We start from the raw sequence: 60,948 nt of genomic DNA on the forward strand, positions 1-60,948 counted from the left end.
GTATTTGATGAGATGTATGAAATGTGTATATAGACTCTAATATTGTATTTGATGAGATGTATGAAATGTGTATATAGACTCTCCTACTGTATTTGATGAGATGTATGAAATGTGTATATAGACTCTAATACTGTATTTGATGAGATGTATGAAATGTGTATATAGACTCTAATACTGTATTTGATGAGATGTATGAAATGTGTATATAGACTCTCCTACTGTATTTGATGAGATGTATGAAATGTGTTTAAAGACTCTACTACTGTATTTGATGAGATGTGTGAAATGTGTATATAGACTCTACTACTGTATTTGATGAGATGTATGAAATGTGTATATAGACTCTCCTACTGTATTTGATGAGATGTATGAAATGTGTTTATAGACTCTACTACTGTATTTGATGAGATGTGTGAAATGTGTATATAGACTCTACTACTGTATTTGATGAGATGTATGAAATGTGTTTATAGACTCTACTACTTTATTTGATGAGATGTGTGAAAGGTGTATATAGACTCTACTACTGTATTTGATGAGATGTGTGAAATGTGTGTATAGACTCTACTACTGTATTTGATGAGATGTATGAAATGTGTATATAGGCTCTACTACTGTATTTGATGAGATGTATGAAATGTGTATATAGGCTCTACTACTGTATTTGATGAGTGGACTCTCATTATATTTCTACAGCTTTTTCCCTCCAGACAGAATCACCCAGGTCCATCATTATTCTACTGTCTGTACCTGACCTACATTCCCACCAACTGGCACACAGACTTGAGAATTCATCTGAATAAAATAGCTCCATGACATAGTCACTGACTGACTGAGCGGGAGATAGAGTGGGTGACTGACAGACATAAACGGCACCTCAGTGACACGAAGAAAGCTGCTCAGAGTGTTTGTATGCAGCCTAACAGGCCCAGCCCAGTTAGAGTTGGGAGGACCAACATTTATGTTCCTCTTAATTGCCGATGAGAAGAAGAACATGCTTGGGGGAAGAAGCAGGATCAACAGACAGCACTGAGGGCAGATTCAGGCAGACCCGTGTGAAGTAGTGGACCACTAACATTGAAATGCTGTGTCTGTGCAGAGCCAGAAAGGAAGGTTTGTTTAATCCCTAAACCCTCCTCCCTCTGCCAAACCCGTAATCCCACTAATCTCCACCACATTGCCCAAGAACACACAGAGACTCAAAAAATCCCCATACAGCTAGTCATCCAATCCCTGCCTCCCTCAATCCCAGCAGAGTGCAACCACTCGCTTGGTCAGTATTGCATCCCTGGCAGCTAAACACAAACACACAGAGAATTTGCAGTGTTGGTGGTGTAACTGCACAGTTTGTTGTATTGGTGGTGGACGGTGGTGGTGGGGCCAAATAAGGGAAATGTTACCCTGCTCGACCACTTCCGCTCCTGGCCCCTTGCGTGCGAGGCAGGGTGTGCTCATTGATGCCAACTATTGAATTGTAGACACAGAGGGGCTTCTCGCTCGCCGGGTGGCTCTGCTCTGGCTGCCGGAGAGAGAGATGTGGTGACCCAGAATAACTTCATCTAACCACTACTAGGAGAGTATGGTGGAATAATCAGGGCTATTTCGCTCTCTCGCTTTTTTCTAGTCAGACACACTTTGCAACAGAGTGAACGTTGAGCGATCAGCACGGAAATTCTCTCTGAGCCTCTTAACTACTCTGTTGGCCAAACAGCTAGCACTACCATAACAAACAAAAGTATATGAGCATAAACAGGCCTGGTGTGAAATAATCCCAGGAAAACAGACTTTGAGGGAGAGGGGAGAGAGAGCCTGTGAACCTGAATCTGTCTCTCGATTAATTGACATTCAAATTGCTTATTGACTTTCCAGATTCTCTCTCTCCGACTAGAGGCAACAGCGCTCATTGGATAGAGACAACAGCACATTTGTGTTTGGGCTAAATAAGTTCCCATGATGCTCTCTGGCACAGTGCGGTGCAGTGCAGCGAGGTTGATTCCCCACCACTAGCTCCCTGACATTTCCATGAGCCATGCACTTGAAATGTTGCACAGTAATTGATGTTGAGCCTAACATGTGTTCAGACTCCACTACAAATTAGAAGGGAAAAGGTTATCATAATATTTAGCTAGCCCAATTTGTAGAACTTGAACTGTTCCCTGTGGGGACATCCAGAGGAAAAATACATGTTTTAAAGTTTAACTTTTGACTAAGGGGATAGCAATATTGCTGAAATATTAAAGAGATTCGAGCACTCCAACAATCATTTGGAGGCCTGACTGTGGGGATGGAAGGCTTGAGCACTCCAACACCAACACCGAAGGGCTTCTCAGAGGGAGTGAAGCATAGTGCAAAGTTCAGCCTAAAAAAAATAGTTTTTGTGGATTGTGTGCTGCCCCTCCCTTACCCAACCCCATTTAACAAACCTCCAACTAATGGAATTAGGTATTCCATCTGTGTATTTTATTACATTTGAATCATAATTATTCTACCAACTAATTGTACTTTAAAAATGTTAGTCTTTATTGGATTAAAAATTATTTGACACTTTTTTTCAGAGCTAGGGCATAATTTACACAAGCACTGAGTGAGAAGTTGTATTCAGGTCCATTGGTGGAGTCATTTAATCTAGGTGATACTGTTGAATAATTGGAATGAACGGAATGTTTATTTGATGTAATATATTTTGATTGAGAACACCACTGGTGGAGTGTGTGATTTGTAAAGTTATTCATTCAATTTGTCTGCGTGTCATGCTCTTTAGATGAGCTATTCCTGGTTTCAGTTGGAACCCGATGTTTTTATACTTTAGATGAGCTATTCCTGGTTTCAGTTGGAACCCGATGTTTTTATACTTTAGATGAGCTATTCCTGGTTTCAGTTGGAACCCGATGTTTTTATACTTTAGATGTGATCTGTCTTTTATTCGTTCCACTTGTCCTCGTGCACGACCTAGCAACCTCTAGCGCTATATAGCCTATTTATTGGACAAGTAAGTTTCATTTGTGAAACTAATATTAAAATATATTTCCTCTTGCAGACAAAAAGGGGAATAGTCCATGCACGAATGGGTGTTGTCATATTGTGATCAAATTCAAACAGACTAAAATGTGCAAAATCATTTTTGTCTTCCCAATATATTGGGAATAAGTGTATTATTTATGAAGACCCTATCAAAATCAGCATGTGCAGGAAATTAAGTTATATAAGGATGAGGTCTCATAATTACCAAAGAGAGTGCAAGTTGTAGACAGAATTACAAACGAAAAGAAATAATATGAAAATACTTTCATTTTGCGGAAATAAATGTAGGCCTATTTTTTCTGTTGGATTTTTAAAGAGGGGTGTAATTTAAAACTCAGTGTTATGTGTAGGCAATGTGTGTGTTGAAGGCCTGTTTATAAGTTATGCTTGAAAAGTTGTCTCCTGCTGTCGTCGCTCACTGACCGATGCGACCACGGTTGTTTGTAAAGAATGTGTTTGGAGTTGCAGAGTGACGGATGGCAGAGTACAACTGCAGGTGTACATTCTTCAGACAGCGAACTGGCATCCACTCAGCACCACGCTATTTCCGCGCGCTAATGGAGTCGTCTCTGTTCACATGGGCTCAGTGAGCCTCCGCCGCTATAGTACGGCGCTCATGGGCAACCAACACTGATCTATAAATGTACTTGTGATGTTGTGTCAAATAAACACCAACTGACGCATTAATGGTCACCAAGCATTGAATATTCAAAGTTGAGAAACTCTTTTCAAATGATCCTTTGGGGGCAACCTGGAAAGGAAAACAGTCCTGACATAAAATCAATATCAGAGGAGGAATACAAGCCACCACTAAACGGTGCAGGAAGAGAAAGACCACATACTAGTGTAGTGTAGCCTACATGAAGAAGTCTCGTTTGGTATAGGCTATGGTCTCAAAATTGACATACCCTCCTCAATTTGCAAAGGGACTTTTTTGGTTCTTGTTGTCTAACAGAAGTACTACATCATTTAGCTTTTTTCTTTTCCTTTTGGTGGAATTATTATTTGTGCCAACAATTGGAAAATTATGAATAAACGAGTTAGGCTACTAATGCCACAATCCCATTCAGCATGTTATCTGGAAACAGAACATACGGTTTATCATCGGTAGAACTTGTGATTTCTCATTAGCATATACACTAGTCTACATATCTTCTACGGCAAAACCCGCTATTAAATAGCCTACACGTTGTCGACAGCTCTCTTCCGTTGTTAATAAAACGCTACAGAAGTAGAATATGCAGATTAATTCATGAAATGATGTGAATGTGATTTATTTAGGCCCATTTATTTTGCGGACATGGGGGGCCACTGCCGATGAGGGCTATTCGAGGTGAGATTTGCATTCACCAGTAGGGCCTAAACATTGGTTCCATCCTTTGTATCGTGTTTCATACATTTTCCTGTTTGAATTGATTATCATTATTGAGATATCTGTTTGGTTCTCTTTGATTGATCGTGCACGCTGTTTCGGAAGGCTAGACACAATATTTGAATTCTCGTTTATTTGTGGAATATCTCCCGCAAAATAAATATCATTATCATGTTATAATGTTTCATGTGTTTTTTATGCATTAGTAAATCTTCTTTGAAAATAATGGTATGAAGATTATGATAGTCTATTAAAATAACAATAATGATCTTATAATAACAGCAACAAAAATAACATTGTTAATAATAATGTAGGCCTAATAATAATTAATTATAAATTATAATCAATAATACAATCAGTTAAATGTCTAAGTAATAATAACAATATGCTAATGGTAATACAATATTTAATAAAAACAATAATAATTACAATTGTGCTAAGTTAGTTTCTTATTTCAAGCATCTGAATATTGGTAATGACCGGTGTCTCGAATTTCGTCCCTTAATTAATCAAATCCTCGGGAGACTAAACTGTCATTTTCGTTGCATTATTGTTATACCCGAAGAATCGTGTAGGCACACCCAAATTAGAGTATAGCCTATAACCAGCCATAACAAGTGAATATCCTGCCTTTCCAAAAATGTATTGCTGACTCTTATCGAATATGGCTACAGTTTACAATTTGTGATATGTTTGTAATAATGTTTGCAATAAGTCAACAATACTAATTATGAATTATTTCAAAAGCAATCCTTATAGAGGAGATGGCTTCTCTGCTGCATTTTTCTGTTTCAATATGCCACATACCGGCAGGTAATCTTGATTTGACCAAGCTTTCAAAGAAGGCAAAGTGTACAACCTCGTCCACTATTTTGACAATCATGCCGAGAAGTGCACACAGCATTCCTTTATGTTCAACAGAAACTATGAGATAAATCCAAAAATATTTGCGCTGGTTCTAATCCACTCAATAAAATATTTTTAAGAAATGAACTTGGTAATTTTAGTTTATGGTAGTTTTAGCAGGGTAGTATTTATGGAAGGATGCACTTTAAACGTGTTATTATTCCTTAATAGTTCAATGTTCGATGGAAACATACGTCTTAGTGTTTGCAAATAATTTTACTTGATGCAATCACTTCTTCTTATTTGTTTGGGTTTCCTATAATAGTCACAAGGCTGGTAATTCATAATATTCATATTTTTGTCTTTTATGGAATGCATGTTTTCATTTACCGTCTTTCTTAATTTTGTATGTTTTTCTTGTGGCCCTTGGTGCCCAACTAAACACAGAAGTAAGTATTCGTGGACCCTGATCCATTGACTAACGGAAAACATTTTGTTTTGAGCGCCATCTCATGGTAGAATAGTAATTGTTGTACATTCAACAGTGCGTGTAACTTTCCAATGTGCCAGTATAAACCAGCATAAGTTATGTGCCTTCATATCTCCAAAGTATGAAAACGGATAACTTATCTCTTAAATAATAATAAATAAATGTATATCTCTGGAAATTGATTACGAATTAGTCCCCAGAATGAATTACCCAACCTACTGTACCTAGGCCTTCATACCAATAATAAACCATCCGTTTCAACCAGCTCTCAATCATATAAATGTAATCTCAACATGAATCTCCAAGTGAATGATAGTGTCTCTCTCTCATCAGTGGCATTCAGCCAATGTGCATATGGGTTTGTCTCACCTCTGGCTTGACTTTCTTCTCCCAGTACGGGGAATGGCTCTTTTCCCCTCATCTTTCTCCCTGATTCTCCATGCTCATTCTTCATGCAGTCCCCCTAAACTATGGATGAAGATGCAGCATGAGTATGGGTGCCATGTTTAAAATAACTTGCAATTTGTAAACATATGTTCTCAATAACTCCTGTTGACAGTGTACTCAAATGTAGGTCCAAATATAAGGCATGAGGCATTGGGGTGTATGTGTAAAAGCAAACTCACAAATCATGTAATAAATCCATGGTATTAAAGACTTACATATCAGCTTTGAAATATATTTATTTAAATGTGTAGCCAGAGAAAATAATGTATTCCCTGTAGGCAAAAATGCATTAAAGGCTGGTTGCAATCGCGCAAAGAGCACAAACATACTGTACAGTAGCCACATACGCAACATTCAGCATCACATCATGAACACATTTCAACACTATAGACTAGAAAAGCAGCTAGCTCATGATGAGAACAAATGCTTACAGGTATTCTACATTCACTGTTTCTCTGTATCCAGGCCTCAGGATTTTGCCTCCACACTCTTGAAGCCGACAGCATCCGCTCTCTATCTCCCTCTCTGTCTTTGTCTTTCCACCATTTCTGGCTAACACTGGTTTTCTGTGAATTCTTATCATGTCATCATATAAAGGTACATTCAAGAGTGAGATAAAACTTGAGTAATAATAGTATCAGTTCTCACTCTTAATACCGCTAAGGTTAGTCCTGAGCTGTCTCGTTGGGTCGCACCCAATCACAGTGAAACACATCTCATTTTGGTTTTGACTAAATCGTTTAGCTGTCTTTTTGGGGGGGATTATTTGCTGCTGTTGACTTAACATACAGTACACCTGGATGACCCTTCACACCCACAGTTTTACAGTATAAGAAGTTAGATTGTCTTTTATGAGGCAGGGAGGCAGTACACCTGGATGACCCTTCACACCCACAGTTTTACAGTATAAGAAGTTAGATTGTCTTTTATGAGGCAGGGAGGCAATACACCTGATTGACTCATATACAGACAATTAGAAATGTGATTATTTGTTAGTTAGGCAGTTAGTTTAAAGGCAGAGTTTGGATATCGAGCCCCTAGCTGCTGGCTGGGAATGGAGGGCTCAGTCAGTCAGTCAGTTAGTTGTGCTGTGGTGTGTTGTGTTGTGGAGGGAGTGAGACGGCTCTTAAGGGGGCAGAGGCAGCAGTGTTCAGTACTACAGCACGTTGACTCTTAAGGGGACAGTGCATTTACAGTATTCACATCACGCTGACTCTGTCGCTGAGGGCCGCCATGGAGTCCACCTCCTCTGACTCGTGGTCAGGCTCCACCCCTTCGCTAACGTCGGCGTGTGGGTTGACGAGGTGGGCGGGGTACGTCAGGCCGTGCTGCTCAGCGTGGCGTTCCCAGCGGGTGTCATCGCTCTCATGCGTGACGTAGCGCTCGTGCATCTTCCATTCTAGGCCACGTAGGTCCAGCCACATTTGGTAGTCCTGAGAAGGGCATCATTAGCAGGGACACAGTAGTTAGCATTAGCCTAAGGTTTCAATTGTATTCTTTTGATTGTGTAAAAAAAAAAATGTGTAGGATTTTTTGCAGCTGTTGGATGACAAACTCATGTCTCTCATCTCTCTTGCTGTAGGGCTTACCTGTATCCAGGAGTGTCTGAGAGACTTAGTGTAGCCAAGGGGGTCTGACAGACTTAGTGTAGCCAGGGGGGTCTGACAGACTTACCGTAGCCAAGGGGATCTGACAGACTTAGTGTAGCCAGGGGGGGGTCTGACAGACTTACCGTAGCCAAGGTGGTCTGACAGACTTACCGTAGCCAAGGGGGTCTGACAGACTTAGTGTAGCCAGGGGGGTCTGACAGACTTAGTGTAGCCAGGGGGGTCTGACAGACTTAGTGTAGCCAGGGGGGTCTGACAGACTTACCGTAGCCAGGGGGGTCTGACAGACTTAGTGTAGCCAGGGGGATCTGACAGACTTACCGTAGCCAGGGGGGTCTGACAGACTTAGTGTAGCCAGGGGGGTCTGACAGACTTAAGTGTAGCCAGGGGGATCTGACAGACTTAGTGTAGCCAGGGGGGTCTGACAGACTTAGTGTAGCCAGGGGGATCTGACAGACTTAAGTGTAGCCAGGGGGATCTGACAGACTTAGTGTAGCCAGGGGGGTCTGACAGACTTAGTGTAGCCAGGGGGGTCTGACAGACTTAGTGTAGCCAGGGGGATCTGACAGACTTAGTGTAGCCAGGGGGGTCTGACAGACTTAAGTGTAGCCAGGGGGATCTGACAGACTTAGTGTAGCCAGGGGGGTCTGACAGACTTAAGTGTAGCCAGGGGGGTCTGACAGACTTAGTGTAGCCAAGGGGGTCTGACAGACTTAGTGTAGCCAGGGGGGTCTGACAGACTTACCGTAGCCAAGGGGGTCTGACAGACTTACCGTAGCCAAGGGGGTCTGACAGACTTAGTGTAGCCAGGGGGGTCTGACAGACTTAGTGTAGCCAGGGGGGTCTGACAGACTTAGTGTAGCCAGGGGGGTCTGACAGACTTAGTGTAGCCAGGGGGATCTGACAGACTTACCGTAGCCAGGGGTCTGACAGACTTAGTGTAGCCAGGGGGGTCTGACAGACTTAAGTGTAGCCAGGGGGGTCTGACAGACTTAGTGTAGCCAGGGGGGTCTGACAGACTTAGTGTAGCCATGGGGGGTCTGACAGACTTAGTGTAGCCATGGGGGTCTGACAGACTTAGTGTAGCCAGGGGGATCTGACAGACTTAAGTGTAGCCAGGGGATCTGACAGACTTAGTGTAGCCAGGGGGGTCTGACAGACTTAGTGTAGCCAGGGGGGTCTGACAGACTTAGTGTAGCCAGGGGATCTGACAGACTTAGTGTAGCCAGGGGTCTGACAGACTTAAGTGTAGCCAGGGGGATCTGACAGACTTAGTGTAGCCAGGGGGTCTGACAGACTTAAGTGTAGCCAGGGGTCTGACAGACTTAGTGTAGCCAAGGGGTCTGACAGACTTAGTGTAGCCAGGGGGTCTGACAGACTTAGACAAGGGGGTCTGACAGACTTACCGTAGCCAAGGGGGTCTGACAGACTTAGTGTAGCCAGGGGGTCTGACAGACTTAGTGTAGCCAGGGGGTCTGACAGACTTAGTGTAGCCAGGGGTCTGACAGACTTAGTGTAGCCAGGGGATCTGACAGACTTACCGTAGCCAGGGGTCTGACAGACTTAGTGTAGCCAGGGGGTCTGACAGACTTAGTGTAGCCAGGGGGTCTGACAGACTTAGTGTAGCCAGGGGGTCTGACAGACTTAGTGTAGCCAGGGGGTCTGACAGACTTAGTGTAGCCAGGGGATCTGACAGACTTAGTGTAGCCAGGGGGTCTGACAGACTTAAGTGTAGCCAGGGGATCTGACAGACTTAGTGTAGCCAGGGGGTCTGACAGACTTAAGTGTAGCCAGGGGGGTCTGACAGACTTAGTGTAGCCAAGGGGTCTGACAGACTTAGTGTAGCCAGGGGTCTGACAGACTTACCGTAGCCAAGGGGTCTGACAGACTTACCGTAGCCAGGGGGTCTGACAGACTTAGTGTAGCCAGGGGGTCTGACAGACTTAGTGTAGCCAGGGGGTCTGACAGACTTAGTGTAGCCAGGGGGGTCTGACAGACTTAGTGTAGCCAGGGGGATCTGACAGACTTACCGTAGCCAGGGGGGTCTGACAGACTTAGTGTAGCCAGGGGGGTCTGACAGACTTAAGTGTAGCCAGGGGGGTCTGACAGACTTAGTGTAGCCAGGGGGGTCTGACAGACTTAGTGTAGCCATGGGGGGTCTGACAGACTTAGTGTAGCCATGGGGGGTCTGACAGACTTAGTGTAGCCAGGGGGGTCTGACAGACTTAGTGTAGCCATGGGGGGTCTGACAGACTTAGTGTAGCCATGGGGGGTCTGACAGACTTAGTGTAGACAGGGGGGTCTGACAGACTTAGTGTAGCCATGGGGGGTCTGACAGACTTAGTGTAGCCAGGGGGGTCTGACAGACTTAGTGTAGCCATGGGGGGTCTGACAGACTTACTGTGGCCGGCCTCCCGAGTGGCGCAGTGGTCTAAGGCACTGCAACGCAGTGCTAGCTGTGCCACTAGATATTCTGGGTTTGAGTCCAGGCTCTGTCACAGCCGGCCACGACTGGGAGACGCATAGGGCGGCGCACAATTGGCCCAGTGTTGTCCGGATTAGGGGAGGGTTTGGCAGGCAGGGATGTCCTTGTTCCATCGTACACTAGCGACTCCTGTGGCGGGCCGGGCGCTGTGCACACTGACACGATCGCCAGGAGCACGTGTTTCCTCCGACACATTGGTGCGGCTGGCTTCTGGGTTAAGTGGGCATTGCGTCAAGAAGCAGTGCGGCTTATTGCAGCGAGGAGACAAGACTGTAACTACCAATTGGATACCATGAAATTGGGAAGAAAACGGGGTTAAAAAATAAAAATGAAAAAATTATATAAAATACTTACTGTAGCCATGGATGGCTGACAGACTTATCCAAATACAATAAGTCTTCTTACTCCTTTGTGATATGTACAGTACCATTTTATTTATTTGATCTGTTACATTGTCTGTTAAATCTCTAATTTAAAGGAGTTTCCCCCCCCCACGTTGTAGACACACTGTACTAGTATAGGCCCAGTGCACTACTTTTGTGATTTTTTGTATTACTGTTTACCATCATTTCTAATTTGAGTCTGATGACTATTTGAACAAAATAGTTGACCTGATAATACTTGTGGAATATAAAAATACTTGCTTGATATACAATACCAGTCAAAAGTTTGGACACACCTACTTATTCAAGGGTTTTTCTTTATTTTTACTATGTTCTACATTGTAGAATAATAGTGAAGAGATCAAAAGTATGAAACAACCCATACGGAATCATGTAGTAACCAAAATAGTGTTTAACAAATGAAAACAAGCCTCTCGGGTGGCGCAGCGGTTAAGGGTGCTGTACTGCAGCGCCAGCTGTGCCATCAGAGACTCTGGGTTCGCGCCCAGGCTCTGTCGTAACCGGCCGCAACCGGGAGGTCTGTGGGGCGATGCACAATTGGCCTAGCGTCGTCCGGGCTAGGGAGGGCTTGGCCGGTAGGCTGGCTTCCGGGTTGGATGCGCGCGCTGTGTTAAGAAGCAGTGCCTTCGGGAGATGTAGCGATGAGACAAGATAGTAGTTACTAAAAACAACTGGATACCATGAAATTGGGGAGAAAAAGGGGTAAAATTCAAACAAAAAAAAACGAAAACATATTTAATATTTGAGATTCTACGAAGTAGCCACCCTTTGCCTTGATGACACCTTTGCACACTCTTGGCATTCTCTCAACCAGCTTCATGAGGTAGTCACCTGGAATGCATTTCAATTAACGGGTGTGCCTTGTTAACTTGTGGAATTTCTTTCCTTCTTAATGCCTTTGAGCCAATCAGTTGTGTTGTGAGAAGGTAGGGTAGGTATTCAGATAGCCCTATTTGGTAAAAGACCAAGTCCATATTATGGCAAGAACAGCTCAAATAAGCAAAGAGAAACGACAGTCCATCATTACTTTAAGACATGAAAGTCAGTCAATGAGGAAAATTGAGGAGGAAAGTTTCTTTCCAGTGCAGTCGCAAAAACCATCAAGCGCTATGATGAAACTAGCTCTCACGAGGACCGCCACAGGAAAGGAAGACCCAGAGTTACCTCTGCTGCAGAGGATAAGTTCAATAGAGTTACCAGCCTCAGATTGCAACCCAAATAAACGCTTCACAGAGTTCAAGTATCAGACACATCTCAGCATCAACTGTTCAGAGGAGTCTGCATGAATCAAGCCTTCGTGGTCGAATTTCTGCAAAGAAACCACTACTAAAGGACACCAATAAGAAGGAGAGACTTGCTTGGGCCAAGAAACATGAGCAATGGACATTAGCCCGGTGGAAATCTGACCTTTGGTCTGATGAGTCCAAATTTGAGATTTTTGGTTCCAACCGCCATGTCTTTGTGAGACAGCTGATCTCCGCATGTGTGGTTTCACCGTGAAGCATGGAGGAGGAGGTGTGATGGTTTGGGGGTGCTTTGCTGGTGACACTGTCAGTGATTTATTTAGAATTCAAGGCACACTTAACCAGCATGGCTACCACAACATTCTGGCTGTGTAAGGGCTATTTGACCAAGAAGGAGAGTGATGGAGTGTTGCATCAGATGACCTGGCCTCCACAATCACCCAGACTCAACCCAATTGAGATGGTTTAGGATGAGTTGAACCACAGACTGACGGAAAAGCAGCCAACAAGTTATCAGCAAATGTGGGAACTTCTTCAAGACTGTTGGAAAAGCATTCCAGGTGATGCTGGTTGAGAGAATGCCAAGAGTGTGCAAAGATGTCATCAAGGCAAAGGGTGGCTATTTGAAGAATATCAAATATACAATATATTTTTTATTTGTATAATACTTTTTTGGTTACTACATGATTCCAAATGTGTTATTTCATCATGTTGATGTCTTCACTATTATTCTATAACATAGAAAATAGTAAAAATAAAGAAAAACCCTTGAATGAGTAGTTGTGTCCAAACTTTTGACAGGTACTGCATGTTATCCAGTTTCTTGAAATACTTCGCAAATGCAACTTCTTTCTACGTGAAAACTGAAAAGTTTCATTCATTCCTTTTCACTAGTGAGTGGATACATTTTCATATGTTCGGTCCCCCATGGGAATCGAACCCACAACCCTAGCATTGCAAGTGCCACACTATACCAACGGAGCCACATCCTCACATCACAAACCACTTATGTCTCAATGTACTCAATTACTGCATTGTGCATTGTTTTTCATCATGGTGATAGAAAGTCTATAGGTCCAAACCTAGATAACCAGCCTATGTACAATGCAGTAACATACCTTTACATTAAGTGGTTTGTAAGGATAGTAATTTAATATTGCACAAAAAGTGATGTTATTTGATCAAGAAAACGATTTAATTTGATGTGGATGTTTTGTGTGTTTGCCCATAACTTTGCACCTTTTGATGTAAATCTTTGAGGAAAGGGTTTTGTTCTTTCTGGATTCCATTAGAGTGACAATAGCAGAGAAAGGGGCATGGGAACTACTCGTACAATATCAACTATTGAATCCTGTTCTTAATTATACAACTAAGTGGAGATGCAGATTTTTTTCTCTCCATGCATTACAGACATCTATAATATCAGTGGAGGCTGCTGAGGGGAGGACGGCTCATAATAATAGCTGAAACGGAGGAAATGGAATGGCATCAAACACATGGAAACTATATGTTTGATGTATGTGATACCATTCCACTCATTCCGCTTCAGCCATTGCCACGAGCCTGTCCTCCCCAATTAAGGTCCACCAACCTCCTGTGGTCTATATCAGCCCGATAATACTACTAAAGGCCCAGTACTTTTGTGAAAAAATATATATTTTTATGAATATATTTTTTTATTAATATATTTTTAAATTGTGATTTTTCAGGGGGTGCTGCAGCATCCTCAGCACCCATACTTTCCGCAGCTATGGAAGGGTAGCTTAACTGTAGCCAGGGATGGCTGAAAGACAGGCCGAAAATGTCTTCTTTTTAAAACTATTTTGATATATATGCAGTATGGAGTGTACGTAGTAGGGAGAGCTTACCTGTAGCCAGGCATGGCTGAGCGACTTGTCCACGCTGTAGCGCTTCCTCATCTTGACTTGCAGCAAGTTATTAATGAGGTCAATTGCTGGAACAACAAAGCAGGCCGTCAGAGGATAACTCATGGTGGGAAACCTAGAGGATTTGGTGCAGGCCCCTTTCAGAGCCATGCAAGGGCTAATGAGCAAAGCCAACATCATGTTAAGATTATTTCAGGGGTCATGGTTCTCTGAGTCCCAGTTGGGATTCTTGACCTTTAGGCCACTCCTCTATAGTACCAGGGATCGCTTGGCATTATGCACATGAATAGGCTGCAACAAGAATTGGTTCTCTCTCTCACACTCTCTCTCTTCCCCCCTCTGTCTATTCCTCCCTCTCTCAAGCACACACACACTCTCCCTCTGTTGCTTTCTCTTCCCTCTGTCTCACTCACACACACACACACACACACACACACACACACACACACACACACACACACACACACACTCTCTCTCTCTCTCGCTCTCACACACTTTCTTTCCTTCCTTTTCCATCTCTCGGACAATGACGCATGCCATCCGCTCAATTCAATAGCAGCATAGTTGTTGGGGCCAGGATATGTGTTGTATGCTTTCAAAGTGGTTTTGTGAGCCACTGAGCACTAGAGGTGAGAAAACTTGTGATAAGAGAGGTTCCTATGCTAGACAGGCCCTAACACAAATCAATTCTAAAAAATCTGCAGACTCCCTCAGATAAACATAAAACTGACTCACTGACCTCGTAAATGCATGTATTCATGTGAAAACATATATATTTTTTAATTTATCATTCGTCTCTGTGTTTCATAATTTCTTTTCAATTTGCAAGAGGCTGAATGTATCTCACCGGAGAAAGCATCTGAGTGAGCGAAACACCGTCCCTCTGTTTCTGTATGTGTATGACATCTATCTGATTCTGTCTGGTCCTAAAGAGTATGACATTGTTGCCCCCTGTACCATTGAATGCAAGGGAAGCCAGTGAGCATTTGGCCTCCCTTGACAAAAAAGTATAAAATAATAGCCAATCAGCTTTGAGCTAAACTGAGCGAGCACAACAGTGAATGGTCCTGGCACACCAAAAAAAGTGTCAAGGGAAGCCAGTTTGGATTTTGCTTCACTCCTATCACATCGCTTAAAAAGAAATGCGTAATTGACAGAAACAACTTAAATTGTTGCATCTAGTTGTGTTGTGTTCCTCCGGTGGCGAGATAAAATTGTCCCTTTCCTAAATTAGCCATGGATGGAGGTAGGGATTTGGGCCTGTGATTTTACTTCATTCTCAGTCCTGGCCAATGATTATAATGCTGATTAGAATCCAACCATAAATTCATACATTGTGCCCCTGGACTGAGAGGACGGAAGTTCAATATGTAGCTAGATGTTGAATGCTAATGTAAACTAGAGCAAACAACGCAATTATCACAACACATAGGTTGGAATATGGCTTTTCTTTCTGGCTAGGGTTCCCCAGTGATTTTACCAACGCACCGCTACTAAATCAGATTATCATAAAAGGCATTCTGACCGTGTAGCAAACATTCACTATATGATTACAAAATCCAACAGAGACTCAGGAAGAGGCTATTCTAGTCTGATTTTCCGAGTAATGATGTATCATTCCAACACAACTATATCAAATATTATTTTACAGTAAAGGAGTTATCACAGTAATGCATGAGTCATTGCTGCTCGGCAGACACCCACCTTCCTGGGACACCTTCTTCCAGGGGTTGGGTGGGTACATGAAGGCAGCATTCTGGATCTGGTCGTGAATGTCCTCGTCCTCGTTGAAGGGGAAGGTGCCGCTGAGGCTGACGTAGATGATGACCCCCACAGACCACATGTCCAGGGAGCGGTTGTAGCCTTTATTCCTCAGGACCTCAGGGGCCAGGTAGGCCGGAGTGCCCACCACTGACCGACGGAAAGACTTCTCTCCAATGATGCGGGCAAAGCCAAAGTCGCACAACTTCACCTGAGACACAGATAGGGTGTGTCTCAAATTATATCAGTGACGTTTGAGACAAGGTCATGTGTGGTAGTGAATATTACACTAGATTCCCCACTATGTTGGGAATATCAGTGACGTTTGAGACAAGGTCATGTGTGGTAGTAAATATTACACTAGATTCCCCACTATGTTGGGAATATCAGTGACGTTTGAGACAAGGTCATGTGTGGTAGTGAATATTACACTAGATTCCCCACTATGTTGGGAATATCAGTGACGTTTGAGACAAGGTCATGTGTGGTAGTTAATATTACACAAGATTCCCCACTATGTTGGGAATATCAGTGACGTTTGAGACAAGGTCATGTGTGGTAGTGAATATTACACAAGATTCCCCACTATGTTGGGAATATCAGTGACGTTTGAGACAAGGTCATGTGTGGTAGTGAATATTACACTGCCACAGTTCCAAGTCTCGTATTCACGTGAACATGAGAAAGTGCGGTGGTAATCAAGGGTTTCCTACTAGAGTAACTGGACTAAGACTTGTTAGAGAAGGCTAATACATAACATCCTGTATGTTCGCCATCCAAACAGTTGGTTCCACAGACATAATAATAATCAGCTGGCAAGGATTACCCAAAAGGCCACTTAACGTTATCACACTGTCTGTTCCACATGGACACGATATGGTCTACAGACGATTTACTGTAGCTACAGAAATCTACCAAAATAGACTTTGGCAAGACTGCAGAGGATGTCAGTTCTCAGCACTATAATGACGCCAGTGATGTTGCCAGAGGATGTCAGTTCTCAGCACTATAATGACGCCAGTGATGTTGCCAGAGGATGTCAGTTCTCAGCACTATAATGACGCCAGTGATGTTGCCAGAGGATGTCAGTTCTCAGCACTATAATGACGCCAGTGATGTTGCCAGAGCATATTTGGGGAAATGAAATACAGATATATAAGAACGGACTCTCTTTCTTCCCTTTCAGAAGATATTTGTTGTAAATAACACAAATGCAATTTGTTTAACACCCATCCAATGCCTGGCCATGCCTAAGACAGTGACTCATAGTACAGTACAGACAGAGCAGTACTGGGCTATGGCTATGGAGAGAAGGGCAGTATAATTGGGAGTGTATCATTAAAATCAAGAGACATAGAACATTGTAGAGACACTGAGCGTGCAGTTTCCATAATCATCCACATTATCTTAGAGTAGACTGATAGATGAATGTCTGTTTATGTCTGTGAAACTGATGTTTCTGTTTTGGCTTGTTTGGAGGATGAGCTGGAGGTTTTCTTACTTGTGGAAAAGCGTCTGCGGACGCCAGTAGGACGTTTTCTGGTTTGAGATCACAATGGACGATATTCTTGAAGTGGAGATGACGAAGAGCCTGAAGAATCTGAAAAATATTTGAAATGAATGATTTGTACACGGTGAATGATTACTTTAATTAGGGATGATTAAAAGATTTAATATAATCTGGTCATTTGCATTTATATACTGTCAAACATTACTGAAATGAGCTAAATCAGCAGCACACTGACTGTTTCTTGGTAGTCTTAAACAAATCTACTTTTAAACAAAAGCATACAACTCAAACACATGGTTATGGGCTTTAAAAAAAGAAGACACCTGCACCATGTCAGATATAGAGTTGAAATATATTACATTGAGAGTTTGCATCCTAATATGACACTATATACATCACAGAAGGCTGAAATATAACAAAAATATTTGTTTGACATAGAAACACCAGATTTTCTGCGTTTAAAAACAAATCATGTTTAAAAATATGAATAACATTCCGGCCATGAGGCCACTAGGTAATTTGACTACAGCAAAGAGCAACTAATACATTGCATATCATAGTGAAAAGTGCAACAACACGCGGTTAAACAAATATTATAATATTATTATCAGAAAAATACATAAGCATACCTGTAAACCTTTTACTTCACTCACTGTGTTTCTATACAGTATACAGTATGTGAGTGTCACAGTAAAAGCAGGTGTGTGGCACTGCTACAGCACATCCGTGGATTGTCTGCGAGCGACAACGCGTGTCAGCCAGGGTTACCTGTGAGACGAAGAACTTGGTGATGCGTTCAGGCAGCCTCCCCTTCTCACTGGACAGGATCATCTCCAGCATGTCTCCGTGGAGCTTCTCCATGACAACGAAGACGCGCTCCGGCGTCTCAAACATGCACTCCAGGTTCACTACCCCAGGGTGGTGCAGGTTCTAGGAAGTAAAAAACAGAAACACAGGAGCCTTTTAAAGGAAGCAGGCAGAGAGCTCGACACGCTCTCCAAACACCCACGGTGTTGTCATGATAATAACTTCCTTATTTACCTCCTGAGACAATATCTCTATTTTTGTCTTTAGTTCTGTTGTTTTTCCTCTCATGTGTTCATCATAACGTGTGTCTGGCAACATCTGAGAAAAAGGTTCTAATAGTGTGTGTTTCATAGGAGCACACAGGACCACGCGACTGGTGTGTTTACCTGAAGGATGGCGACCTCATTGCGTAGCTGGCTCTCCTGCTTGGTGGGGAAGCGTAACTTGTCAATGATCTTAATTGCTACATCCCGGCCAGTTTTTCGGTGCTTTCCTGTAGTATGGAGACATTATATTATGGAGAAATCAATGGCAGGTTACAGGTTTAAACAGGTTTTACTTCTCTGAATTAATGACTATCTCAAATACTTTTTCAAAAGATATAAATTGATCTGATGAACACCTTTTAACAATGTACTGCATTATTTCACAATATAATAAACACCTTCTTGGTCATGCAAATATTTTTCTGGCATGAGATCAGGAGAGAATTGTTATAAAAGGCTGTGTCCCTCGTGCAATCAAGTGAACACTTTTTTTTGCCAGGTTATCAGTGTGACAAGGAGGTACAAATGCATCACCTCCATAAACAATCCCAAATTGGCCCGATCCAAGGACTTCATCCGGGAATATCTGATACACTGAGCTGATATCCTGTAGGTGTGAAAATCCAGTCAATGGGTTTAAATATGTATACTGTCACAAATATTTCGTTTTTGGTTTGTCTACAACCATTTTTATCTCTTCTCACATGACAACTTAATACCCACTAATCTCATACACGACTGGAAGAGTTACCCAGAAATATAATTATAACCAGTGGTACTGTGACTAATTATCGAGAGTAGCTATGGCAACTGCTCGGCTGAGTGGGTAATCAAAATCATCTCCATTTGAGCTACTTAGAAGATGATGTCACCTCAGAAATCTAACCACGCATTCAGCTTTTTTCTTTATGTTGAAGGTTGGACAGTCCCAGCCACTGTCATGTCTAGTTTAGTGGATCCATGTCTGTGGAATGTTAAGTTGTCTACTGTCTTTTGTCTATTATTTTTTTTAAATCCTACAAAATCTAAAAAATAATCTAACCATGCAAGAGGAGCAGGCATGACCCGCAATATATTATTACCGCAATATTATATATAATATAGATATATTATGACCAACATTATAGTCACTAAATCTGAAAATAAAAATATACCCAAAGTCGTTCAAATAACGTGAGACCAAATTCTACTTACCACATTCTCTTGGATCTGGCAGTTGGACACTGAAATACTGATTGAAACATCCTCTGTTGGTGTAAGGGAAATGTTAAGAGTATTCCATAAGAGTTAAGAGTATTCCATAAGAGATAAGAGTATTCCATAAGAGTTAAGAGTATTCCATAAGAGTTAAGAGTATTCCATAAGAGTTAAGAGTATTCCATAAGAGTTAATAGTCTTCCATACTATAACCTTGAGAGTGTTCCTTCCTAATGCTGAGTAGGGTTACAAAATTCTGGTAACTTTCCCCAAATTCCCAGAAATCCTGGTTGGAGGCTTTAGGATTTCCTGCCTATTCCCCTCCTGATTCCAGGAATCTTCCAAGCAGGATTTCTGGAAAACCTGGGAATTTTAGGAACGTTACCAGAATTTTTCAACCCTAGTGCTGAGTAAAACAAGGTTGCTTCAATAAAATTACATTCATTTCTATAAGAGTCCATCTATCCAATTAACTCTGCTTATACTTACTGTGGCCACTGTGACGTGACCCGTGTGACAGTCCTTTAGAGATGGCGGGCATGAGGGCATGCTGGATGGCCATCTCCCACATCCTGGCCACATCCGGCCCGACCCCGCTGACCAGCATACTGCTGTGGGCCGACATGCTCCCCGGGCCCTCCGGCCTCGCCAGGTTCTCCCCTACGTAGTAGACCAGGCTGCCCGTGGCGATCTCAAAGCAGTGGGCGTTTGAGCCCTCAGACAGCAAGTTGAAGGTCTTCGCTGGGTCCAGAGACAACACCTCTGACAACGGAATTTCCTGCCACACAGCAGAGGTAGTATTGCTGTTTGCTGTTTGGGGACTAGGCCGGGTTACTGTCAAGTGCTTTGTGACAACAGCTGTTGTACAAAGTGCTTTATGAAATACATTTGATTGATTGTTGTAGTAGCGTCGTTTTACAGTGGTTAGAGCACTTGCATTTCAATATAAACATGATATTTCAGTCTGATCAATCTTGGTCCATTAACTTCAGTTCTTAGGTTCCATTCACCCTTCACCCATAATAATCTATATAACATTTCAATTGATTTCTTACCTTGTAGTATTTGCTGCCTGTGTCATTCTGGAAAAGGGTGATGCATTTGCTGTCCAGCCTCCAGTAGTGTCTTTTCCTCTGAAGTGGAAACAGATAGAGAGCCTTGCACAGACTGGGACTACATAACATATTTTCCTGGTGGGTTCCCCCTCTTGGCAATGGGGGTTTCCCATCTACTCATACAGCATCTATTATGCCATAGGTCAGTGCCCATAGCAGATTTGACTAAATGAAAACAACATTTAACATTTAAAAGACATGCATTCACAAAATAACTTACACAAAACACACAAAACATTACAAATAAACACAGAAAAGATGATGAAGTCTATAAAATGGCAGAACATTAGTGTTGCAAATTTTCAGTATATTTTCCAAAATGTGCAGGTTTTCCAGAAATCATGGAATTTTGCCACTCTACAGCAGATTGATTAGTTGGTGTGATAAAAATACATTAATATAATCAGACTTACCAGAGTGTCTTTGCTGCTGAAGTGCACTAGCCAACCTTCCTTCATGATATTGCTACTTTTCCTCTTGGTGTTTTTGACTGACTGGACCACTCGCATAAGTGGGATGTTGTTGCTAGTAGATGGGCTTTGAAATGAAGGGAGTCAAACATAAAAACTCTGGCCGTGTGAATGCTTTTCTTCTCAACTTCAAGACTCAGTTACGGTTACGGATTGGGTCAGGGTTGAGCTGAGGTGTGGACATGAAGTTAGGGTTAGGTTAGAACTGGGATGTGGATATAAAACTATGGTTAGGTTAGAACTGGGATGTGGATATGAAACTATGGTTAGGGTTGTGGTTGAGGTTAAGGCTAAGGGTTGAACCGGAATGTGGACATGAAGCTAGGGTTAGGGTTGTGGTTAAGGCTAAGGGTTGAACCGGAATGTGGACATGAAACTATGGTTAGGGTTGAGGTTAAGGCTAAGAGTTGAACCGGAATGTGGACATGAAGCTAGGGTTATGGTTGTGGTTAAGGCTAAGGGTTGAACCGGAATGTGGACATGAAACTATGGTTAGGGTTGTGGTTGAGGTTAAGGCTAAGGGTTGAACCGGAATGGGGACATGAAGCTAGGGTTAGGGTTGTGGTTAAGGCTAAGGGTTGAACCGGAATGTGGACATGAAACTATGGTTAGGGTTGAGGTTAAGGCTAAGAGTTGAACCGGAATGTGGACATGAAGCTAGGGTTAGGGTTGTGGTTAAGGCTAAGGGTTGAACCGGAATGTGGACATGAAACTATGGTTAGGGTTGTGGTTAAGGCTAAGGGTTGAACCGGAATGTGGACATGAAGCTAGGGTTAGGGTTGTGGTTAAGGCTACGGGTTGAACCGGAATGTGGACATGAAGCTAGGGTTAGGGTTGTGGTTAAGGCTACGGGTTGAACCGGAATGTGGACATGAAGCTAGGGTTAGGGTTGAGGTTAAGGCTAAGGGTTGAACCGGAATGTGGACATGAAGCTAGGGTTAGGGTTGAGGTTAAGGCTAAGGGTTGAACCGGAATGTGGACATGAAGCTAGGGTTAGGGTTGTGGTTAAGGCTAAGGGTTGAACCGGAATGTGGACACGAAGCTAGGGTTAGGGTTGAGGTTAAGGCTAAGGGTTGAACCGGAATGTGGACATGAAGCTAGGGTTATGGGTAGGGTAAGGGTTGAGCCGGGGTAAATTGCTTCATTCTAAGCAGTATGCTAGAATAGATATTTTAACAGGACCTATGACTACTGTACATATCCACAGCCATAGCCATTGGGGGTCCCCCTGTCCTAGTCCCAGGCCCAGTCAATCACCTTATAGCCCTGTTGCAGTCATCCTCTGGGTCATGGAGGTCTCCCAATTCCCCATGGCAAGCCTCCAACAGGCCCGAGTCAGGCACTATGGCCTCCTCCATGTCATCCATCAGACCACTGTTCATGTCACTGTCGTGGTCGTCACAACCCTCCCCCATCCCCACATCAGACTCCGCCCCTGAGCTCAGCAGATCTGGAGGAGGAGGAGCAACAGGTGGAAACACACAAGGTGTAGACAAAGAGAATAGTAGAAAATGAAGTATGACAGAGAAACCCTGTTTTTTAAAAGAAGAAATAAGGAACGAAAAGTGGAAAATACAAAGAATATCAGAGTGGTAGTGTGGGAGAGATTTTTAAATAAAACAGTGACATCATTTCACAGTCATAATTCTGTTGATATTCAAAGGAATATTCTGGTACTTCCAAGAATTCAGCATGTGTCCTATATATGATTCTCTTCCTACAGTCTCTCATAACTGAAGTAAATGTTGCAGAATTGAAAGAAAAATATCTCAATCCTGTGACATTTCTTGGAAACTACATGAGATGGACCACCACTTACTAGGAAAAATCTGCCACACTTAAAGCAAATGACTATCTAAAGTGAAACTTGCCTTCAGTTTTAGACACTTCTCCAAGGCAGTTGTTTGGCACTTTGGGCGCACATCGTTTATGACAGTTGAATTTGCAATCTGTAACCGTGAGAGAGAAACAGAGAGAGTTAGAGAGTGTGTAAGATGGGAAGGAGAAAGATAGAGAAAGGAGAGAGAGAGAAAGGAGAGAAAGGAGAAAGAGAGAGAAATGGCCTGTCCATATGAAACCTGTCTAATAGCACTGTGAGTACAAACAGACCCTTATCTGTCTGCTAGAGTACCTAATGAACCGTCTCACACACGATACTATCACACTCTGTTCTGCTGAATATATAAAGTACAACTCTATTGAAGTGATAATGTCCGAGAAGCCGGTGTTTGGAGGATATACTATTGGAACGGGTGTTGTTAAGCCCATTGGCACGACTCCTACCGAAGGTGGCTCCTCTTCCTGTTCGGGTGGCGCTAGGCGGTCGTCTTCACCGGCCTACTAACTGCCACCGATCCCTTTTCCATTTTCTGTTGGTTTTGTCTGATTTGTTTCACCTGTTTCTTGTTTACATTTTGAGTTGGGCTATTTAAGCCGGTAGGCCCGCTTGCTCTTTGTGCGGGCTTGGTTCTTTTCCCCACTGTGTGATGTGTGGTAGTGCGTGTTGTTTAGTTACCTGTTTTGGGCATTTGTTTTATTACGCCCAGTTTCGTGGAGAGTGCCTCCTGCACCTGACTCCGCACCCACTACGCCTAGTGTGTTACACCCGAGACTAAGTCGAGGGCCGGCCAACCGTTCCAATATTTCCTCCAAACACCAGCGTTGAGGGCGTTATCACTTGTATACAATGGGTTACCAACATATTCAAATAACGATTGACATATTCTTGTGTACACTGTAGTAACCATAGAGTTACAGTACATCTGTGAATTATATGACGTCTATGGTAGTCACAACACTGTTTCTGCATTTGCAATTACCATGTAATTATAAAGTTACAGGGCCACAATAGTTATTTAAGATGTCACGAAGAAAGCTTGAGGTAGAAACAACTGCCATCTGTTAGCTTTGCCAACTCTGTGACAACAGAGTCTTGAGCTTTCCAAAAATAATACCATAATAATATTGAGCTGGCGAAAGCCCACAGGTGAGTCACACAGTATTACAGTATGTACTGTGTGACTCACTATCATCCCCACCTCCTCCGACCAACCACTGGTAACCTCTCTCATTATCTCAAGTTTCTCTGAACCCCTACGGTACCTTTGCATTGCAGGCCTTGACGGAACAGGCCCTTGAGTAGCTTCTTGCAGTGCTGGCAGACGGTGGGGCGTGTGTAGGAGTGGATGACGAGGGTGTGAGGGACCTTAACTTTGGACAGGAGGATTTTGTCTAACTCTATAGGCCGGCCGATGTAGGAAGAGGACCTTCTCTCTCTGCCAGAAAAGAAGTCTGTCTGTGTCTTCTGCTGTGGAGGGTAAGCAGGGTCGACTAGTCAGTGTTGCTCTGATGCCCCACTCAGAGCAAGGCACATGGTAGGTAACAGATCACAAGCAACAACAACCTAAGCTAAAATTATATTATTCAATCTCCTTTCTTTGTCTTATTTGTCTTATTTTGGCATATGACACAAAAAAAACAGGGAAACAGCGATGTGCTTCTGGTGATAATAGGCGTATTGATACTGCAATACGTGAGGGCAGGGTATTGGAGTACCTACCTCCATACCGGGACTGACAGGAGACTGAGCATGCAGCGAGGAGAGAACAGGGAGACACACAGGGAGAAGGTGAAGAGAGAGATCAGAGTTAAACCATAACAATATTCACACACATGCCTGACTGCTGCTGGAGTAAAGACCTGCTCCAACAGAATTCATAATGAAAACAACCAGCCACAAAGGCCTTCATAATCACATCAGGTCCTTTATATTAGGAACATGCTACTCATCATAATTCAACAATTTGCCATTGAGAGGTTGGGAATGTGTAGGCATGTACTGTAGTAATCTATGGTGTGTGTGTGTGCCTGCGTCTGTGTGTGTGTGTGTGTGCCTGGGTCCGTGCGTCCATCCATGCCCGTGTGAGCATGCACATGTGTGTGTGTAGCTCTTCATGATGACCCACAGTAACCAGGGTAAACTCACCAGTAACCAGGGGTAAACTCACCAGTAACCAGGGGAAAACTCACCAGTAACCAGGGTAAACTCACCAGTAACCAGGGTAAACTCATCAGTAACCAGGGTAAACTCACCAGTAACCAGGGGTAAACTCACCAGTAACCAGGGGAAAACTCACCAGTAACCAGGGTAATCTCACCAGTAACCAGGGTAAACTCATCAGTAACCAGGGGTAAACTCACCAGTAACCAGGGGAAAACTCACCAGTAACCAGGGGTAAACTCACCAGTAACCAGGGTAAACTCACCAGTAACCAGGGGTAAACTCACCAGTAACCAGGGTAAACTCACCAGTAACCAGGGGTAAACTCACCAGTAACCAGGGTAAACTCACCAGTAACCAGGGGTAAACTCACCAGTAACCAGGGGAAAACTCACCAGTAACCAGGGGAAAACTCACCAGTAACCAGGGTAAACTCACCAGTAACCAGGGTAAACTCACCAGTAACCAGGGGTAAACTCACCAGTAACCAGGGTAAACTCACCAGTAACCAGGGGTAAACTCACCAGTAACCAGGGTAAACTCACCAGTAACCAGGGGTAAACTCACCAGTAACCAGGGGTAAACTCACCAGTAACCAGGGTAAACTCACCAGTAACCAGGGTAAACTCACCAGTAACCAGGGTAAACTCACCAGTAACCAGGGGTAAACTCACCAGTAACCAGGGTAAACTCACCAGTAACCAGGGGTAAACTCACCAGTAACCAGGGTAAACTCACCAGTAACCAGGGGTAAACTCACCAGTAACCAGGGGTAAACTCACCAGTAACCAGGGGAAAACTCACCAGTAACCAGGGTAAACTCACCAGTAACCAGGGGTAAACTCACCAGTAACCAGTGTAAACTCACCAGTAACCAGGGGTAAACTCACCAGTAACCAGGGGTAAACTCACCAGTAACCAGGGTAAACTCACCAGTAACCAGGGGTAAACTCACCAGTAACCAGGGGTAAACTCACCAGTAACCAGGGTAAACTCACCAGTAACCAGGGGAAAACTCCCCAGTAACCAGGGGAAAACTCCCCAGTAACCAGGGTAAACTCACCAGTAACCAGGGGTAAACTCACCAGTAACCAGGGTAAACTCACCAGTAACCAGGGGTAAACTCACCAGTAACCAGTGTAAACTCACCAGTAACCAGGGTAAACTCACCAGTAACCAGGGGTAAACTCACCAGTAACCAGGATAAACTCACCAGTAACCAGGGGTAAACTCACCAGTAACCAGGGTAAACTCACCAGTATCCAGGGGTAAACTCACCAGTAACCAGGGTAAACTCACCAGCAACCAGGATAAACTCACCAGTAAGGCCTCGTCGGAGGTGAAAGGCGAAGGTTCATTGGACCGTGTGGTGGTCAGTGTGGTCAAGCCGGTCAGAGAGACATTGGACAACCTCCGCTTGCGGATACCACTGCAGTTATTTGGGATTTTAAAGGCACAGCGCTTGTGATAGTTCAGACCACAACCTTCAGGGGAGAGAAACAGACGTTTTCAGAGCAAAGGTGAGTTCACGTGTAACGTGATCATTTTTATACTTGCATCAAACTTGTGAGAGACTGTCTTTATGGAACTACACTGAACAAAAATATAAATGGAACATGTCAACTGTTGGTCCCATGTTTCATGAACTGAAATAAAAGATCCCATAAATGTTTCATACACACAGAAAGCTTATTTCTCTCAAATGTGGTGCACAAACTTGTTGACATTCCAGTTAGTGAGCATTTCTTATTTGCCAAGGTAATCCATCCATCTGACAGGTGTGGCATATCAAGAAGCTGATTAAACAGCATGATCATTACACAGGTGCATTGCCATAGATGTCTCAGGTTTTGAGGGAGCGTGCAATTGGCATGCTGACTGCAGGAATGCCCACTAGAGCTGTTGCCAGATAATTTAATGTTCATGTATCTACTATTAGCCAGCTCCAACATTGTTTTAGAGAATTTGGCAGTACATTCAACCAGCCTCAAAACTGCAGACCACGTGTAACCACGCCAGCCCAGGACCCACACATCCGGCTTCTTCACCTGCGGGGTCATCTGAGAACAACCACCCAGACAGTTGGTGAATCAGTGGGTTTGCGTAACCAAAGAATTTCTGCATAAACTGTCAGAAACAGTCTCAGGGAATCTCATCTGCATTCTCGTCGTTCTTAGGGTCTTGACCTGACTGCAGTTCAGCGTCATAACCGACTTCAATGGGCAAATGCTCACCTTTAATGGCCACTGGTACGCTGGAGAAGTGTGCTCTTCACAGATGAATCCCTGTTTCAACTGTACCGAGCAGATGGCAGACAGTATGTATGGCGTTGTGTGGGCGAGCGGTTTGCTGATGTCAACGTTGTGAACAGAGAGCCCCATGGTGGCGGTGGGGTTATGCTACGGACAACGAACATAAACTATGGACAACAAACACAATGCATTTTATTGATGGCAATTTGAATGCATATAGATACCCTGACAAGATCCTGTGGCCCATTGTCGTGCCATTCATCCGCCACCAACACCTCATGTTTCAGCATGATAATGCATGGCCCCATGTCGCAAGGATCACTACACAATTCTTGTGAGCTGAAAATGTCCCAGTTCTTCCACGGCCTGCATTCTCACCAGACATGTCATGCATTGAACATGGGTATGCTCTGGATTGACGTGATGACAGCTTGTTCCCACCAATATCCAGCAACTTCGCACAGCCATTGAAGATGAGTGGAACAACATTCCTCAGGCCACAATCAACAGCCTGATCAACTTTATGTGGAAGAGAGGTGTCGCGCTGCATGTGGCAAATGGTGGTCACACCAGAAACTGACTGGTTTTCTGATCCACGCCATTACTTTTTTTTAAGGTATCAGTGACCAACAGTGAAATCCATAGATTTGGGCTTAATTTATTTATTTCAATTGACTGGTTTCCTTATATGAACCGTAACTCAGTAAAATCTTTGAAATTATTGCATGTTGCATTTATATTTTTGTTCAGTATAAGTAGGAGTCATCTAATGGAACAAGTCATTCATGGATTGTTGAAACTTTGTCTTTGGGAAACTTTCCTTCATGAGCTCGCCACCATTCCAGTCAGACACCACATTATGGAATACTTTTATACATGTTAGGCTATTGTGTGTACCTTCATCCCCTCTATGCACGACCTTTCCAACCACTTTCCAACTGCCTCCAGCCTGACAGAAGACAAATTGTTTTCTTCTTCCCAACACTCTTCAAGCAGGGACTTTGCTGCTCATCGTGGACCCTGAAGAGACCTCTTCGGACCAGAGTACACCTGAGTGGCCTGTATCCAATGTACCCTGATAATATCCCCTCTTAGAAAGTTATGTAATGGTGTCAGAGTGGCTGGAACCTAATTACATTTCTTGAAATAGGTCCCGGCGGTGTCCAAAATTGTACCCTATTCCCTACAAAGTGCACTACTTCTCACCAGAGCTCTGGTCAAAAGTAGTGCACTATATGGGGAATAGGGTGCCACTTGAGACGCAGCCCAGAGCTCCTTCTATATAGTACCTACCTTCACACTTGAGACCCTGTCTCACCAGGCCCCACAGCATCTCTCCACAGTGGTCACAGAAGGCAGGGGACCGGTAGGAGTGGACAAACAAGCCATGGGGACGGATCTGGAAGTCCTCCACTGTGGCAGAGGCTAGAACAGGACAACGACAACGACAACAATAGTCAATGGTTCAATTCCAACATTTTCCTCACACTCCTAGATTTAAACAGTACTCAAGAACTGAGTTGTATTCTGTGAATAGTGATATAATAGTAGTGTAGTGGGATCGTGTTTTCAATGGATGTACAATTAAAAATGAATGGCCGTTCCCTGGTACAGTATTTGTATATGTTGAGGTATCCAAGGCTTTTTGCTGCATATGGAGTTGTGATTTTCTGATTGGCTGGTACAGTTAGGCTGCATTGGGCCAATGGGATAGAGTGGAGAGCACAGCATGAGAGTAGACTGCCTCATCAAACACACATATCTCCCCACCAACATGCTTGTCTCAGCACGCTCAAGTAGAATACATTCTGATTAGCCATTCTGCTGGGTAAACTGCTTCAATTTGTTCAAATTATTGTTTTGCCTTTTGTTTAAAGGCCAATATATGTTTGGAAGTTTAACAACATGTAAACTGTCATTACATGCTTCAGAAAATTAGTGTGTATGTGAATGTGGAGTCTAGGTAGTCTTAATCTAAATATGTTTATTTGCATTTCAAAATTTGTTCCTATATCAAATTAGTAGTTCTAGTGGCTTGCTTAGTACAGCATACTACAAGAACACAAACTTTACTGCGGTGGTAAAGACTGCTCACATGATACACAGTGTATCTACATTCCAGTATGGTACAGTATTGATCATTTGACTCTTCCACTATGGCAAAAAGTGTTACAGTGTGCCACATTTCAGTGTACAAACAGGGCAGAAAGCATTCTCATAGGACAGAGTTCAAGTTGGGTTCTTCCTCTCTTCCATATTTATGTTTACAGTATGGTGTACACACCCCTGCTCGCATCCAGTAGCATCCTGCGCCAACGTAACAAATGTACGCTGTTTACACCCTCATGCTGACAACAGAAAAAGTGGTTTTAGCATCCTATCCACCTTCACACTAATTAACTTGCTCTAGAAGTTGAAAAGCTCAAACGAGGAAACACAAATTGGGAGATCTTTGACAGTAAGACTGACTGGTGAAAACAACTCTCTGGGATGCAGTGTGACATACCGTAATGTTAATTTACCAACCATAAGCGTTTTTATTTCTCCTTGTACGTAGGAGATTTAACCCAAGTGATGATCTGTGAAGGGAATGAATGATTTTATTGATGAGTTCAATGGAGCTCAAGTGTACTGGATCTGTCAAGTTGGGAAGCGTTTATAGCAGCTGCTCTATTTTAGCATGATCACACTCACACTGTCTTCCCTCATATGTCTTCTAAGACTTATCAAGATTAAGGAACAGAAGAAGGTTATATCTTGTTTTGATCTTTTATCTCAAATGTGAGTGTGAGCATAAGCTGAGATGAACTGAATAAAGACAGTAGTACACAAATAAATACCTGTGCAGTAAGACATACCAATGTGAACCTTTACAACACGTGACCCTAACATAACACAATAGCTATACATTACAATCAATGCAGTTCTCTGTTGTGATTCACTTTGCGCTGCCTGGCTGATGCAGAAACAGACACAGAAACACATGTCAACACACCACAGTCAACAGAGGACACATTTTGTTCAGATCAGCCACCTTGGTGGAAATGACCACAATTAATAACCACAGACTGTCTCGTCTTCACTTCTTCTTTCTGGCAGTTGTAAGGTTTCCCCTGCGTTTCTTTTAGTGTGCTCACTGATCTATCAGCTGTTGAGTGTGTCATTAAAAAGTGTCATGACAGATGTCGGGGAGCATGTCTATGAGAATCTGTGCATCTGGGCGAGTAAATCACTAAATCACCTGAGCCGTCACCTTCCCAGTGAGGCGTGTAGCCAAGGTAACAGAGGTGTCGTTCTACCCCATGTCTCCCCTGTCGCTGTACCACAGACACAACTAAATGACCTGCCATACTGTAACACACAGAGGGGGAAGAGAAAGCCTGCCAAGTGTTTAGAAAAACACTTTACCAGTGTCAAGATTGATACTTGGATCACGTCCTACTCCTGAGCTAAGATAAGCTCACCCCTGATTTCTCACCGGGTGAGGCATTTAAACTTTCCACAACAAGGGGAGCGGGTGGAGAGGGGCAGAACACTGCAAAAACAAAGCAAACCCACTGATCACATACTGGTTGAATCAATGTTGTTTCTACGTCATTTCAATTAAATTGAAACAACGTGGAATAGACATCTGTGCCCAGTGGGGAGGGACATCACTGGACACACATAGATGAGCAACGATTTGTGTGACAACTTACTGTTTTGTTATTTCCATATTATTTCACAAGAGAGGGGCATCTGAGAGCTTACTGTCTTTGGTAAATCTGCATATTGGGATAGCTCCAAATGTCTAGACCTTGACTTGTTCTGATTGGCAGCTAACCTTCTAGAGTTTTTATTATTATTTATTTAACTAGGCAAGTCCGTTAAGAACAAATTATTACTTACAATGATGACCTACCCTGGCCAAACCCTGGACGACGCTGCGCCAATTGTGCCCCTATGGGGTTCCCAATCACAGCCAGATGTGATACAGCCTGGACTTGAACCAGAGACTGTAGTGACACCTCTTGCACTGAGATGCAGTGCCTAAGACCGCTGCGCCTAAGACCGATGCGCCACTCTGGATATGTGGATAAATGATCTTTGGTAGCAGGCTACATCAGCCAGCAGCAACATGCACTATAGTTCTGTATTTTGTCATGCAGACAATTATTCATGTTCTTGTCTGTTGTGTTGACTGACTTAACCATATAGCTATTAGCCAAGCACACTGAATACACACAAGCTTATGTCATGTAAATCCATTTCATAGTAACATTATGTCCTCACTATTATAATTGTGTCGTCTGATTAGTCCATTACTCTGGATAATATCTCTCTCCTCCTTTTCAAGGTGCTATTATGGAGATGCTTTGTACTCTGTTCACAATCTGTATGAAGCTTGAACATGTTCTGCATTTTGAACACAACAAAAGGAACCTACCAATTTCTGCTGTTATTCAACCTCAAGGGTTCAAATGAGAGTTCACCTCTCTTCCCTATGTCAACTGGTCTATTCCAGAGGCTACATAACTGACAGAAAGGAGAGCTGAATAGAACCAGTGAATGCAATAGGCCTATGTTCAATTGCAAATGAAATCAGATCAAATCCAATTTTATTGGTCACATGCACATGGTTAGAAGATGTTAATGTCAGTGTAGTGAAATGCTTGTGCTTCTAGTTCCAACAGTGCAGTAATATCTAACAAGTAATCTAACAATTCCCCAACAACTACCTAATACACACAAATCTAAAGGGATGAATGAGAATATGTACATATAAGTATATGGATGAGCGATGGCCAAGTGGCACAGGCAAGTTGAGGTAGATGGTATAATATACAGTATATACATGTGATATGAGTAATGTAAGATATGTAAACATTATTAAAGTGGCATTGTTTAAAGTGACTAGTGATCAATTTATTAAAGTGTCCAGTGATTGCGTCTCAATGTTGTCAGCAGCCTCTCTGAGTTAGTGATGGTTGTTTAACAGTCTGATGGCCTTGAGATAGAAGCTGTTTTTCAATCTTTTCAGGCTTTGATGCACCTGTACTGACCTCGCCTTCTGGATGATAGCGGTGTGAACAGGCACTGCCTCGGGTTGTTATTGTCCTTGATGATCTTTTTGGCCTTCCTGTGACATCGGGTGCTGTAGGTGTCATGGAGGGCAGGTAGTTTGCCCCCGGTGATGCGTTGTGCAGAACGCACCACCCTCTGGAGAGCCTTGAAGTGGAGGGCGGAGCAGTTGCCGTACCAGGCTGTGATACAGCCGACAGGATGCTCTCGATTGTGCATCTGTAAAAGTACGTCAGGGTTTTGGGTGACAAGCCAAATTTCTTCAGCCTCTTCACCACACTGTCTGTGTGGGTGGACCATTTCAGTTTGTCTGTGATGTGTACGCCCAGGAACTTCAAACTTTCCACCTTCTCCGCTGCTGTCCCATCGATGTGGATAGGGGGGTGCTCCCTCTGCAGTTTCCTGAAGTCCACGATCATCCCCTTTGTTTTGTTGACGTTGAGTGAAAGTTTGTTTTCCTGACACCACACTCTGAGTGCCCTCACCTCCTCCCTGTAGGCCGTCTCGTTGTTGTTGGTGATCAAGACCACTACTGTTGTGTTGTCTGCAAACTTGATGATTGAGTTGAAGGCGTGCATGGCCGTGCAGTCGTGGGTGAACAGGGAGTACAGGAGAGGGCTGAGCAGACACCCTTGTGGGGCCCCAGTGTTGAGGCAAAGTGGAGATGTTGTTTCCTACCTTCACCACCTGGGTGCGGCCCGTCAGAAAGTCCAGGACCCAGTTGCACAGGGAGGGGTTGAGACCCAGGGCCTCCAGCTTGATGATGAGCTTGTAGGGTACTATGGTGCTGAGCTGGAGTCAATGAACAGCATTCTTACATACAGTACGTATTATTTTTGTCCAGATGGGATAGGGCAGTGTGCAGTGTGATGGCGATTGCGTCATCTGTGGACCTGTTGGGGCGGTATGCAAACTGAAGTGGGTCTTGGGTGGCCGGTAAGGTGGTCTGCATTATTGATATGCGTTAATATACTGTGGACAAAGGTTAAATGAATGTAGCCTATATGCAAACAGAACACAGGTGAACAGAACTCACCCTCAAACAGGAGCATGCTGCATACTCAAATCCAGAGGAACACTGTCTGCATGTTGAGAAGTTCCACTTTAAATGATGAAGATAAGGTTGTGACCTTCTAAGGAGGGATCATTTTCATTAGGGAAACTGTAACAAAATGTTTTGAAACATTTTGCATCAGAAAACCAAAACAAATGTTTCCTATTGGTCAAGTTTGGGTATTTCCTCCCTATCTCAGTTTATTTTCTTCCGTTTTGAGCTAACGGACACAACCCTATTCTAGTGTGTACTGTAGTCTTATCTGACAGGACCAACTCAACCAGGTAGTGTGTATTGTGTAGTGAACACGGGTCTTACCTGACAGGACCACCTCAACCAGGTTGTGTGTATTGTGTAGTGAACATTGGTCGTGCTTCTACACCTGCATTGCTTGCTGTTTGGGGTTTTAGGCTGGGTTTCTGTACAGCACTTTGAGATATCAGCTGATGTACGAAGGGCTATATAAATACATTTGATTTGATTTGATTTGGTCTTACCTGACAGGACCACCTCAACCAGGTCTCCCTCTGTGATGTCTGTAGCACATTTCACCAGCTGGAGGATGTTCTCTGAGCCTGGGTCGTGGCGGAACAGCAGGATCTTGTCATACATCCCATAGAAGCCACACTCAGGTAACTGTGTGGGAGAGACAAAAAGAGTAGCTGCCATTGGTTAACATTTGATTTTCTTGTTTTCTTGTTTGGTTGACTAGAGTTCTGTTCAAACCCAATTTGTTGTTATATTGCTTGTTGACTTAGTGGAGAGAAATGTACAATTATTTCCTTTCAAACTATTATAAAACATGATGTTTAATTGTCACATTAAAGAGGCCCTTTTCTGCTTTGTTTGTATGCAACCCAAGAAGACAGCAGTCTCAAAAGAGGCCCTTCTGGGGGCATCTCACACAGCAGACTAGGACAGAGTGTACGCTATAGTGTACGCTATTCTCCACATAGCTCACCCTAATATACATGCTACTGTACATACCATTTTCTTTTCAAGTTATATACGGTCTATACACACCATGTATTTATATTCTGGATTCTGACACTGCTCACTCTAATATATCTACGTGGAGAGTTAATTGGACTTGTTCTGACATTTCGTTGTTCATTGTTTTATTTTATTTGTGTATTAGTATTGTATTTGCTAGACATTCGACTGAACTGTTGGAACTAGTAACGTAAGCATTTCACTGCACCTGCTACATACAACACCTGCAAATCTGTGTACGTGACCAATAAACTTTGATATGATTTTGATTACATTAACCTTATAACATTTAGAGGAACAGTGATGTTGTCTCTAAATTCAATTTAGAGAGCCCATAGTTCAAATTTTCACAATTGATGATACTGTACTGTCTGACACCAAACTGACTATTGATGTAATAAATATACTAGCGCATTACTGAGTAGCTCCAATGGTTCCTCAGGGATATTTACAAAGCTGTTCATCACAGCCTCCATTCAGTAGTAATGCAAGTCACAGCTAAGTAATATGCCTCTTCAAAGTGGTTTTACCCTGCTGATTATGGAGCCCTATAATGATGCAGACTGTTATAAGCATGTTACGAGCCCGTATTATGTCTTATTATGCAGCTTATAATATGTTATATACAGTCTTTAACAAGTGGCAGAAGCCTATAGCCAACAAACAGACATGGCAATTGTCTTCCTTTGGTAAATGTAGGGTAGGTGTTAAACCAAACAGTCTTTTGCCAAGGAGCCCACATTAATTAACAGAGACCTTACTATATTTTAATGGAGTTAGAAAATGACCTGTGCTTAATACAAATAAATACCCAGGATACTAGAAAACAGCCCACAGCAAGGACACTAAACAAACCTGGGGTGATTTCAATTAGGTGAAACATGCAGAATATTGCAGAGAGAAACGCATTGGATAGAGCTGCACATGCTGTAATGTTTCACCCAGCTGAACAAACCCTTGGTATTTAGAAACATAGTAAAAGGAGACTGGTCTGTTTCACCATGTTCTGTAGTAGAACACTGGATTTGACTCAAGGTCAGTTTTCACTAATCTATCCAAAGTCAAACTACTTGCACTACGTTTAAACACTATTTCTGTGGTTAGTTACAAAACAGTTTTAGGAATAACAGCCTGCCAATCAATCCAATGTCAAAGAAAAGAGCAACATATTGACTGACCTGTGTAGTGTGGTGAGGGAACCACTGCTGTGCATAACCCGCTATTGATCTACTCTGATGAGCTAGGTTACAGCATGTAGCCAATTCCACTACTTCACCATCTAGCCAAGCTCACATCACACACACACACACACACACACACACACACACACACACACACACACACACACACACACACAAACACACACACACACACACACACACACACACACACAAACACCCACACACACACATACAGGGATACAGTCATTTGATCAACTGTTACCCTTAGACTAGTCACAAAGTAACACCGACAATGGACTGTTGCAATGTTATTATTGTAATAACTCTGAGAGATAATTATATGTTTTGCAAAGGGAGCACCTGAGGATAACGATGCAACAGAAACAGCTAGAGGGAAAGAGACCTAGTAGATTTTTTTTAATCAATGAGAATGAACAATGATAATATATTCCAAATATTGTCTAAGACAAAAAGAAAGAAGACGTCAAGTGGCATGGAAATTAACATATCTCTATCATTAAAAAAAGTTAAGCATCTCACAATTGTACTATGAGTCTAATATGTTAGCTAATCCTATTGTGAATAATGCGTCTTAGTAGCAATATCACACATTTTAGGATGTTTTCACACTTGGTCACATTCAGACAATTTTTGTAAACCCAAATTTGTTGTGCAGTGTGAACACTCCCAAAGGAACTCAGACCACTTAAAAGAACCCCTGAAGAGAACCGAACTGAGACCATCGCAAGAGGTGGTCTGAGTTCGGTTCACTTTAATTACAAGGTCCGGCTCACTTTTTTAAGGTAATATGTACACAAAGGTCTCCAGGTTGGCTTGACATTATGCAACACCGTTTCCCTTGCCATAACACCTCTCATTGGTTCTGCAAAAGTGAGAAGATGATGATTCAGATTTGTGGAGAAAAAAAAAGTATGTGTGGCGTTTTGTACTGACAAGATGTTTCTGATTATTTGTTTGCAATATGTGAGCTATAGGCTAAAAGAGCTTCATATGCTGTTTATTTGATTGTGGGGTTTGAATAGTGTGAGAAGACAACAATATTTTGTGATAATCACAAAATAGGTTACAAAATCAACATTAGCTCTTAAAGGGGCAGTAGCCTACATTGGGTTTTCAATTACAGAAATATTTAATCTGCAATTCTTATTTATTTTTCTCTTACCAAGCATATTTACATGTTAATATTATCTTCTGATTATAATTAGTATGTATTGTCTTTGAACTAAATGCAATCTATTAGCATCCAAATTGTAAATACAGTTGAAGTCGGAAGTTTACATACACCTTAGTTTTCACAATTCCTGACATTTAATCCTGGTAAAAATTCCCTGTCTTAGGTCAGTTAGGATCACCACTTTATTTCAAGAATGTGAAATGTCAGAATAATTGTAGAGAGAATTATTTATTTCAGCTTTTATTTCTTTCATCACATTCCCAGTGGGTCTGAAGTTTACATACACTCAATTAGTATTTGGTAGCATTGCCTTCACATTGTTTAACTTGGGTCAAACATTTCAGGTAGCCTTCCACAAGCTCCCCACAAAACGTTGGGTGAATTTTGGCACATTCCTCCTGACAGAGCTGGTGTAACTGAGTCAGGTTTGTAGGCCTCCTTGCTCGCACACACTTTTTCAGTTCTGCCCACAAATGTTCAGTAGGCTTGAGGTCAGGACTTTGTTATGGCAACTCCAATACCTTTACTTTGTTGTCCTTAAGCCATTTTGACACAACTTTGGAAGTATGTGTGGGGTCATTGTCCATTTGGAAGACCCATTTGCGACCAAGCTTTAACTTCCTGACTGATGTCTTGAGATGTTGCTTCAATATATCCACATAATTTCCCTCCCTCATGATGCCATCTATTTTGTGAAGCGCGCCAGTCCCTCCTGCAGAAAAGCACCCCCACAACATGTTGCTGCCACCCCCGTGCTTCACGGTTGGGATGGTGTTCTTCGGCTTGCAAGCCTCCCCCTTTTTCCTCCAAACATAACGATGGTCATTATGGCCAAACAGTTCTATTTTTGTTTCATCAGACTAGAGGACATTTCTCCAAAAAGTGCGATCTTTGTCCCCATGTGCAGCTGCAAACCATAGTCTGGCTTTTTATGGCGGTTTTGGAGCAGTGGCTTCTTCCTTGCTGAGCGGCCTTTCAGGTTATGTCGATATAGGACTCGTTTTACTATGGATACTGATACTTTTGTACCTGTTTCCTCCAGCATCTTCACAAGGTCCTTTGCTGTTGTTCGGGGATTTATTTGCACTTTTCGCACCAAAGTACGTTCATCTCTTGGAGACAGAATGCATCTCATTCCTGAGCGGTATGATGGCTGCGTGGTCCCATGGTGTTTATACTTGCATACTATTGTTTGTACAGATGAAAGTGGTACCTTCAGGCATTTGGAAATTGCTCCCAAGGATGAACCAGACTCGTGGAGGTTACAATTTCTTTCTGAGGTCTTGGCTGACTTCTTTTGATTTTCCCATGATGTCAAGCAAAGATGCATTGAGTTTGAAGGTAGGCCTTGAAATACATCCACAGTTACACCTCCAATTGACTCAAATGATGTCAATTAGCCTATCAGAAGCGTCTAAAGCCATGGCATCATTTTCTGGAATTTCCCAAGCTGTTAAAGGCACAGTCAACTTAGTGTATGTAAACTTCTGACCCACTAGATTTGTGATACAGTGAATTATAAGTGAAATAATCTGTCTGTAAACAATTGTTGGAGAATTTACTTGTGTCATGCACAAAGTAGATGTCCTAACCAACTTGCCAAAACTATAGTTTGTTAAGAAGAAATTTGTGGAGTGGTTGAAAAATGAGTTTTAATGACTCTAACCTAAGTGTATGTAAACTTCCGACATCAACTGTAGGTATATCTAGCTGTCTGATAACACATTCTGATGGAATGGCTTTTCCTGCACTTCGTAAAAACCCAGAGTGCATTGAGTGAATGTTGGTAAAAGATATTGGTTCCTTTCATAGCAATGTGAATGCAAAGATAACTCAGACTACAAAATAGATGAGGTGAACTAGCAAAAGAGTTGAGTCCTCATTCAAAGGCAAGGGCAGTGTGAATACAAAGAGAACTGAGTTATTTGACTCTTTTTTTACACAATAGTTCACTTTAATTAAAGAGGACTGAGATCACTTCTTTTAAGGAGGACTTAGCTTACCTTCAGAAAAGGTACAAATTTGACTTTTTAGGGTGCCACCACTGTGACAAAGCTGTGTGTTCCTTTTAAGTGGCAAAAAAATTACCTCTAAAAAGGTTTTTGGGTGTTGCTTTAACACTGTAGTGTGTAAAGCCTTATTTGCATATTTCCCAGGGTGCCTTTCAAACACATTTTTGAGTTACCAGTACCACCCATATGACTATGTGCTAGTGATAGAGATATGGTTGTAGCATTCAATGGCTTTCAGTCCTGTAGAGTGCCTAAATTAAAATTGTATCGTTGAAATTAAACTCTTTGTGACAATACATTACATATATCATAAGGCGATAACTTGACAGCCTAGTTTTACCGCAACACAGTGGTCTGAAACTCCTGGTTTGCAGGCCACATTAGGATAATCACATTATGCTGGCTTGCAAAGTAATATGTATGTCCTATTTGAATCCAGCCAAAGTAAACCATCTAAACGGGAACAACCATCTCAGAAATGGGTGCAATAAGTCCAAATACTAACAGATTGGATTAGTTTAGAAAAATGTATGATATTTATCTTTGTGTAGCATAAGATCAATCAATCAATGTGCATGCAGAAACACATATTGAAACAAACAAACAAAAATCGACCTGCAATAGAGCATGCTGGGAAATATGATAATGATGGGTGTGGTTTTTGAGAGTGTGTGATGATTGTCCCTTTATATTCAAAATATTGGGTACAAAAATGTACCATTATAGTAGATTATCCACACATGTACCCTAAAAGGTACCGAACAGTAGGCCTACCATGTAAGATTTTATCTGTACATTTGAAGATACATTATGTGATTTTTAAAAATACTTTTTTATATTTGTACTGTACCCTAACCATACCCTTATTTCTAAGTGTGTGGAAAATACAAATCTATATCTCAATTTTCTCTACCTACCTAATGGCAGTAGATATCTCTCCTGTCAGCCTCTAATGAGGTCTGTACAAAAATATACAGAGGTAAGTGTGGTACTGAGGTCACCATGAGAGCAACCCCACTGTAACAGTAGGGTTGTCATGGCAGCGTAACCCAAGGCTCGATTCCTGATTGAAATTATTTTCATTTATTTGACACAACGGATTCACATATATCTGCTGAATGTCTGAACCATCAAAAGAAAAGCAGAGAGAGACTGAACCTTGTCATTTACCCCGCTATGAGGGAGAAATGCTTCTTTTAAAAGCACAGGACATTCACAGGCAACAGTACTAGCTATATTGCCTCTCTGGGGAGACTGATGTGGCACTTCCAAGATGGCCTTTCAACACTGTTATTTTCCTGCTTTATATTTTTTACGGATAAGTGCGATGTACAAAGAACATCAATTTGGAGGCCGTCTTCTCTCTCAAACAATAGGCGCAGTCAGTGGCGTAGCTAGCTGAAGTTCTGTTTTTAACACTGTTAGAAGCAGCTGCGGCTCAGTCCGTCGGCTGAGGGGGAAATAGCCTCTGAAAGCTATTCAGCCTGTGTGAATCACCAATGCAGCTCTAACTGCCGTTCTGCTCTCACACCTACGCCATAGACTAGTCTTATTGAGTTGCCCTTCCTTCTGAGAACATCAACCTATGCTTTTCTTTCACCTTACACTTTGGTAGCAAACTCCACTGCGCAAAGGTTTAAATTTTGTTGTTGAGGTTTTCAAACAAGATATTTGTGACTACGGTCACTTTTCAAAGTCAAACAACATCATTCTTTCAAAAGGTGGATTGAGAGAGGAATAGTCTGTTCCTCTGTTGTTAGTGGGGATGTGTGTTTTTTTTGTTTTTATGAATTCATTAACTAAATATAGGGTTGAATGCATGATGAATTCAAAAAAGCTATGAAAAAATGCAATATGGTACACAAACTGTGAAGTTCAACAATGTCATTGATTCATGACTGAGTGAACCTGTGCTATAAGTGTCTCAAGCCCCGTTTATACCTGGTTCTAACATGCATCCTTTGTCTTGATCTTGTCTGATTGTGCCCACATTTTCAGACAGGTGTAGACGATTAAAAGATGCATTCTGATCTGATTGTGATCAGATATTCATGACCAGCTCTGGAGGTAGTCAAGCATGCATTGTGTCTGGATATCTTACAAGTGTAGACAGATATGGACAGTGAAACCATTTAATCATTATAATTATGTCTTAAAATAAATAAATAAATATGATGTTTTGAAAGAATAGGTCCAGGAAATCTGGTCACAATGTGGGCAAAGTGGACAGATATGAGACACATTTTAATACATTGTGTAGACATATTTCTGAAAATGTGTGCATAATCAAAATCCGGATATGATCAATACAAAGGACGCATGTTAGCGGCAGGTATAAACCAGGCTTAAGTCGAGTTCCAAGTCCAAGTATAATCATGGCGAAATGATCTGATTTAAAATTGAATATGCACATCAGCTGCAATTGCAGTCTGTTGCAGCAGTACTGTATACATCTCAGTGGATAGAAGTGTCTAAGTGGTGGGAGAGCAGTCTGTTGCAGCAGTACTGTATACATCTCAGTGGATAGAAGTGTCTAAGTGGTGGGAGAGCAGTCTGTTGCAGCAGTACTGTATACATCTCAGTGGATAGAAGTGTCTAAGTGGTGGGAGAGCAGTCTGTTGCAGCAGTACTGTATACATCTCAGTGGATAGAAGTGTCTAAGTGGTGGGAGAGCAGTCTGTTGCAGCAGTACTGTATACATCTCAGTGGATAGAAGTGTCTAAGTGGTGGGAGAGCAGTCTGTTGCAGCAGTACTGTATACATCTCAGTGGATAGAAGTGTCTAAGTGGTGGGAGAGCAGTCTGTTGCAGCAGTACTGTATACATCTCAGTGGATAGAAGTGTCTAAATGGTGGGAGAGCAGTCTGTTGCAGCAGTACTGTATACATCTCAGTGGATAGAAGTGTCTAAGTGGTGGGAGAGCAGTCTGTTGCAGCAGTACTGTATACATCTCAGTGGATAGAAGTGTCTAAATGGTGGGAGAGCAGTCTGTTGCAGCAGTACTGTATACATCTCAGTGGATAGAAGTGTCTAAGTGGTGGGAGAGCAGTCTGTTGCAGCAGTACTGTATACATCTCAGTGGATAGAAGTGTCTAAATGGTGGGAGAGCAGTCTGTTGCAGCAGTACTGTATACATCTCAGTGGATAGAAGTGTCTAAATGGTGGGAGAGCAGTCTGTTGCAGCAGTACTGTATACATCTCAGTGGATAGAAGTGTCTAAGTGGTGGGAGAGCAGTCTGTTGCAGCAGTACTGTATACATCTCAGTGGATAGAAGTGTCTAAATGGTGGGAGAGCAGTCTGTTGCAGCAGTACTGTATACATCTCAGTGGATAGAAGTGTCTAAGTGGTGGGAGAGCAGTCTGTTGCAGCAGTACTGTATACATCTCAGTGGATAGAAGTGTCTAAGTGGTGGGAGAGCAGTCTGTTGCAGCAGTACTGTATACATCTCAGTGGATAGAAGTGTCTAAATGGTGGGAGAGCAGTCTGTTGCAGCAGTACTGTATACATCTCAGTGGATAGAAGTGTCTAAGTGGTGGGAGAGCAGTCTGTTGCAGCAGTACTGTATACATCTCAGTGGATAGAAGTGTCTAAATGGTGGGAGAGCAGTCTGTTGCAGCAGTACTGTATACATCTCAGTGGATAGAAGTGTCTAAGTGGTGGGAGAGCAGTCTGTTGCAGCAGTACTGTATACATCTCAGTGGATAGAAGTGTCTAAATGGTGGGAGAGCAGTCTGTTGCAGCAGTACTGTATACATCTCAGTGGATAGAAGTGTCTAAGTGGTGGGAGAGCAGTCTGTTGCAGCAGTACTGTATACATCTCAGTGGATAGAAGTGTCTAAGTGGTGGGAGAGCAGTCTGTTGCAGCAGTACTGTATACATCTCAGTGGATAGAAGTGTCTAAGTGGTGGGAGAGCAGTCTGTTGCAGCAGTACTGTATACATCTCAGTGGATAGAAGTGTCTAAATGTACCGTGGTCATAACGTTTCTAAACTAACGCCCAAGAATAGCAAAACCAAATGCTATACTGCTCTGACAAAGGAAGTACACAATGACTACACAACCTATTTCAAATCAAAACAAATCCAATTTTCACAGTTTTGTGGAAATGAGTGACTAAGCAGAATTGAGTGGGAAAAAAATACTAAGAATAACACAAGCACTCTCAAAATGGACGTGGGTCGTTCCACGAAATGAGTGACTTTGATATTTTAAGTAGAAGTTGTGCATCAACATTACATTTTCAACGAAGTGCCCTTTAAAATAAAAAAAAGTGCCTTTTTGCATCTATCTAGTATATGTGACCAGAAATAATAATAATAATAATATATTAACCACATGGAGAATCAATCACATTCACAATTCAATAAGAATATTTATCAAATAAAGTTCAAAAAATTATACATTTTCATATGTCCCTCTGTGCACCATCTGTGGACTTCTAGGAAGAGTTTAACCCCCATAACCCCAAAATGTCTCCAGGTTTTCACCATCATTGTAAAGCCCTGGTTATTTTGTTGCTTTGAAAAAGTCATTTCTCAAGATCATTAGTTATTTAATGTGATTAGTGATTCATTTGAAGGAAAAACATTTAAGTGTCCCTCATTTTAAGGTTAACCCTGTCACGTGACCTAAACTCTCATTTTAATATTGTGAAACTATTACTTTTTTCCCCAAAAGAAACATTGAACATCTGATGGTCAAATAATAGCGTAAAAGCAGGTAAGCTGGTTCTACTCTTTTTGGGCATTTCTTGGTGTTTTGTGGTGGAAGACTGAGTGGGTTGAGCATAACACGTTAACCCTGCTACCCATAGATAGACAGGCTAGAATAACACGTTAACCCTGCTACCCATAGATAGACAGGCTAGAATAACACGTCAACCCTGCTACCCATAGATAGACAGGCTAGAATAACACATCAACCCTGCTACCCATAGATAGACAGGCTAGAATAACACGCAAACCCTGTTACCCACAGATAGACAGGCTAGAATAACACGTTAACCCTGTTACCCATAGATAGACAGGCTAGAATAACACGTTAACCGTGCTACCCATAGATAGACAGGCTAGAATAACACGTTAACCCTGCTACCCATAGATAGACAGACTAGAATAACACGTTAACCCTGCTACCCATAGATAGACAGGCTAGAATAACACGTTAACCCTGCTACCCATAGATAGACAGGCTAGAATAACACGTTAACCCTGTTACCCATAGATAGACAGGCTAGAATAACACGTCAACCCTGCTACCCATAGATAGACAGGCTAGAATAACACGTTAACCCTGCTACCCATAGATAGACAGGCTAGAATAACACGTCAACCCTGCTACCCATAGATAGACAGGCTAGAATAACACGTTAACCCTGCTACCCATAGATAGACAGGCTAGAATAACACGTTAACCCTGTTAGCCATAGATAGACAGGCTAGAATAACACGTTAACCCTGTTAGCCATAGATAGACAGGCTAGAATAACACATTAACCCTGCTACCCATAGATAGACACGCTAGAATAACACGTCAACCCTGCTACCCATAGATAGACAGGCTAGAATAACACGTTAACCCTGTTAGCCATAGATAGACAGGCTAGAATAACACGTTAACCCTGCTACCCATAGATAGACAGGCTAGAATAACACATCAACCCTGCTACCCATAGATAGACAGGCTAGAATAACACATCAACCCTGCTACCCATAGATAGACAGGCTAGAATAACACGTCAACCCTGCTACCCATAGATAGACAGGCTAGAATAACACGCAAACCCTGTTACCCACAGATAGACAGGCTAGAATAACACGTTAACCCTGTTACCCATAGATAGACAGGCTAGAATAACACGTTAACGTTGCTACCCATCGATAGACAGGCTAGAATAACACGTTAACCGTGCTACCCATAGATAGACAGGCTAGAATAACACGTTAACCCTGCTACCCATAGATAGACAGGCTAGAATAACACATCAACCCTGCTACCCATAGATAGACAGGCTAGAATAACACGTTAACCCTGCTACCCATAGATAGACAGGCTAGAATAACACGTTAACCCTGCTACCCATAGATAGACAGGCTAGAATAACACGTTAACCCTGTTAGCCATAGATAGACAGGCTAGAATAACACGTTAACCCTGTTAGCCATAGATAGACAGGCTAGAATAACACGTTAACCCTGCTACCCATAGATAGACAGGCTAGAATAACACGTTAACCCTGCTACCCATAGATAGACAGGCTAGAATAACACGTCAACCCTGCTACCCATAGATAGACAGGCTAGAATAACACGTTAACCCTGCTACCCATAGATAGACACGCTAGAATAACACGTCAACCCTGCTACCCATAGATAGACAGGCTAGAATAACACGCTAACCCTGTTACCCATAGATAGACAGGCTAGAATAACACGTTAACCCTGTTACCCATAGATAGACAGGCTAGAATAACACGTCAACCCTGCTACCCATAGATAGACAGGCTAGAATAACACGTTAACCCTGTTAGCCATAGATAGACAGGCTAGAATAACACGTTAACCCTGCTACCCATAGATAGACAGGCTAGAATAACACGTCAACCCTGCTACCCATAGATAGACAGGCTAGAATAACACGTTAACCCTGCTACCCATAGATAGACAGGCTAGAATAACACGTCAACCCTGCTACCCATAGATAGACAGGCTAGAATAACACGTTAACCCTGCTACCCATAGATAGACAGGCTAGAATAACACGTTAACCCTGTTAGCCATAGATAGACAGGCTAGAATAACACGTTAACCCTGTTAGCCATAGATAGACAGGCTAGAATAACACATTAACCCTGCTACCCATAGATAGACACGCTAGAATAACACGTCAACCCTGCTACCCATAGATAGACAGGCTAGAATAACACGTTAACCCTGTTAGCCATAGATAGACAGGCTAGAATAACACGTTAACCCTGCTACCCATAGATAGACAGGCTAGAATAACACGTCAACCCTGCTACCCATAGATAGACAGGCTAGAATAACACATCAACCCTGCTACCCATAGATAGAGAGGCTAGAATAACACATCAACCCTGCTACCCATAGATAGACAGGCTAGAATAACACGTCAACCCTGCTACCCATAGATAGACAGGCTAGAATAACACGCAAACCCTGTTACCCACAGATAGACAGGCTAGAATAACACGTTAACCCTGTTACCCATAGATAGACAGGCTAGAATAACACGTTAACCGTGCTACCCATAGATAGACAGGCTAGAATAACACGTTAACCCTGCTACCCATAGATAGACAGGCTAGAATAACACGTTAACCCTGCTACCCATAGATAGACAGGCTAGAATAACACATCAACCCTGCTACCCATAGATAGACAGGCTAGAATAACACGTTAACCCTGCTACCCATAGATAGACAGGCTAGAATAACACGTTAACCCTGCTACCCATAGATAGACAGGCTAGAATAACACGTTAACCCTGTTAGCCATAGATAGACAGGCTAGAATAACACGTTAACCCTGTTAGCCATAGATAGACAGGCTAGAATAACACGTTAACCCTGCTACCCATAGATAGACAGGCTAGAATAACACGTTAACCCTGCTACCCATAGATAGACAGGCTAGAATAACACGTTAACCCTGTTAGCCATAGATAGACAGGCTAGAATAACACATTAACCCTGCTACCCATAGATAGACACGCTAGAATAACACGTCAACCCTGCTACCCATAGATAGACAGGCTAGAATAACACGTTAACCCTGCTACCCATAGATAGACAGGCTAGAATAACACATCAACCCTGCTACCCATAGATAGAGAGGCTAGAATAACACATCAACCCTGCTACCCATAGATAGACAGGCTAGAATAACACGTCAACCCTGCTACCCATAGATAGACAGGCTAGAATAACACGTTAACCCTGCTACCCATAGATAGACAGGCTAGAATAACACGTTAACCCTGTTACCCATAGATAGACAGGCTAGAATAACACGTCAACCCTGCTACCCATAGATAGACAGGCTAGAATAACACGTTAACCCTGTTAGCCATAGATAGACAGGCTAGAATAACACGTTAACCCTGCTACCCATAGATAGACAGGCTAGAATAACACGTTAACCCTGCTACCCATAGATAGACAGGCTAGAATAACACATCAACCCTGCTACCCATAGATAGACAGGCTAGAATAACACGTTAACCCTGCTACCCATAGATAGACAGGCTAGAATAACACGTTAACCCTGCTACCCATAGATAGACAGGCTAGAATAACACGTTAACCCTGCTACCCATAGATAGACAGGCTAGAATAACACGTTAACCCTGCTACCCATAGATAGACAGGCTAGAATAACACGTTAACCCTGTTAGCCATAGATAGACAGGCTAGAATAACACGTTAACCCTGCTACCCATAGATAGACAGGCTAGAATAACACATCAACCCTGCTACCCATAGATAGACAGGCTAGAATAACACGTCAACCCTGCTACCCATAGATAGACAGGCTAGAATAACACGTTAACCCTGCTACCCATAGATAGACAGGCTAGAATAACACGTCAACCCTGCTACCCATAGATAGACAGGCTAGAATAACACGTTAACCCTGTACCCATAGATAGACAGGCTAGAATAACACGTTAACCCTGCGACCAATAGATAGACAGGCTAGAATAACACGTTAACCCTGCTACCCATAGATAGACAGGCTAGAAATGTTTTAACGATACATTTGTTGCCCCTCCTGGTTGCACACAACAAGCTTCCATTCCCCCTGTCACAAGGGGATGGCTGATTTAAGATTTTAAAAATGGTAAACCCAGTTACGGTCAACCCTGTAACTTTTTGGGGCACTTTACAGGTATACTATAATACTATAACTATATTTTTTTATTTATTTAACCTCTTGATATGGAAAAACTTGTTTTTTATGATAGATAGATAGACAGGCTAGAATAACACGTTAACCCTGTTAGCCATAGATAGACAGGCTAGAATAACACGTTAACCCTGCTAGCCATAGATAGACAGGCTGGAATAACACGTTAACCCTGCTACCCATAGATAGACACGCTAGAATAACACGTTAACCCTGTACCCATAGATAGACAGGCTAGAATAACACGTTAACCCTGCTACCAATAGATAGACAGGCTAGAATAACACGTCAACCCTGCTACCCATAGATAGACAGGCTAGAATAACACGTCAACCCTGCTACCCATAGATAGACAGGCTAGAATAACACGTTAACCCTGCTACCCATAGATAGACAGGCTAGAATAACACGCTAACCCTGTTACCCATAGATAGACAGGCTAGAATAACACGTTAACCCTGTTACCCATAGATAGACAGGCTAGAATAACACATCAACCCTGCTACCCATAGATAGACAGGCTAGAATAACACGTTAACCCTGTACCCATAGATAGACAGGCTAGAATAACACGTTAACCCTGTACCCATAGATAGACAGGCTAGAATAACACGTTAACCCTGCTACCCATAGATAGACAGGCTAGAATAACACGTTAACCCTGCTACCCATAGATAGACAGGCTAGAATAACACATTAACCCTGCTACCCATAGATAGACAGGCTAGAATAACACGTTAACCCTGCTACCAATAGATAGACAGGCTAGAATAACATGTTAACCCTGCTACCCATAGATAGACAGGCTAGAATAACACGTTAACCCTGTACCCATAGATAGACAGGCTAGAATAACACGTTAACCCTGCTACCCATAGATAGACAGGCTAGAATAACACGCTAACCCTGTTACCCATAGATAGACAGGCTAGAATAACACGTTAACCCTGCTACCCATAGATAGACAGGCTAGAATAACACGTTAACCCTGTACCCATAGATAGACAGGCTAGAATAACACGTCAACCCTGCTACCAATAGATAGACAGGCTAGAATAACACGTTAACCCTGTACTCATAGATAGACAGGCTAGAATAACACGTTAACCCTGTACCCATAGATAGACAGGCTAGAATAACACGTTAACCCTGTACCCATAGATAGACAGGCTAGAATAACACGTTAACCCTGTACCCATAGATAGACAGGCTAGAATAACACGTTAACCCTGCTACCCATAGATAGACAGGCTAGAAATGTTTTAACGATACATTTGTTGCCCCTCCTGGTTGCACACAACAAGCTTCCATTCCCCCTGTCACAAGGGGATGGCTGATTTAAGATTTTAAAAATGGTAAACCCTGTTACGGTCAACCCTGTAACTTTTTGGGGCACTTTACAGGTATACTATAATACTATATCTATATATTTTTTTTTATTTAACCTCTTGATATGGAAAAACTTGTTTTTTATGAAGTTGAGCATGTGCTCTTTATGACAGAATGTTAAAATAAGGTTAAAGCAACTGTTTTTTCCCCCTCAAAGTTACAGTACACTTCTCAAAAGGCACCAAATCAAAAGGCACCAAATTGGTGGAACGACCCACATAACAGGCTCATTGCTCTGATATCAATTTCCTCTTCGTTTTGTCAATGTATTTTTGTTTCATGTTATGGATCAGTTTCCAGTGCCTGTACCTCACGACTATACTGTGGGCGTATATTGCTGACTATTTCGTTTTAATAATGGAGTTACTGTAAATATAAGCCTTGCATCACATAGAATGGGCACCATTTCAATCGAATAGCAACTTACAAATCCTGACAATCTTATAGGATCACCTTCCTCTCATGAGAAATGGCATGTACTCCCAAAATACAGTGCATTACGCAAAAAGTTATACACCTTTCCTTGTGTTTACTAACTGACACCTTTACCCCAGAGATAGTGTGGTCTTTGGCTCAGAGTCCTGACTGAGTTGTGTAAATGGAAAGGAACTCCCTATCAAGAGACAGAGGTGTGGATGTGGCTTGGGTGATACTAAATAGCACACACAGTATAGCACATACAGCTAGAGACGCCTCAAGATTGCCTGACTTGTCCAAGCCCTTGTCACCACCGAAGGTGAGATATTGTCAAACTCGACTCTACAAAGCATTACATTACAAAAGGACCCCAAAAGGGTTCTGTGCAGAGGGATAGGGTTGTGCCGTTTTCATCTGAAGAACCCTTTTTAGTAGACGAGGGTTATTTGTAAGTCAAAGGGTTCTTTCTACCTTAAACAACATAAGAACCATTTTGGAAGAAAGGGTACATTGATTATTATTTGTAATCCTTTTGAATTTGAATAAGCTTTTTTATTGTAATGTTTTTTCTTTCTTTGAAATAGTGCCAGAGCATTAGTGTTTACCTCAGTGTTTAAACTTTAACATCAGGAGTTTGGGTAATATGATACATTTACAAATATAGGTGAGAATGTTTTCAACTGTACCTACATGGGAATATTTGTACATGTATATATTATTCCCTTCATCCTTTTACATATACAGTACTGATGTACAGTAGTTGATATCTTTGCCATGATTTCTGTCTGTCAGTGAAGCACTTTGATGATTTTATTGAGCAGAAAGTAGGAGAATATTGGGCCCCGTTACTAAGATGGTTGTTCCAGTTTAGATGACTTGATTAATCAATCCGCTCTACCCTGGCAGTCATTCTGAATGCAGGTTGAGGTTGATTAAAAGTTCCAATTGTTGGATATCCTCACTCTGGCTGGATTCCAATAGGAATTACACATCACTTTGCAAGCGAGCATAATGTGACTTGCAGGGCTGATGTGGCCTGTAAACCAGGAATTTATAACTAGGTGTTGCAACTAGGTCCTCAAAGAAAGTTTTTATGATACAGTATACAATATGTCATGTATTGTCATTTTTTATTTTATAGGCAAATAGAGTAGGAGTATGACAATGTATGCACTCACTACTGTAAGTCATTCTGGATAAGAGTGTCTGCTAAAATGTAAACATCTTCAGCCAGGTTATTGTCCCTGTATGGTATGAGCAGAGGTTGATCATGTGTTTCTCACTGTGAGTATTGCTGCCTGTGGTGTGACAACCACTGGTCAATACTGTTACACTTCTGGGCTTTTGTTTCTCTGCCTCACTCTGTACACACAAACCCCTATGACTGGCGGACATAGAAGAGCTGTTGCTGCAGCTATTGCTATTATTTGTGCAGTACACATAAACGCTCACAACACATACAATTGGAATTCAAAGGCAAACTCTCTAGTCTAGACTAACCCTGCCACGTTTTTTATTTTTTATTATGTGATTTATGTAACTCTTCAGGGATACTAGTGTATTTGAATAGAGTTGCAAAATTCCAGTAACTATCTCCAAATTCCTAGGTTTTTCAGAAATATCGGTTGGAAAATTTGCAGAATCAGAAGGGAATAAACAGGAAATCTGGAACCCTTTAACCGGTATTAATTTGGGGAAAGTTAATCTTTTATAACTCTAGACTTGACCGCATGCATTAAGAGAGAATGTCTGATATGAAAGCTAGAGAGATAGCTACTAAAGAGCTGAGAAATGATTGGTACCATGGGGTATGATGGGTGGGCGTCCATAACCAGTAGAGAAAAGAAAATCATTGTTATTATAAAGACTAATTACCGGAACAAAATCAATTAACATGTCTCACTGTAAATGAAATTCCTACTTGTTATTATACTGTACTTTTCATTTTACAGTGAATAACCAAGGGTCTGGAGTGCTCACTCACTTAGTTAAATAAGTACGCATACTGTATATGCACTATGTTTACTGTATGTACACTGTATGTATATTGTATGTATATAAAACTGATCTTATGCAGTATGGACTGTACTAATTAACAAACACTTGAGATATGTAACACCTGAATCTAACATGGACTAATCTAATGTACTGTACCCTCTACTAATCTCTTATGCTCTTTCTCCCAGACACAACTATAGTCGACAAAGAGAATACGTTCTTGGTTAATCATTTCACACCATATTTAATCATAGTTCTCTTTTAAGATGGTTTCTCATTGTCACCATAACAGAGATACTTTTTAGGAGATGGGAAACTCAATTGGAATCGTTTTAACGGCCATTGTGTATGTGTCACAACCCTTCAAGCGTAAAAATGGTTTGAAGTCTATCTAGTCAACGTGGCCCGTTGATGATGTGTGGCCAACATACACAATGGCCGTTAATAAGATTCCAATGGAGTTTCCCATCTCCTAAAAAGTTGATTCTGGGACAAGGAGTGCACTCCACAAGGAGTGAATGGGAGTCAATTGGGCATTAGCTCAAAAACCCAACATTAGCATGAATTACGTCAACAAGAAGTACAGCTTTAAAAGCCTCCAGCAACAGGAAAGGTGAATTATCATGTGGATTATAATTCATGGACATCTTTGTAGAGGTTTACATATTTTTTTTACACATCGAAAGGGAAAATCACATCTGAAATTCCAAAGTGGAAATGACAAACTTCAGAAGCCTTTTAAAACCTCAAAAAAGTTATATATTTCTGCATTTCAGGAATGTTCTCCTGCAACACAGTGATCAAAGCTTGGCCCCAGTGATGTACGGGGCCTTACGCATTACCCTCTGTAGTGCCTTACGGTCAGAGGCCGAACAGTTGCTATACCAGGCGGTGATGCAACCGGTCAGGATGCTCTCGATGGTGCAGCTGTAGAAATTTTGGAGGATCTGGGGACCCATGCAAATCTTTTCAGTCTCTTGGGGGATAATAGGCATTGTCGTGCCCTCTTCACAACTGTATTGGTGTATTTGGACCATGATAGTTTGTTGGTGATGTGGACACCAAGGAACTTGAAGCTCTCGAACCGCTCTCCTACATCCCCATCGATGTGAATGGGGACATGTTCAGCCCTCCTTCTCCGGTAGTCCATGATCAGCTCCTTTGTCTTGCTCACATTGAGGAAGAGGTTGTTGTCCTAGCACCACACTGCCAGGTCTCTGACCTCCTCCCTATAGGCTTTCTCATCATGGTCGGTGATCAAGCCTACAACCGTTGTGTCGTCAGCAAACTTAACGATGGCGATGCAGTCGTGGGTGACCAGGGAGTAGAGGAGGGGACTAAGCACGCACCCCTGAGGGGCCCCAGTGTTTAGGATCAGTGTGGCAGATGTGTCGTTGCCTACCCTTACCACCTGGGGGTGGCCCATCAGGAAATCCAGGATCCAGTTTCAGAGGGAGGTGTTTAGTCCCAGAGTCCTTAGCTTAGTGATGTGCTTTGTGGGCACTATGGTGTTAAACGCTGAGCTGTAGTCAATGAACAGCATTCTCACATAGGCGTTCCTTTTGTCCAGGTGGCAAAGGGCAGTGTGGAGTCCAATTGAGATTGCGTCATCTGTGGATCTGTTGGGGAGGTATGCGAATTGGAGTGGGTATTTCCGGGATGATGGTGTTAATGGGAGCCATGACCAGCCTTTCAAAGCACTTCATGGCTACAGACGTGAGTGCTATGAGGCTGTAGTATCGATTAGAATTTTTCCCAACACTGACAGAAACCACAGCTTATTTTTTGTAATTTCAATTATTGAGAGTGCAGTGTAGTGTTTACTTAATTACTAATGTAATTAACAGTCAGGCAGAGGTATTTTGTTGCCTTTCTCTACCTGTTCTCAGTGGTGAGGATCAGTACAATGCTCATTAATGGGGGGGTCACTAGCATAAATATTAAATATTAAAGGGGCAATCCAGAATTGGTATAAATTATTTATTTTTACTTTTAAATGTATGTTATATAGCTATTAATATTATTCATAAGTCATGACACTCCATCAGAACCCAAAAGGTAATAATATTTTACTCCATTGTTTGCAAGTGTAAACAAACACATTACTGCATCTCATGGATGGTCAATCCTTGCATCCATAGCGGTATCTATGTAATTTTAGTACAGTTCCATTCCTCCAGTTGTTTACAAGTGTTTTGTTGTTGTTTAAGTTACGGACTGCAGCTTTAAAGGGTGCAACCAGAGAGGATGAATATTAGTCTGTAAGAACACACTAGATAACACAAAGTCGACACTACAGATTGATACTGTACATCCTAGTTAATTAGCAGATGAGACCAAAGAAGGCTTTTATGGTGCCGACACTAAGGGGAGAGCACTCATGAGAGTGCTGGGGCAGAAAAGGTCCATGATCCTCAAAGGGAATGGTGACCCTCTACAGCATCTCTTTTATGCTAATGAAGATGCATGGTGCTTAGAATGCTTTCCAAAACAGCTGCCCCACAATGGCCTATGCACATCGCACAACCTTCATCTTCGGTTCTGTTCTTCCCAAGGTGCGTGTGTGTGTGTGTGTGTGTGTGTGTGTGTGTGTGTGTGTGTGTGTGTGTGTGTGTGTGTGTGTGTGTGTGTGTGTGTGTGCGCGCGCGCGGGCGTCTGCTAGTACGTGACCCTACTGCACATGGCTCTCATCAGGATAATGGCACTCATATGGATACTTCACAGGCAATCAAAATCAGTTGCCAAGCAACTGGGGGACCATTCTCTAACTAGGAGACAAACCTTGGGGAGCTGACCACAGAATGTAATCATTTTGCTAATTAATTTCCTCTTGGGGACACGTATAGTAAACTATAACTTGATAATGTTTGTTTAATGTTTCTCATTTGTATAACACCAGGGATGAAAGTTCAAAACTACCAGATGTATACCATACAGTCGTAGTGAAAAAGGGAAATAGAACTGGCAATCATCATGACATAAAAATCACCATCTTTATCTCCAAATACATAACATACATTACTTCTGTTTCTCAAACCATATTCACGACATTATGAATTCATGAGAGCATCCCAGTGTTGAATATGAGTGGTTATTATTGTGGGTGAAGAAATAAAGAAAGCTTGGTGTGAAGAAGAAGTAGAAGAATTGTAATGGAAGGTTGAGGTTGGTTGAAGGACTTGTGGGATGGATGCTTAGTCTATGTGGTCATCACAGCTCCCATCACAGCTCTACTTATGGACTGACACAGACTGAACAAGGAAGTTAGCACTTCCTGTGAGGAACTAACATGGTGCCACCTGATTAATAAGGACACTTGAATGAAAAGAGCAGTGAAGAGCGGTAATGTAAAAAAGGTGGTAAAACTTCAAACAAAGGCACCATCCTTTTAATTAGTCCTGATAACGCTTGGCTCTAGTGGATTCCAATGTGATGGCCTGTTAACAGTCTATTAGGTCTATTAGACAGCCTTTTGATGGGAACCAGGACCCTGGTTGAAGAAGTAATGAAGAGATCAAGGCGGTGACTGCCCATCCTCGTTTCTCTGTCCAACATCGGGTGAATTTATTAAAGGACTGTTCCACACTCATACATGTCATGTCAATAGTAATGGTTATGCTGGTTCATGGTTGCAAGATCTTATTTGGATCAGGACTTGCATGTTAGGTGGAGGATGACACGACAATCCGATATACATCATGGACACCTACATCTGCATACTATACAGATCTTCATTTGATCAACCTGTTGCAGGATAACTTTCCTGGTTAAAAATTTCCACTTTGAAATTTCAGACTTGATTTTCCCTTACGAAAAATATATCAACCCCTACAAAAATGTCCATTAATTATAATAATAATTAACATTTCCTTTTGCTGTGGGATTATTTTCCTGCTGTAAGAAACGGGCTCAAATTAAGATTCTACATCTGGATCTCTGTTTGTTTAACTACAGATTACTACTGTAAATCTTCGTTCCGCATGTCATTTTATAACTGTAATAAAAACCACACAACATCATTGAAAGGCAGAGCTTTACAGTGAGTATGTTTACATGCACACTAATAATTCAAAATTAAACTCATTATGGCAGGAGGCAGATTATACAATAGATTATACAATAAACACCTTACTCTGCTTATCTTAATTGGCGTACGGTCAAAATTGAATTAAGCATACGCAGATTAAAACACCTGCTTTTCTGAACAATCTGTTGAATTATTAAGACATGTAAACACCTTAATCGTCATTCCAGCAGTGTATTTGATCTGTACAGCGGTGTATTTGATCTGCACAGCGGTGTATTTGATCTGCACAGCGGTGTATTTGATCTGCACAGCGGTGTATTTGATCTGCACAGCGGTGTATTTGATCTGTACAGCGGTGTATTTGATCTGTACAGCGGTGTATTTGATCTGCACAGCGGTGTATTTGATCTGCACAGCGGTGTATTTGATCTGCACAGCGGTGTATTTGATCTGTACAGCGGTGTATTTGATCTGCACAGCGGTGTATTTGATCTGTACAGCGGTGTATTTGATCTGCACAGCGGTGTATTTGATCTGTACAGCGGTGTATTTGATCTGTACAGCGGTGTATTTGATCTGCACAGCGGTGTATTTGATCTGCACAGCGGTGTATTTGATCTGCACAGCGGTGTATTTGATCTGTACAGCGGTGTATTTGATCTGTACAGCGGTGTATTTGATCTGCACAGCGGTGTATTTGATCTGTACAGCGGTGTATTTGATCTGTACAGCGGTGTATTTGATCTGTACATGTGCTAGCACCAGCCGAATGAGCCTCCCTCTTTAGCACGAGTGAAGTTCGGAACAACAATGTATGCATCATACAAGTTGTTTTCACATACAAACTTTATATGTCTGAACTCAGAAACAAATATGCTTCCTAAAAATAACATGTTCACTGTGGTAGAATGTTTATTTTCATTGGCAGTATCATCAGGTAGCCTGATTTCCAATGTGCCCATGGAAACAGGATAATTGTTATTTTTTTATTTAACTAGGCAAGTCAGTTAAGAACAAATTCTTATTTTCAATGACGGCCTAGGAACAGTGGGCCTAGTTCAGGAGCAGAACGACAGATTTGTACCTTGTCAGCTTGGGGATTTGAACTTGCAACCTTCCGGTTACTAGTCCAACACTCTAACCTCTGGGCTACCCTGCCGCCTCTTCCTGCAAAGCATGCAATCGTTTTAATTAACTATTACATTAATCTGACTACACACAATAATCACATTATTCTGTGCATGTAACTGCACTCAGTGTCTGAATCAGTATAAGTATCAGTTTCAGACAGACAGACAGTCATTGAAGGTTATTGACATGTCCATCTAAGCTATAACAATACCCTTTCAAGGAACTTCTCTTTGGACATGACTATCAATGTCATCATTGCCCTTAAATTATCTAACTCTCTCTTTGCCACAAAGAAGACCCAGAGAGCTGCCAGAGTAGTGCTGTAAACTTTGATTGGACCTTGAATTTGTCAAGCATTCGATGCAACCAATCCCAAGGAGGTCATTTATCCTGGAAAGACCAATCATCGTGCCAAACTAGCTTTTAGTACAGTTGCAATTTGATGACTAATTCTAGGCATTTAGGGCCAAATCTTAACTTCTATAAAGTCAACTTGATTCATCCCAGGACATGCTAATGTGAAATCAAACTTACTTTCTCATAATCCACAGTGTTTAGGCCCTGTTGCATACTGTTAGCTTTGTCACTTTATACACCACACACACCCACACACCCCCACACACATACACACACACACACACACACGCACACACACACACACACACACACACACACACACACACACATACACATATTTAAGATCTCACCTCACTTGGTAATATTTAAATGAGTGTTTCTGAGCATCTATACACGAGAGGGAACCTCTCTCTGTGATAAAATGTGTCTACAACAAGGTGTTGAGGTACAACCTCCTGTAGTTCATATATATTTGTGCTTTACTTAATTAAGAATTGAGTGTGATTTTCCCACACACACTAATAACCCTGGGACAGAAGGTGTTTCTGCTTTCTAGTGTCATGTCAGTATTACTACTGTAACCCTTAGACAACAACAAAAGCCTACATTTTAACACCCATGCTTCAGAGGATGACAGACGTGCAACCCAGGAACATTATATGTGTTACAGATAACTTCTCATATGACCAATTACAATAACCTGGGCCTGTGGAAACGGTATCACGTTGAAAAGGAAATAAACTAATGAAGGGAGACTATACCCACTGGGCACACAATGGATGAATCAACGTTGCTGCCACGTCATTTCAATTAAATGGCGTTGTACCAATGTAGAATAGACGTTATATTGAAGTCTGTGCCCAGTGGGTAAAGACGTCATCACCAAATTAAACTATCAAGTTACAACATATGTAGGCCTACATAAAATTGTCTTTGAGACATAGTTTTCAGGTGGGTTTTAACAAACTGTGTTTTTTAACCCATACCCTTTTCAGATATAAACAAAATACGGTAGCCTATAAAGAAGATGCTATGATAAAGAATAGGTGTTTTTCCTCTAGATATGAAAGGGGTTTATACGACCTCAGATCTTGGAGTAATAGATGGTCATACATACACCATGTCGGCTACAACAGGCCTGATGATTATGGAGGAAGGAGGTGATCACCACATGCTCGAATGGTAGATAATTGTCTTGTTATTCAAAACTGTTCTACAATGTCAGTGATCTCCGTGCATGGAATGTACTATAACTCCTCACCATGCTCACAACACACATAGTTCGCATCCCAAATGGCACCCTATTCCCTATGGGCCCAGGTCAAAAGTAGTACACTATATTGGGATTAGGGTGCCATTTGCGACGCATCCATAGGCACAGTATAGAACATTATAATATAAACCTTCACAGTCAAAACTTAAACATCCTCCCCCTCTGAGCCTGTCATTATTAATGAGCACACTATAGACTAGGCTCAAGCAGAGCCAGTAGTGTAGGCCTACTGAGAGTCTGCACTGGGGTGGTGCTGGCATGCCAGCAGTACAGCAAAGAGCTGTTAAATAGTCTCTAATAAAGTGTGAACATACAGCTATTAAGAGATACTTACAGATGTGGGATCTTAATTTGATCACTGTGTTGCAGGAGAACATTCCTGAAATGCAGGAAATGTCAAACTTGTAGAGTATTTGAGGTTTTAAAAGGCTTCTGAAGTTTGTCATTTCCACTTTGACATTTCAGACTTGATTTTCCCTTACAAAAAATGTATCAACCTGTTGCTGCAGGATTAGTTTCCTGCTGAAGCAAACAGGCTCAATTTAAGATTCTACACCTGTAGTTACCATGTTGTTAATCAGTGATCAATTACAACTTTATTAAACATCTGGATTCTTAATGTCCTTAGCTTGTTTAATGTTTCCTTTCTTATGTTGAACTTTTCCTCTCTCGTAATGATAAAACCCTCTTTGTAGGTATATATGTCCATGACCAATACATTTGTGGGGTAGCTGCCCACCCCCCCTGTAATTCTATCAGAAACCACTTCCTCTCACCAGTCTCTTTCCCTTGCTGCCACTACTCTTGCTCAACTGGGGGGTCTAAAAAAAGTGTACACTGTAGCCACTTATTTCCTTCTTGGTTATTTAGCCTAAGAATGACCATGGACTTTTCTGAGTTGTTCATCCTATCAGAATGGAAACACAAAAAAATGTCATGTTTAGGCAAACATGACCTACTGTATGGCTCTGGGTCAGATCCCACTGGGCATTCACTGGTTGAATTAACTTTGTTTCTATGTAATTGCAATACAATATATGTTCAACCAACGTGGAATAAACGTTGAATTGACGTCTGTGACCAGTGGTATGGATTATGTCACGCAATATAATAGACTGAAATCTGTATACCCGAATGTAAACATGTAGGCAAAAGTTAATAGTTCACTAATACCTAGCCTATATCTGTGCATGACATGTTTTCCAACTAAATCCCTAATAAGAATGGCGCTACAGAAGTTATAGGATATTACCTTCTGGTCCACGATGGAGCATGCCATCTCCCGGACCTGAGCGAGGCTGAAGTCGACAGAGTCCAAAAGAACAGGCTCGCGGCTCAACCCGATCTGTATCTGGAAAGATATGCCATTGGACCCCGGGGACAGGGGACTTGGCGGTCGGATCACTGGCGGAGCGCTCATATGAATCTCCCGGGAGTCAAAACAATACCGATTTGACATAGGTGAGTAAATATACGTACTTGTCTAACCGCTAAACAGCCGCCTGTTTTGAATATCAAACTAAAATGTCAAATATCCGACCGTGTCATGAACGCAAAATATGACGAGATTATAAGGATAATAAAACGAATGATAGAAATCAGAGAGATTATGAAAAATTTCTTAAATCATTTGAGAGGTGAAAGACGATGAAGTATAGCCTACGTCAGTTATGTTTGATTGTTCGGATGTGATCAGAGCCCGCCTCCTGCCTGGCTGACTGATGATAGATCTCATCATCAGTGAGACAGGGTGATGCGAGAGGAAAGAAGAGCTGAGCGGTGACGAGGAGCGAAATGGATGGTAGGCTACTCCTCATCCTCTCTTTTTTTTAAAGTTTAATTATAGGTTTGGGTACCAATGTGGCTGAACAAGAGCTGTCCTCTCAAACATCCGAAATGTTGACTCAATGGAAATATTACCACCGACTAGACTTCCATTCTGTTACAGCCAAGAGCCAAATCTAGAAGTACATTTTATGGATAAGGCAATGGGACAATCATATGTAGAAATAAAAAATAAAAGACGTGACTAATTATGGCTTATTAATTCTAATTTTAAAAGTTGAATAAAATAAAAATATTTTGCACAAGTGATGAGAGGAGCTATTCAACACCTGTAGTTGGGATATGCAAAAAAAAAACATTTCCAATTCACACATGTATATTAATACACACTTGTACATGTGTGAAATAGGACAGGTATAATCACCCACCAACGTATCATTATTATTATTATTACCTGGTCCTTATGAGTGATTCTGGAGAGGGAACTGATCTCAAACCTGCCCCCAGGGATAACTTCCTAGTGGTCCATAATACATTGCAGTAAAACAGTAAAATAAATACAGTTGAAGTTGGAAGTACACATACACCTTAGCCAAATACATTTAAACTCAGTTTTCACAATTCCTGACATTTAATCCTAGTAAAAAATCCCTGTTTTAGGTCAGTTAGGATCACCACTTTATTTTAAGAATGTGAAATGTCAGAATAATAGTAGAGAGAATGATTTACTTCAGCTTTTATTTCTTTCACCACATTGCCAGTGGGTCAGAAGTTTACATACACTCAATTAGTATTTGGTAGCATTGCCTTCACATTGTTTAACTTGGGTCAAACTTTTCGGGTAGCCTTCCACAAGCTTCCCATTCCTCCTGACAGAACTGGTGTAACTGAGTCAGGTTTGTAGGCCTCCTTGCTCGCACAAGCTTTTTCAGTTTTTCCCACAAATTTTCTATAGGTTTGAGGTCAGG

At 42.0% G+C, this 60,948-nt stretch overlaps 1 protein-coding gene across 1 annotated transcript; it reads right to left on the reverse strand.

Annotated features, from left to right (window-relative positions):
- Positions 1-6,394: 6,394 nt before the first annotated feature.
- On the reverse strand, positions 6,395-59,726 carry LOC115138685 (serine/threonine-protein kinase D1-like). The gene is given in 19 exon segments (XM_065025077.1): positions 6,395-7,609; positions 13,785-13,870; positions 15,507-15,774; positions 17,065-17,163; positions 17,842-18,003; positions 18,267-18,373; positions 18,681-18,753; positions 19,341-19,393; positions 19,833-20,121; positions 20,399-20,476; positions 20,872-20,995; positions 22,186-22,378; positions 22,800-22,877; positions 24,031-24,271; positions 24,488-24,511; positions 26,249-26,412; positions 28,474-28,605; positions 33,793-33,931; positions 59,448-59,726. Coding segments are annotated over 19 exon segments (2,751 nt in total). The 5' UTR covers positions 59,655-59,726; the 3' UTR covers positions 6,395-7,375.
- Positions 59,727-60,948: the final 1,222 nt, after the last annotated feature.

The sequence above is a fragment of the Oncorhynchus nerka genome, linkage group LG12 (assembly GCF_034236695.1).
Source record: "Oncorhynchus nerka isolate Pitt River linkage group LG12, Oner_Uvic_2.0, whole genome shotgun sequence".
NCBI lineage: Eukaryota > Metazoa > Chordata > Actinopteri > Salmoniformes > Salmonidae > Oncorhynchus > Oncorhynchus nerka.